The 70,569-nt window shown below is 33.0% G+C and overlaps 7 protein-coding genes across 36 annotated transcripts in view; 6 read left to right on the top strand and 1 right to left on the bottom strand.

The window, feature by feature from the left end:
* The window catches only part of LOC137821178 (cycloeucalenol cycloisomerase), an 8,030-nt gene extending 1,472 nt beyond the window's left edge, over positions 1 to 6,558 (top strand). The window contains exons 5-8 of the mRNA XM_068625648.1: positions 4,579 to 4,689; positions 4,766 to 4,957; positions 5,783 to 5,880; positions 6,173 to 6,558. Coding sequence (XP_068481749.1) covers positions 4,579 to 4,689; positions 4,766 to 4,957; positions 5,783 to 5,880; positions 6,173 to 6,365 — 594 coding nt within the window. The 3' untranslated portion in view covers positions 6,366 to 6,558. The remainder of the gene's footprint in view (positions 1 to 4,578; positions 4,690 to 4,765; positions 4,958 to 5,782; positions 5,881 to 6,172) is intronic.
* A 3,935-nt stretch (positions 6,559 to 10,493) lies between these two features.
* Positions 10,494 to 20,792, top strand: LOC137820441 (ribonuclease J-like). Of its 3 annotated transcripts, none has more exons than XM_068624545.1 (17): positions 10,494 to 10,701; positions 10,777 to 11,014; positions 11,107 to 11,230; positions 12,199 to 12,255; positions 12,561 to 12,752; positions 12,828 to 12,905; positions 13,496 to 13,678; positions 13,772 to 13,852; positions 15,133 to 15,198; positions 15,286 to 15,378; positions 15,651 to 15,776; positions 16,058 to 16,171; positions 17,524 to 17,619; positions 17,706 to 17,803; positions 17,877 to 18,277; positions 19,039 to 19,514; positions 20,355 to 20,792. In XM_068624545.1, the coding sequence occupies exons 1-17, from the start codon at positions 10,605 to 10,607 to the stop codon at positions 20,448 to 20,450; spliced, it is 2,616 nt and encodes an 871-aa protein (XP_068480646.1). In that variant the 5' UTR covers positions 10,494 to 10,604; the 3' UTR covers positions 20,451 to 20,792. The 3 variants fall into 3 exon arrangements, with proteins under 3 accessions (XP_068480646.1, XP_068480647.1, XP_068480645.1); XM_068624546.1 differs by having other exon boundaries at positions 10,537 to 10,701; positions 11,107 to 11,216; XM_068624544.1 differs by having other exon boundaries at positions 10,537 to 11,014.
* A 1,195-nt stretch (positions 20,793 to 21,987) lies between these two features.
* LOC137822905 (proteasome subunit beta type-5) lies at positions 21,988 to 25,785 on the top strand. The gene is made up of 8 exons (XM_068627929.1): positions 21,988 to 22,118; positions 22,227 to 22,357; positions 22,529 to 22,658; positions 22,809 to 22,915; positions 24,616 to 24,750; positions 24,832 to 24,935; positions 25,012 to 25,112; positions 25,477 to 25,785. Exons 2-8 carry the CDS (start codon positions 22,244 to 22,246, stop codon positions 25,602 to 25,604), a joined length of 819 nt encoding a protein of 272 aa, XP_068484030.1. The 5' UTR covers positions 21,988 to 22,118; positions 22,227 to 22,243; the 3' UTR covers positions 25,605 to 25,785.
* Positions 25,786 to 33,099: 7,314 nt separating this feature from the next.
* On the top strand, positions 33,100 to 33,873 carry LOC137822698 (calcium-binding protein CML38-like). Its single transcript, XM_068627643.1, has one exon. The coding sequence runs from the start codon at positions 33,263 to 33,265 to the stop codon at positions 33,683 to 33,685; it is 423 nt and encodes a 140-aa protein (XP_068483744.1). The 5' UTR covers positions 33,100 to 33,262; the 3' UTR covers positions 33,686 to 33,873.
* A 1,478-nt stretch (positions 33,874 to 35,351) lies between these two features.
* LOC137822733 (uncharacterized) lies at positions 35,352 to 47,391 on the bottom strand. 28 transcript variants are annotated; one of them, XR_011082973.1, is made up of 28 exons: positions 47,126 to 47,382; positions 46,863 to 47,037; positions 46,656 to 46,783; positions 46,435 to 46,551; positions 46,041 to 46,187; positions 45,492 to 45,869; positions 45,238 to 45,392; positions 43,611 to 43,732; positions 43,404 to 43,495; positions 43,021 to 43,267; positions 42,870 to 42,939; positions 42,007 to 42,155; positions 41,742 to 41,812; positions 41,466 to 41,636; positions 41,014 to 41,085; positions 40,776 to 40,877; positions 40,464 to 40,553; positions 38,250 to 38,325; positions 38,080 to 38,173; positions 37,930 to 37,999; positions 37,589 to 37,768; positions 37,061 to 37,183; positions 36,885 to 36,968; positions 36,611 to 36,812; positions 36,356 to 36,494; positions 36,216 to 36,275; positions 36,000 to 36,104; positions 35,352 to 35,919 (listed from the first exon to the last, which is right to left on the bottom strand). XR_011082973.1 is itself a non-coding variant. In XM_068627699.1 (28 exons), the coding sequence occupies exons 1-28, from the start codon at positions 47,228 to 47,230 to the stop codon at positions 35,806 to 35,808; spliced, it is 3,729 nt and encodes a 1,242-aa protein (XP_068483800.1). In that variant the 5' UTR covers positions 47,231 to 47,382; the 3' UTR covers positions 35,352 to 35,805. The 28 variants fall into 28 exon arrangements, 23 of the variants coding, with proteins under 23 accessions (XP_068483800.1, XP_068483809.1, XP_068483804.1 ...); XR_011082972.1 differs by having other exon boundaries at positions 42,007 to 42,170; positions 42,876 to 42,939; XR_011082974.1 differs by having other exon boundaries at positions 42,876 to 42,939.
* Positions 47,392 to 54,158: 6,767 nt separating this feature from the next.
* LOC137821362 (elongation factor 1-delta-like) lies at positions 54,159 to 56,232 on the top strand. Its single transcript, XM_068625918.1, has 8 exons — positions 54,159 to 54,291; positions 54,550 to 54,658; positions 54,761 to 54,877; positions 54,971 to 55,058; positions 55,179 to 55,302; positions 55,411 to 55,524; positions 55,750 to 55,911; positions 56,038 to 56,232. Coding segments are annotated over exons 2-8 (693 nt in total). The 5' UTR covers positions 54,159 to 54,291; positions 54,550 to 54,572; the 3' UTR covers positions 56,040 to 56,232.
* A 3,281-nt stretch (positions 56,233 to 59,513) lies between these two features.
* LOC137822556 (SWI/SNF complex component SNF12 homolog) lies at positions 59,514 to 62,337 on the top strand. Its single transcript, XM_068627460.1, has 3 exons — positions 59,514 to 59,649; positions 59,963 to 61,537; positions 61,911 to 62,337. Exons 2-3 carry the CDS (start codon positions 60,021 to 60,023, stop codon positions 61,978 to 61,980), a joined length of 1,587 nt encoding a protein of 528 aa, XP_068483561.1. The 5' UTR covers positions 59,514 to 59,649; positions 59,963 to 60,020; the 3' UTR covers positions 61,981 to 62,337.
* Positions 62,338 to 70,569: the final 8,232 nt, after the last annotated feature.

Here is a 70,569-nt window from a genome sequence, read left to right as displayed (position 1 = left end):
TGTAGAAATAGGTTTTACTGTGAAACCTGCTTTTATTCTCCAAGTGAGCATTAGAAAGGGTATTACTGTAAGAATTGTGAATTGTGTCAGTTAATTCATTTGAGGCATTCTTGATAGTATACCACATGATTCCCATTAGATAACCTGTAATTTGGTACCATACTCTTCAGGTCAAGATCTACAAAATAAGGGGATCCTAGCCATCCTCCTATAAAGGTAGATGACTTGGATTGGTGCAATTCCCTGTTTCTTGATCAAGACATTTACAATTTACAGTTTCGATTCATTTTGTATTCAGATTAAGTCGTTTGTGCATCCTACCTAAATAGATTTTATTGAGAGAAAGAAGACCAGAGTCATGTGATGATTTCATGTCTCAATTACACAGGGGAGGATATTATGTATAATAGCTGTCCAAATACAAACATTATAGTTGCCTTAGTTATTTTTTATTACATAATTATATATACACACACACATGAATATGTATATGTAAATGTATCGACATAATTACCTTGTTTACATTATTTCTAACAGACTAAGTTGAAACATATGAATAGTATGAAACTGCATTACTTATATAATTGATTGAAGAACCTCTCCCAGTGACTTGTTAAAGGCAGCTTGCATTAGAACTGATAATATCCTTGTGTAAGATCTTTTGATTAATGAAATACAAATCTATCTCAACATATTTCGTCCTCTAATACAAGATTGAATATGAGGTGACTTGATATCATAAGTTTTATTGCTTAACCTCCTCAACCTGGGTACTTTAAGCAATTGTTTCAGTCAGATAAGTTCATAGGTGGCAGAAGTCATTGCTCAATATTTTGCTTTGACACTTAACCTTTCAACAATGCTCTGTTTTTTTTTTTTTTGCGTTTCCAATGGATCAAATTTGGCTAAAATATGATTCTGGTTCGTCGTCTGATTTTGTTTGTTTCAGTTAGTCCCTTAAGTTTAAAAAGTTTCACTCTGGTTTCTAAAAGTGTTCTCATTAGATAAATATGGTCTTTTTTTATCAGTTTTTTACACTAATGGTGTTTATTTTAGTTGCCATAGCAAATATCCATGTGACAGTGACATCTCTCCCAGTCACAGTCTGTCACATGTCATCCGGTTAACCAAATTAATGTGGTTAGGAAGGACCAATTTGGTTGACAGATATTTTAAGGAACCAAACTGGAGCCTTTTACATTTAAGAGACCAAACTGAAATAAAAAATGCAGACAAGGAACCAAAATCATATTTTGGTCATTGAATTTATCTCTAATTAAAATGCTATACCCAAAAGTGGATCTCACGTCAATGGGAGAGCTATTTCAGTACTTGACTACTCTTGTATGACATGACGAATGTCTTCATACAAGAGGCCTTCTTCTATAACTCTTATTATATTTTAAAATTCAAATTACTGCATCTCAGTTGCTTTCACTGGGGAGTTGAGAAATTGACTTACCACACTATTTGCAAAACAGATATTTCAATGAGTGACAGACTGCATCTCAGTTGCTTTCACTGGGGAGTTGAGAAATTGACTTACCACACTATTTGCAAAACAGATATTTCAATGAGTGACAGTAAGGTAATTCAATTTCCCAACTGGTTTCTTTACTTCCCTAGGTCAGCAAGAAAAAGATGAACAAAAGTTCTCAAAAAAACCAAAGGAAGACTAGACACACTGCTACTTAGTATATAGAGCCACATTTCTTGCAGATGGATTTAAAGATCTTACTAAATTTTACCAGAAACTTAACATGCACAGATTCCATGTTTTCCATTAATTAATTCTCAGAGGAACTCAACCTATTTGATTTTATAGAATTAAAAAGTTACGTACACATAATAATTAGCAAAGACAAAACTAGCATAGCATAGAAGGGAATTTTTTATAAGGTCTTTAGTCTCACTGAATTCCTTCTAAAATTCATAATATTCAGCCCCAATTACATTTCATGGAAAAAGAATAGAGAGATTTTATTCTCCCGAGTAAATAATTGGAGGTTTCACTTTCCTCATACCATTGAAGGAAGTTAATGAGGGTAGTGTTGAGTATAGGATGTCATTTTTGCATAATCAAGAAGAGCATGTGATTGCAATGTAGGTAGGCCATGCGAGCTGGTCCATCATCAAAATCGTAGAGCGGGTTGGAGATTTCAACTTATTGGCCCACCCTGCACAATTGCAATTTGTTCAGGCCATAAACAAAGCGGAGCGAGCTGGCCTGCCAACTGGTTTAATTTTTTTTCATTTTAAATAATTATAATTTATAACAAAATATTAATATACTAATAATATTGTTAATATTTTATATTTCATTATTAATTTATTTTATTATCCTCAAGAGACATTGTGTGTTGCACACAGACTGTTAGGTTTTTTGATTCATTTCTTTCTTCTCCTCACACATGTGAGAACCTGTGCACCAGTACACCACACTAATCACTATTTGCAACCACCATGCCCACACCAGTAACTGGCAATTAGAACTTTGTTGTCAGGAAAGGTGACATTTCTACGCCAAGGCTTTGAATGATAACTTTGGGTTAACCTTCACTCAAATAGAATGGGAAAAACTAGCATAAATATGTCTTGTTTGTCATTGCTCAAGGCAAGTTTGTAACATCCAAAAGTATGATTTATTAACAAAACATGTAATAAACTATTTAATCGCATGGTAATGTAACAAACAATTTAATTAAATACAACATTTTGTTTTAGAAAAAGGCTGGCCAATTTGCAATCATGTGGGATGGGTAAGAGAAAGTAACCCACCAAGATTTTGCGAGCCAGCCCACCTTGCCTTGTTTTTTTGTGGGCCCTATGTGGAGAAATGAAGTGTCCAACTTTATGGCATTTGTCATACTTGGGACAAGTTTTACCTTGCTTATGGGAGTAACCGGTTAGTTAGTTATCACTTTGAGAGATCAAGATAGGAGTTGACAATAAGCATGTCCATGTTTAAAGAGGATTTGGCAGTACCTATAGAAAGTTTCTCTAAGCAAAGTTCTTAGTAGGTACTTTGGAGAACCCAAAATTTGCTGACAAACATGGAATACTTTGCTAGTAACGAGTGTAGTCAAAATTGAGATCAAAAACATGGAATCACATGATTCCATGATTTTGGCCACTATGTCCAATTTATAGCCCATGCAAAATCGTGCCAGAGTGGGATGAGTGGGATCGTTGCCGAAGATAGCGGAAATGTGTTTTCCTGTAGTGTCACAATCTACGATTTTGGGTTCTGCATCGCACGAAACTCATCTTGGATCAATGAGTTTGGGTTAAAACCTAAGCCCAATAAAAAACTGTTTTCCTTTACACATAGTTGGTTTCATGTAGCTACGTAATTGATGTTACGTTTCTCCTTCTTGTTTGCCAAGCAACCACCTTCCCCAAAAGAAAAATTGACTAGTTGTGGTTGTTCTAATTGCTCAACCATACCACACGGTTTTACTTTTTCTCCTTCACTCATGGTTTCATGTTTTTCTCCTTCATCCACAATTTTGTGATTGTTTTTTTAATATATATATATATCATATTTAAGTAGAAGTAGAATCTACAATCCATGTTTGGATCTCACAATTTACGATCTTGTGAGTCCTTCACAATCTCAACCATAATCTCAAATTTGACTACTTTGCTTGTAACCCATGCAAGACATACACTATGATTTTGGTTACCTGTTTCCTTAGCAACAATGGTGACAGGGACAAAACATCATTAAAGTTGTGAAGGACACAACTCATTTAATCAAATATTCAGATGTCAGATCATGAAGTCCCTGAGGGGAGATGGCAATCGCAAGGTTTTGGTAAATTTGGTAAAGATGTTTGGTGTGCAGAGCAATACCTTACTCCAAAACTAATTCCCATCTCTCATGAAAATGAAAAATCTGCTTTAGCTAGGGATGAATAGTAGCTTGGGTGTCTCTACACAGCTGGGCACCAATCTTATTCCACTTGGAAAATTCATTTTTAAATTCCTCCTTTACAGGACCAGCAAATGTTTAATGTTGGATGCCCAAGTACAATAGTTGCTCCCAAGTACAATGTTTGATCTTGGGGTCAGTGACCAGAAAAGTAGTAAGAAAAGTGGTTATAGACTGGTGAACAGTGATGGAACACACTGGAAAGGAGAGAAGATAATGATTGGAAGTGGAAACACGACCAAAAGAAGAGATGTGAAATAGTAGAAACATGTTTCTTAGAAAAACAGTTGCCCTAATCGGAACTGGCCCCAACCACTAGTTGTTCAGGAATTAAGGTTATCTAGCATGATGAATTCCATGTGCCTGATACACAAACACAATGGAGGCTATTATGCAATGGGTATCATAAATACGAAAGCTACAGTTATTTTAATTATCATGATTACATAATAAGATATATCCACTCAATTATCCCATTTACATTATTTCTGATATATGTTAATACTAATGTAATTTTGTGTTATCTGAAAGAAGAAAAATGGTACTTTCTTCTGCATTATTATGGATCAATTTAATTATAAAAAATTTATGTTTATTCAGTTGACCTACTCACTGCCTAATATGTTCATATTTAATACTTACAGGCTAGTCTCTGGATAATAATCTTCAGTTATGTTGGAAATTATTTCTGGACTCATTATTTTTTCACAGTTCTTGGTGCATCTTATACCTTTCCATCATGGAAAATGAACAATGTAAGCCAAAGACCAATGAATTATCTCTTTAGTGTGACCACATTCTTTATTGAATTGCTCTATTTGGTGGTGGCAGGTACCGCACACAACGTTCCTGCTCACTCATGTTTGCTTCCTGTTTTATCATGTTTCATCAAACATGACACTGCGGCGGTTACGGCATTTTATTGCTGATTTGCCAGAAAAAATTCAATGGGCTACTGAAGCTGCATGGATTCTTGCGCTTGCTTATTTTATAGCATACCTGGAGACTCTGGCTATCTCTAATGTACGTTGTAATAAAACACTGCTGTTTTCTTTTCTCAATCTTTGTTTAATCATGCATTTTTAATATTTTCTTGAACTGCATCTAATTTTGAGGTATCAAAGTTTTAAATTTTTGTTAATAATTGCTATTCAAGTTTATCTCACATCTTATCTATAAAATATATGATCGTAAAACCTAACCCTTGACAATTTCAGTTTCAATATCTTTGTACAATGCAAGGAATAGGCCATTTGGTACAAAGTTTTCTTACTTCTTTTTTTGTGCTATGGAACCTCCACTGCTTAGGTTTATCTGTCGTACACCATCTTACATATTTATTCTGTATTTCTTTTCTTTTCGTTTAAATTAGAATTCCTTATATTTTTCCTTTCTTAAAGATGATCCATATTTTCTTTTATCAAGATGATAACGATATCCTGTCTTTTGACAACCCAAGATTCAGTATTAGTGACAGTGAGCATAGGACACACAGAATTACTGATATGCTTAAGGTTGATGGTTGTATTTTGGCCCTGTAAGGTTTATAATTCTAGATGCACTTATAAATGGCTTTGGCTATAAGTTTCTTTCTTTTTGTTTGGCTGTGCCTAAATCTTTGTGAAATTTTATACTTTCACTAATCAGCCAACCCAGATGACAAGTTTCCTAGTTTTCTATCGTTTTCTTCTTAATCCTCAATGCAAGTCACAATACAAATACATATAGATATACATTTTTCAGCTTATATAATAACCCTGGATGTCTATGAAACATATCACCCTGCAGTTGACCTACAATATGAAATGCATATTTTTGAGCATAATGCTTTCAATTGGATGTATGCAGTTCCCTTATTATCAATTTGTGGATCGGGACTCTATGTATAAAGTTGGATCTCTGTTTTATGCCATATACTTTATTGTGAGCTTCCCAATGTTTTTAAGGTAAGTCATTACTCCCTCTTCTACTTCTTATCTGTCTTTTAAGAAACCAATAAATAAGAATATAATTGACAAAAGAGTAATCAATGTGGATTTGAACTTTTAAAACAAACAATTAAAAAGGAAAGAAGGGAGAAACTAGCAGTTGTTTGAGTTACCTCATTCCACGTTTGAGTTGTTTTGATTATGTACCTCTTTGGTTCTTTGGAAAGGAGTTGTTGCATATCCTACTACATGAAGGGAATATGTGTATGTTGTACTAATTTTATTGATGATAAATCTTGTAAATATGCAGGGTAGATGAGAAACCTGGCGATAAATGGGACTTGCCTAGAGTGGCTGTTGATGCTTTAGGTGCTGCAATGCTGGTCACAATAATACTTGATTTGTGGCGCATCTTTCTGGGACCTATTGTTCTGATCCCAGATGCAAAACAGTGTCCTCAAGTAGGATTACCTTGGATTACAGGACACGCCAATCTCACATGAGAGTTATTCTAGATTGTTATGTGGAGAATGTGCAGAAAAAACCAAACTTGGACAGTGCTCACACTGCCAAACTTCTGATTAGTTCTATAGTGTTTGTAGTGGTTTTTCATGTACCCTTCAGCTGTAGGCAAAGATAGGTGACTGACTAAATAGTGTTCATTGTAATTAATGATGACTGCTTCCTTGGACACTATGTTCATGTTCTATGTTTTTTATTTTTTGGAATTTTGTAGGGACACCTACCTATAAAATGAGGCTTAAGTGTGCGAAAGAAAAACCAAAATCTTTAATTTAGCTGAAAATGAACTCTAAAATGGAGTTTTCTCACAAGTTCATTTGTACCACAATGGTGAATGAGTTAGATTAAGTTTTGCAAAATTTGATTCTAATGTTGTTTCTTAAGTTTAAGGTTGGAGTCCTTTTTATTTATTTCTTTAGGTCGTTTGGTAAAATTTGATTATTTTTTATGTATCTTTGGTTTAATTTAAAGCTTATTTTAATACTTTTAAGAAGAACCTTTTAAATTAATAGATCCAAAATTTATGGGTAAAGCAACATGTTTGACTAGTTTATAATTTTAAAACAGGACAATAAAATTTATCTATTTACTTGAATAAATGGATTTGGTAGACATGATTTAAAATAATTGAACTCATCTAATAAATAAATTGACTTGACTAATGCCTAACATGAGTTAGGCGACTTGACACCTTAAGAATGGTTGCATAGTAGATTATGTACCAAAGTATTGCAAGATTCAAGATTTTTTGGTAAAGGAGGAAAAAGAGAAACCAAACCAAAATAGTTGTACAATTTAATTAATTTCTTTAGACTAATGAAGCTCAATCCCAAACTGAAAAGGTTCAGTTTTTATCTATTTTTTATTATAATTATTGTTTTCTCTAATATTTTGTATAAGTATTAATTAGAATTTATTAAGCTCTAATTACATTTGTAACCCCATTATTTATTTTGATAATCTTTGCTAGTTTTATAAATCAATTAAGATTGATTAGTCATAAATGATGACCAGTTTCACTGGTGGTCTTTTAATCACTTCATTGATTTAAAAGAAATTGTTCTTACAAAATGATATTAAATGAGTGTTATGTTGATACTAATAGATCTTAATTAGTCTATTATTGGACTTTCAAGTCTTCTTAATTTCTTGAGTATGTATCCATCATGGTCCCTCTACTTTTTCACGGGTGTCAAAAGGAGACCAGCAAGCACTCCAACAATCAAGTTAATGAAAGATTTAACAAATATTTACATGCAAAGGTACTCCAAAAGATTTAACAAGTAAAAGTATGATACTATAGTTATGTTCATACCTCTATCTAAATCACAAATTTATACTATTTTGTAAGGTCGTTTCTCCTTGCACCATGTCATTTAAGACATGCATCCAACATAAATTTTAAAACCCAACATTGTCCTTGTCTTCTTTGTTTTGAAAACAAATATGCAGATGAGTGTTTCTTTACTGGGTTGTGCGTTTTTAGTGGAGGTGGTGGTGGTGAAGTGGGTTGTTGTGGTGGTGGAGTGAAGTCGTTACTCTTAGGTGCAGTGCAAATCTCTTCTAAGGTAAGGACAATTATTTACGTTTTGCATTTAGCTTATAATGGTGTTGAGCTGTTATTGGTCCTGATATCCGGAAGGTTTCATGTTTGCTTAAAGATGCAAAAATTCAAAAGTGGTTGTTATATACTCCGAATTTAGATATCCAAAAGGTCATTTTCGTGCTTCATTTAAACTTCTGGATGATCATATCTGAAAGTGAGTTATGAGTTCTGATTTTTCATGTCCGGAATGATATGCTGTAAATGGTGTTAAGGATCGGGATCCATAACTCATTTTATGTTTGCTTATAGATCTTGGCATCCGGAAGGTCATTTATGTTGTCCAAGTAAGCTTCCGGATGGCCAAATCCGAAAGTGACATATTAGATTTAGACTTGCATATCTATAACTTTGTGATTAACTTATCGGTATGAATATCCATAAGACAAAGTCTTTTAAATCATTAAGGGCAAAATGAACATTTCATGTAGTGTGTTGGGTACAAATTTGAATTGATGTGGTGCAGGTAGAATCAACCATGGTCGTTTCTTCCTGCACCCCCACAATGTTATGCAAATACAAAATTGTCCCTATTATTTTTTAAAAATCCTAAAATGCACTTAAGACCTATACTATTATTTTCTTCTTGCTTAGTCTCTCAGCAGCGCCGTTCCATTCCTCTCTTAGCGGACTCCATTGTCTCTCCACAGACTTCATTCCTCTCTCAGCGACGCAGTTCCATCTTGCGTTTCTGTTGGTGGGAGAATGGTGGTTTCTCTTGACGGTTCACTGGATAAGAAGGTAAGTAAATTTTTTGGTTTTCGGATCTGCAGTTCCGTTTTCTCTTTGGGTTTTCGTTTTCGAAGTTGATATGTATCATTCCAGAGAATGCAGTCCGATAGTTTTACGGAATAGAGAATCCATATTTGGTTTTTCGCATTGCAGATTATGGAATCCACAAAAATCCCAGATTGGGAAATCAGTAAATCTTTTGGATCCACCAATCCATAATTCAGAATATGCATTCCGGATTCAGAAATCCACAATTCAAAAAAATCATTATAGATCCACCAATCTGTAATAGAAATCAGGCTTCTGGATTCAGCAATTCAGAAATCAATAATTCATGAAAAATTTGCTTTCTGAACACCTCCTTACCCGGAAAACAAAATGATTAACTTTTGGATTGATGAATCCGTAGCACACTCCCAGATCCCGGTTTCCAGTAACCATAAAAACGCCATAACCACCAATGCTCGTAAAAAAAGCTTAATTCTTACCTCTAGATGCAATCTACTCCTCCACCAACGCCTGAGGTGAATGATGAAGATGAACAATGCCAAACAAACTGCACCACAGTGCCCTTTTTCAAATAAAAGGTCAAGACCCTTTCGGGATTTATAAAATTATAGGTGAGCGGTGCAGGAAGAAGAAGCCATCAAGCATTTTGCAATGGGCTTACCGGAGGTTTTTTTAGGCCCAATATCTTTAATAAACTCATAATTATGATTCGTTTAAGAACTTAATATTTAATTAGGAGATATCATTAAGATTTACCTTTGACATTATTTCCTTTCTTTTGAAGTTACTAATATGAGATATGGGATGTTATGTTTTGACAATGTACCGAAAAATTAAAGAGTTCGGCTTGTCCTTTAATTTTTAATTTTGACAGACTAAAGTTGAAAGATTAAAAAACCATCGTGTTCATAAACTAAATCTTAAATATAATTAAAGAAATTTTATGTAGCACACTTTCTTCACCTAAAGAATTTTTCTATATAAGCAAGGGAATTTTTAAATAAAATTAAAAAAGTGAGCAAAATTTATATCAAATATAATTAAGAAAATATATTAAAGTATGAATTTCTTGAATTTTTACGCAAAATTGAATAGTGTAAAATTCACAAAAAATACTATAAAGACTACAAAGTGATTTAGAAAACTCCTTTAATGAATTTGTAGTACAGATGCAGTGTAAATTAATTTAAAATGATTAATATTTATTTCTTAATTATTTGAATTAGTGACAATTATGAAGCTCAGAAACTTTAATGGCGTGTCGGAGTCGGATACTCGTATCGGACACCGACACTCGTATAACACTTATAGGACACATATCCATGAAATGTCAAATTCAAAAAGTATTTGTTGGATTTCTGACAATTTTAGTACAGTTATAATACAATTTTTTAAAAAAATACATTAATTTTTTAAAAATTGAAACTTATTGTATAAATTTTTATTATGATTATAAAAATAAAAAACAAATACATGTGAACCAGTCATGAAAGATATCTTTCTACTTAAAAAAAATAATCTGGAACATATTTGTGCAAATAAATCTTTATTGTCAATTTATATAATTCGTAATTATATAATATATAGATATATATCTCCATATCCAACATTTTAGAGATTATACGTATCTCTGTGTCATACCAGGATCAGGGTCAACAAATGATTTGGTGTAAAATAAAACATTAAAAATGCAGTAAAAGAATAAAAAAAAAAAAAAAATCTTAGTAAAGATTGAAATTTGCCACACGTGTGGGAAGCAGGTTCCGTGGAAGAGAAGTGGATAAGAAAGATATTTGAGAAAGGTGAGTGAAGGAACGAACAAAACTCCATTTCCCGCTATTCCACCACTCCTTCGAGGTGGAGCTTCTTCCGACCAATGGCCGCTCTCACCTCTCTCTCCCTCTCGCTCCGCCCCCTCTCTCTCCGCCGCAAACCAACGACCTCAATCTCCGCTTCACTTTCTTCACTCCCAGGTACGTCACCACCCAACCAATCCACGTCATTTTCGCATTCACGCTTATCGCACTTCACGCATCGCCTGTTTCCAGGGAGCACCCATGGGTCTACAACGAAAGCGCCTCGGGGAAGAGCCAGGCGAAATGAAGGCCCTAGAAAGAGCATGGAGGACTCGGTTCAACGCAAGATGGAACAGTTTTACGAAGGCTCCGACGGGCCTCCGCTTCGCGTTCTTCCCATTGGCGGTTTGGGGGAGATTGGGATGAACTGCATGCTCGTCGGCAACCATGACCGCTATATCCTCATCGACGCCGGTGTCATGTTTCCAGAGTAAACCCTTCGTCTTCTGTGTGTTACCGTATTTTGCTGCCAAATCAAATTTAGTGACACCACTTCTCTTGGACTGTGCTACGCTTCTTCAGCTATGATGAACTTGGAGTTCAGAAGATTATACCTGACACCACTTTTATAAGAAAGTGGAGCCACAAAATTGAGGCGCTTGTCATAACACACGGTCATGAAGATCATATTGGTGCGTTGCCTTGGGTAATGCTTCCTTCTCTATGCTTATTAATCCAATTAGAGTTTCTTTGGATAAACTGCCTCCCCCTCTGGGAGCAGAAAATAAGAAGAATGAACTCTTCCATGTGTTAAAGCTGGCTTATTCACCGATTAATATGTAAACGTTCTCTTATATTAACCTTTCTAAAGAATGACTTTAAGCCTACCAAGAAGTTTATTTCAATTTTGTCTCTCTCTCTGGAGTGCTATGGAAAAATTTATCCGACTGTGACCCTTAATAATATAAAATATGTTTTACTGAACTGTAGGCCTTGCAACTTGCTAATTACAACTCACAAGGCTGTTTCTGTTCAATTTGTGTAACGTGGTTCTGGACTTCACAGACAATCTACCATCACTTTTCATTTTGGAATTGAATATTTTGCATTTTCTTGGTCATTTTTCTATTCATTCAGTTTAGAGACTATCAGATTATGTGCACATTTATCCCTCTACATCTTCAGTGGTATATCATAGAGTTAGTTGTCCGCACATTCTTTTTAGAGGGGGCATTTTTGTTTCTAAAATAATTTGGAGAGCTCTTTTAAGGTAGTTTGCTTCTTTTTTCCCCTCTTCCTACACTACGAGTATTTCCTACTACAATGAGCTTCCTATTTCTTGAATCTATGTGTAGCAGAGCAACTATTTTTCTATATGGGTATCACGGATACAAGAATAATTACAAGAACAAACAATTACCCTAATTTAGATAATTACAAGGATATGATCTGCCCTATTTACAATAATACTATAATTACATATTTCCTACGCTAGGTTTCAAGATGCCTGCCAAGATATTCATAGTTATTCTTGCTGCAATAAAAATTGATGTTCATTGGTATTAATTTGTTAGTTACTGACAAGGGATTCTAATTAATTATTAATATTTCATAACTATGTTCATTGTTCTTTTCTTATGTCTATTCTTAACTTAATTTACATTGGTTTGTCAGGTCATCCCGGCATTGGATTCCAATACACCAATTTTTTCATCTTCCTTTACAAAGGAGGTATCTGCCAGAAATTTTCTTGAAATAAATCAATTTGTTAATTTGTTCAATTTCTCTGTGGTTGACAATATTAATGCATAGTAAGTGATAAAAGTCAGATCTTAGTGTTAACATTATCATGAAGTTGATTAACTAATGATTTAGTTCTTCATTTTGTGTTATTGTAATTGATATTTGTTATTAATAATAAAAATTTGGTACACTTTCATCATGAAATATTCTTTCAGATCAGATAAAAAAATATTTGTTCTTTGCATTGTTTATTTTGTATGGTCCAGAGAAGATAAAACTTTTCTTTTTAACAGCTTATAAACAAACGTTTGAAGGAACATGGTATTTTTGTTCCATCTAGACTCAAAGTATTTAGAATGAGGAAGAAGTTTGTGGCTGGGCCATTTGAGATAGAACCTATCAGGGTGACCCATTCTATTCCTGATTGTTGTGGACTAGTTCTTCGCTGTTCTGATGGTACTATTCTTCACACTGGGGACTGGAAGGTCAGAATTTTACTTTTATTTCTCGGAGCATTGTCCTTCTATTTTATTTAGCTTAATCTCCTGTTGATTCAATAGATTGATGAGACACCACTAGATGGGAATGTTTTTGATCGTGAAGCTTTAGAGGAACTCTCTAAAGAGGGAGTAACATTGGTAAGTCACTGGATATTTGTTAATTGCTTCTCGATCTTGGTTTTGAATAATTTATCATGAGCTTAGATTTACATTAGGGATTTGAAGACAGAGAGGGACTTGTAATTAACATTTCTGTCGAGGTCAGGTGTATGTATACTTACAATTATGGTTGGTGGTGTTCTCTGAGTAGTGCCTAGATATTAAGCTTAATATGGCTTTCATGGCCAATCCTGGACTTAAAGGATAACATGTTTCCACATTTTCAAAATTTCAAGTTGTATTCCATTGGTAATAGACTTTTTAAATTTAGAATATTATTTTAGTTCAGGGATATTCTTTTCAACATTTTTTTTCTCCCCTTCTACTCAGTATTGTTAGAAAGATATTTTTCCTTTTTTTTTTCTGCTCTGTTGAATTTTGCTATTATATATGTGAAAATGAATAGTATTAAATGTCATGTTAGATGCACATCTGTTTATATTTAATATGATCATACAGACAGTTTTCTTATTTTTTTTTTGTTAGATCAAATATGTATCCCTTCCCTCTTTTTCCTTAAATGTTGACAAAATATAGAAACAATCTTTGCTTTGGACATTACTTTACAGATGATGAGTGATTCAACAAATGTACTCTCACCTGGTAGGACAATCAGTGAATCAGTAGTGGCAGATGCATTGTTGAGACATATTTCAGCTTCTAATGGAAGGGTCATTACCACCCAATTTGCGTCAAATTTACATCGGCTCGGAAGTGTGAAAGCTGCTGCTGATTTAACTGGCAGAAAGTTGGTAATGTTCTCCCTGCCTAGTATACTTAAATGCAATTGGAATTGACTTATTTAGAATGACATAAATATTAAGAGATTTTAACTGTTATATCAGGTATTTGTTGGCATGTCCTTAAGGACATATTTAGATGCAGCTTGGAAGGATGGAAAGGCACCAATTGATCCATCCACTCTGGTATTAAATGTTTGGACTTTGCTGTTGTTGAAATTAGAGAACTCGTAGTTGAAAGAAAAGAGAGAGATTGAGAAATTGCATTCTGTTAGTCATATTTTTTATATCTTCAATTAAAGAGATCAGTTATATACTACTATAGATAAAGAGTACAAGGGAAGCTAATACACTTATGCTGACGTGAATGAAACTAGTCAGCTTTCAAAGCTTGAGAGAATAACTCTATTACTCTAATAAGAGCTGCACAATTCTGCCTAACTTGTAAGGACATATTTAGATGCAGCTTGGAAGGATGGAAAGGCACCAATTGATCCATCCACTCTGGTATTAAATGTTTGGACTTTGCTGTTGTTGAAATTAGAGAACTCGTAGTTGAAAGAAAAGAGAGAGATTGAGAAATTGCATTCTGTTAGTCATTTTTTTTATATCTTCAATTGAAGAGATCAGTTATATACTACTATAGATAAAGAGTACAAGGGAGGCTAATACACTTATGCTGACGTGAATGAAACTAGTCAGCTTTCAAAGCTTGAGAGAATAACTCTCTATTACTCTAATAAGAGCTGCACAATTCTGCCTAACTTGTAAGAGATTGATTGCAGCACCGTAAATACAGTGCTGATCAGCATTTTTATTAACTAGGTTGTTAGCAGAAAGTCAGTGAAAGTATGTTTTGCCTATTTTAGAGGTTGTAGGCCTAATGCTGATCAACTTGATTTGTTAATTTGATATTTGAAGAAATTCATTGCAAGAAGATTAATCATCACTTTTGAATTTTGTATATTTATTGAGAGCTTCCACCTGGTCATAGTGTTTGTGTTTTATCTTTGATGAGCTACTTGGTCCTCCCTCCTTTATCAGTGAATTCAAAACTCATCTTTCAGAATATGCACTTTTGGACTCTCAAGACTAGTAGACTTTCATTTCATGTTAGATGGTTTGTTACAATTATTAATATTATTCTTGGGCTTTGTTTTACTTTACCAGCTTGAACATTACGGCAAGTGAATTTTTTGTCATACATCAGTCATAACATTTTTGTTAGAATTCTCTGGAAGTATTTATTGGCCACTTTAATAACTTGTGAGCCAATAACTATTTGTTTGACTGTAGGAATCTAATTCGTTTCCATGCTGTTTGTATAATTGCGTCTTGTTTATTCATTATTTGTGTTTCTAAATTTATATTGAAAACTATTAATCTTTTTATCCTTGTATTTATAACAGCTTTTGTGAGTCTCATGTCTCTTGCCCTGCATTTCATTATTTCTAATTATACATAAGGTGAAAGCAGAGGATATTGATGCTTATGCTCCAAAGGATCTGCTAATTGTAACAACAGGTTCTCAAGTACGTTATTTCAATATCCTTAAAGGATTGGCTAATTTCATGAATTATAAACATTGACATGACCATATATATGTACTGATGTGTCAGGCAGAACCTCGTGCTGCCTTGAACCTTGCATCATTTGGAAGTAGTCATGCTTTCAAACTAACCAAGGAAGATCTTGTTTTGTATTCCGCTAAGGTATGACAAAATATTGTATTATTTATTTGTTTTTATTACTTTATCTAAAGGCCAAGATATTTGTAGTCTACCTGTTTCAAGCGAATAGATATTAGTATTTGAAACATAGTATAATTTTTTTACCCAACCCATTCTAGTAACCATGTTGGATTTTTCTGCATGACCTTTCTCTTGTGCCAATATCTTATTTATTTTTACTGTAAGAATACATTATTTTTTACCGACAAACAAGCTTGTGTGTTTTGTGCTCTGATTTTAAATTAAAATGCTAGGTTATCCCTGGTAACGAATCTCGTGTGATGAAAATGCTAAACCGTGTATCAGAGATTGGATCAACTATAGTTATGGGAAAAAATGAAGGTCTGCACACATCTGGTCATGCATATCGTGGAGAATTGGTAATTTTTTTTTATTGCATGTCAATATTTCTTTGTTCCTTTTATTTTCTTTTTTCAAATTTAGGGGACCAAAACTGGATTCACCCCAAATTTCCAAGACTAAAAACATATTGAGTCTTCTCGTTATATCTTTTATTCCTGGTTAGATATCCAGATTGATATTTCACAAATCACAAGAATTAGCAGACCTTGTCAACTAGTTATTTTGTTTTGTTGCCTTTTCAGTTTACTCATTCATTTAATGAGTCTTCTAATACGATTTCCATATTTTTTTTTTGCAGGAAGAAGTACTTAGAATAGTGAAGCCACAACATTTTCTTCCCATCCATGGAGAACTTTTGTTTCTGAAGGAACATGAATTACTAGGAAAATCAACTGGCATTCGCCACACTGCTGTGAGTCATTTGCTTCTGTTAAGATGTTGTGATTAAATACAGAAGAGATTAGTGACTTATAACAGTGAGATATATATGTTAAAATACCACTTTGGTCCTTGGTCTTTTAGTAAAACTCATTTTGGTCCTTTATTTTTTAAAAGTTTCATTGTGATCATTTTTGTTTGCAAAAGTACCTAAGTGATCCTTTCCATCAGCCAAAAGGTTACGCTTTTAGTATTAAAATAATTAATTAATATACTGGCTGTTTTAACCACTATTATAATAAATCTATTACATTAAAATTAAAAGATTTTAGCCTATAAACATTTTAAAGTAGCGAAGATTAAAAACTGTTACTATAATAATTGTATTTTATTAAAAACCAATAGCAATTTAAATCAGCTTCATCAACCCACATCAAATTTCAATCAGTCTAAACAAATGTCACAGGTGCATACAAAAATATCTCATACTCCAGCACCAATACCAAGCCAGTAGCGACAATAATTCAACACAAAATCAAGTGGTATTTCAATGGCATTAAATCAATAATTTCCATATAATCAATTAAAACATTTATTTGTTACTTCCTTCACCCTTCCCTAACCAGAATCATTTGATCCATAGCGCCTGCAGATTACATGTGAACTAAGAGAATTGTCGGAAGAAAAGGAAAGCAAGGACAAGAAAAAAAAAATAGTTGCTGGAAGCCTCATGTGCCACTGAAAAGGCTTTTCTGACTGCTGTGGGCTGTGGTGTTTTCTTGCTCCTCTAACCTTTCTTTCTCTTTTCATACCCTACATTTCTTCCCATTTTTCTCTTGCTCCACTAACTCATCCCCTTCCCCCTCTTCTTCCTTAGACTTGCTGCCATGGAGGATCACTGCAACAGCGACACTGCAACTAGCCCCTCTCTTCCCTGTTTTTCCCCCTTGCTCACCCCAGTTGTGGTGATCCCATCCTCATCACTATTGCATCCCCCTATGTCTTGCTCACCTTCTCTTTTTTGTCCCTCTTCTCTTCCCCCTTTCATTCTCCTTTCTTTTTCTCTTCATGTAGTCAAGAAAACCACTACATGTGCGACACTGCTATTGTGATTAGCGTTCTTGATGGAGGCTAGAGCACATGATGATGTGAATTATTTAGGGTTCCCATATGCTTTCCTTTGCAGAATGTTGAGTTATTGGGGTCAGACTTTCAAAATGTAAAGAACCAAAATGAAAATTTTGAAAGATAAATGACATTTTTTTTTTACTAAAAAGACAAGGGACCAAAAGAGTATTTTTAGCCAGATATATATTGATATATATTGATATATCATATGTCTTGTTATATAGCATGTTGAACTAATTGATGAGCTTTATGCACCAGGTCATTAAGAATGGAGAGATGCTTGGTGTTACACATTTGAGAAATAGAAAAGTCCTTTCTAATGGTTTCATTTCCCTAGGAAAAGAGAATTTACAGGTTGGCAGCCATCTGTACTCTGTTGGCTCTCTAGTGAAATTATTTAATAACTTATGTTTAGTTTCTGGTTTCCTTTTTTCACGCAGTTGAAATATAGTGATGGAGATAGAGCATTTGGTACATCAACTGAACTCTTCATTGATGAAAGAATGAGAATCGCTTTAGATGGCATCATTGTTACTAGGTAGATCTTTCAGGTTTTAAATTAAAAAAGAAGTATGCCATGTTAAGTGACATCTTAATATTTATCTTTTCAGCATGGAAATATTTCGCCCTAAAAGTTTAGGTAGTTTGGCTCCGAATACCTTAAAAGGGAAAATAAGGATTACCACAAGATGCTTATGGCTCGACAAAGGGAAGCTGATGGATGCACTCTACAAATCTGCCCATGCCGCTCTTTCAAGCTGCCCTGTAAATAGTCCTCTGGCTCACATAGAAAGAACTGTGTCTGAGGTATTAAGAAAGATGGTGAGGAAGTATAGTGGTAAACGACCTGAAGTTATTTCCATTGCCATAGAAAATCCTGCATCCGCTATTACTGATGAGATAAACACAAAATTGTCTGGCAAAACCCATGCGGGTCTTGGAATATCAACATCAAAAAGAGCAGTGGATAGACATGAGAGAGGAAATCAGCCCACCTCACTGCAAGTTACAGGTAACATCAATGTACATTTGAGGAATACATATAGAACTGTGGAGATATGGTTGGTTTGCTTTTGTGCCTGTATTCACATTTTATTAAATATGTGACATCAAGTGTATGTTTTCGTGACTCTTGAATCTCCCTGAGTCGAAGGGTTTGTCTATATCTAGTCTAGATGACTGTTGCTTTCATGGCTGGGGGAGCATGGCAGCATCTCTAGTTGAGAATAAAGTATCTCGTGGCTAATGTCTTTCTTTATTATTGACATCTGACACTCAGTTTCTTACATTTAACTTATTTATTGTTTGTGAAGCTTATGGGAGCTTTTTTTATATATACCTAGCCAATCATGGTTTTTCACTCTAGAAGTTTCCTTCTCAACGAATCCAATATAAGGTCAATTTAATTGTCTAAATAAGTTTTGATTGCTCTGAAGTTGGCTACTTTTTCTTGTGAATCTTGATATAATGGATTCATGTTGTTCCAATGAGCAAGCAATTGAAAAAATGAATGTTTTGGACTGCACTTGTTCTTAAATGGACGAGACTGTAAGTTTTTTCATGAATCAGATGCTTTTGTTGTTTGACTTTTAGTAAAAGGACATCAGAATGCAATGGAAATGCATGGGGTTTATAGACAATCTATCTGACTCTGCAGTTTTACACGCCTAGGATGGAGTTATATGACTTCTAACATGTATTTCTTCTGGTGCAATGTTTTTATGCTTATGCCTTTCATGTTTATTCTTATGTGTTTTCTATTATTTGGTACAGATGATAGTATTGATAATGTAAGTGGAGCTGAGGGTTATTTATCTGAGGAAGACAACACTGCAAGTGGAGCTGATGGTGATATATCCGAGTCAGAGGATTCAGATGAATTTTGGAAACAATTCATTACACCATTACCCGTTGAGAAGCCATTTGGTGCTGACAATGCTTATGATTCACAAAAGGAGCATGAGTCCAATCTGAAGAAAGGTGATTCTAAGAACACTGATGAAGCCAAGTCTGAAGAAACGTCTACCTCTGAACCCAAGTCTTCAAAATCAGTAAAGAGAAATAAATGGAAAACTGATGAAGTTAAGAAGCTGATTGGTATCCGTGAGGAACTACATGACAGATTTCAAATTGTGAAGGGTAGGATGGCCCTCTGGGAAGAGATATCTCAAAAACTGTCTGCTGATGGGATCAGCAGAAGTCCTGGACAGTGCAAATCTTTGTGGACATCTTTGGTACTTAAATATGAGGTGTGTTTTTTTTTTTTTTTTGTTAATATTATAAAGAAAACTGTTCAGCCACTTAAAACCATCCTCAATTGGTAGACTACTTTTTATGATTATGATTCATGCGTTTAATACTAATTCATGAAATTTTCACCCACATAACAATGTGACGTTAAAGGAAGCCTCTGTTCATGTGAAATAAAGAATTTAATTTCTTATTCTAATTGCCACTTTTTTTTATTAATAATTCGAACGACATTTTGTTTAACCTGTTTACAACTTTCTGAAATCTGAATGTTAAGATAACTTATTCAAAATATTCACATCATAGGCACCAATCTACTTTGCCTTTTATGGGATTATGATTTTGTCGAATTTTCTTTTCTTGTGTAAGATCCTTTTACACTTTTTTGTTTTGTGAGGTTTTCTTTCACCCTTTTAGTTGTCAGACTACCCTCCCTACAAGGGTTACAGGTAGGATGAAAATTTTGTCATAAATTCGTGTCTCGTGTGAATTGTGATAGTAAATATCTACTGTACCCTTTTATCATCGTTGGCAAAAGAAAATTACCCAGTTTTTGTTTTAATGAATTCATCGTATCTGAAAGAATAGGTTAAAAGAAACAGGATTCCTTCTTTCATTGGTCTCTCTTTTCATGTTAGTTACATTCATTAACATAGATACTAAACTCGTTCTGTGAATGAAACCTCCTTACATTTCATATCTTGGTATTAGTTATAATAGAAGGGGTCATATTCAGCTTTAATACAAGTTACAATAGAACAGTACAACTCAAAATAATAATAAATGCAATTTAGATAGCTACTATATCAAAAACTAACTAAATTTTGTATTTTAAGCAGGGGATCAAGAATGAGAAGGATAGCAAGAAAAGTTGGCCATATATAGAGGACATGGAAAGGATAATGTCTGATAAAGAAGCTCCTGCAACAAAATGATTGGAAATATGGTGGATACTGGACAGGATAAGAAATGTTTGAGAGCCATCTACTACAATTGTTGATCAGTTTGAGCATGGTGAATGGAACGATAATCCATGGCTTCCATGACATCGAAGATCCATAGTGTTTTAAGGGCTGAGGGTTAGGCAACATAAAAGGGGTTGGCTTTCAAACTGACACGGGAATATCTGGGTATAGGGGACGATTTATTACCCATCTGAAAGGCCTGTCTCCTTTTTTATTTGTCAAATATATATCTTATAATTATCTTTTATTATTTTTGTTGGTGGCACATATTGGGTGCCAAAGCAGCAATGGAAGTGTTTGCATTTTTGCCTATTGAACAGTGAAAAAAAGTGTTGATGCTTTTACCTTCATGTGCCAACTTAAATTCCCAGGCTTATATAAACTGAAAAAAAGTTCAAAATAGAAAGTGGAAACTGGGTCAAAAGGATCTGAACCATATTTTAAAAGAAAAAGGTCTTGTTTCGTTTTGAAGTTGAGTATCATGGTTCTACGAAAAACCAGGTCTGTTGGGGCAAGCATTGAATCATTGATGACATTTAAATCTTTTTAGTTGAACTAAACAGGTTGGTTGTACAGAAAGTAAAAGGGAATAAAATAATTATATATTAAATTATATAAACATTGCTAATAAAAAATATAAAATAAGAGTAAATTGATATTTTAACTACACAATCAAAATTTTCTCTTTCCATCCAAATTGACGCATTGAAATAGTGGTGGGGTGTCTTTTTTTATTGTTTCTTGTTTTATTTATTTTTTCTGACTATTTTCCTTCTTTACTCGTTTCAAACATGGTATTCGACAGGAGAACAGGCTTGTTTAGGAGGGAAAAAATAAAGGATTGTGACCAAATAGTATTGCATTGTACTTTCGAGCTATATATTTGTTGCAATTGAATTTGACGTCATTTTATTATAAGTCATTTTTTAAACTTGTATTCAATATTTTACACATTCAGTTGAATAACTAAACATTCTAATAAAACGAAAGAAAAAAAAGATCGAAATAAATAATCACTATTTGAGCATATAATGAAATAATTAAAAAAAAAAACATTTTTACTCTTGACCTAAAATCCATTCTTTCTTTCACACACTATCTCCTCTTGCCTCAAAAGGATTTCTCTTGACAAGGTAAACCCTTTTTCCAAACTATGGTTTTGTGCCTGTTGAATTTTTAATAACTGTTGTTGAGGTTTTTTACTATAAACATGTGTCAACGATTATAGTAATTCAGAGGAAGCAAAATAATTTGTACAATATAATCTTTTTATATTATTAATTAATAAGAAACACTATTACTTTTATGTCTTGTATATTTATTTTAAAAATCAATAAATTTATCATATAATAGTTAGTGATTAGATGTAGTGTTAGCCTATTTTACAATATTAGTCTTCAATCTGTAATTTTCTAAGAAAAAATGGAGGGGGGGGGGGTAAAAAGTAAGAAAAGAACTTCACAAAGAATGGGCCATTAGAAAAGGAGCAGGTACATCTGGGCCGATCGGGCCCAAATAAGTCCTGCCTTTTTCCTCAAGACAACACAACACTGAAAACAGCGTCGTTCTACTTTTTCCCTCATTGCTTCAAACTCAACAATTGAGATCTCACTGCAATTGCTTCTTCTACTAGAGAAGGTGCCAAAAATGTTCTTAAAATTTGCGTTTCGTTTTTTATATCTCCCCATTTTATATGTCCATCTATTTATTTATGTTATCATGATTTTAAGGTTTGTTTTCGTTTAGGTCACTAATCTTCCATCATGAAGCTCGATACCACTGGTCTTGAATCGTTTCCCTCACTGCTTGCACCTCAAAGCGACGTCGTTGGAGCACTCTCCGCCGCTCCATCCTTCGACCTTCCGAATTCCAATGATGTGAGTACTCAGATTTTGAAACTGTTAAAAAATCTGACTGAAAAATTGTTTCTGAAATTGCTGGGAATGAAAATTGAAAGCTGGCTAGGGTTTAAATTGTAATTGAGAAGGGTTGAAGGGTGATGGTTTTAACTGATGTGTTTGCGTATTGTGTGTGTATGGTGGTGATAGTTCGATGGGTTCTTGAAAGAGGCTATTCAGATGGTGAAGCCCGCGAAGGGTACCACGACTCTTGCTTTTATTTTTAAGGAGGGTGTCATGGTAGCTGCCGATTCTCGAGCTAGCATGGGAGGATACATATGTGAGTGTTTGTTAAATCTAATTGCATTTTCACAGTTCGTTGTTCCTTTGGCTAAGATGGATTTTCTGTTACTTGCTTTGAATTAAATGATCGGCTTTCTCTATTTTCGGTTGCGTAAATTCTTGAATTTTGAGTGTTGGTTGTCTCCAGCATCGCAGTCTGTGAAGAAGATTATTGAAATCAATCCGTACATGCTGGGGACTATGGCTGGAGGTGCTGCTGATTGTCAGTTTTGGCACAGGAATCTCGGGATCAAGGTAATATATGCAACCTTGAACCGTCTGTCTCGCATGTTTGCTTCTGTTTGTTCTTTACTTTTATTTTTAGACCAGTCTCCTACTGAGTTTCTATTCTGGTCTCCTTACAGTTTTGTTATTGATATTGTTGTTGCTGTTATAGTGAAGTGGGTAACATGTACCTTCTTTTTGAATTATATTTATATTCATTTAATATTAATTGTGCATAGGCAGCATTTAGCCTGTGTTTGGTTTGGCATGCAAGTATGGAGCAAAAGAAAGTGGGTGGAATGGAATGGATATTGAACGATGGGAGGGTAGTCTGCTCTGTTGTTGGGAAGAGAAGGATAAGAAAAATAATTATGTATTGGTTGGAAACAATAAAAATGGTTGGGAAGAAAATTCTGCTAGTTAAATTCAGACAACTCTTTTATTTAAGTTGAAATTATTTAGAAGGATGGTTATGTAATTTAGAGATATCCTAAACTCTTAATTCTAATTTTCTCTTGTTCTTTTTTTTACCATGTATGAGATGTAGATAGAATAATTTATTGGGTGCAATTGCCTAAGCAAAACATTTCTAGTTGTCCGAGCGATGTGATATAGCTTTCACATCTAATTTTTATTTACCTTGTCAATAATTTTGTTTTCCTTCAACCTATATCAACTTTAATTTATGATGTGCTTGGTCAGCATGTTTGAATATGTTTTGCTGATCAGGCTACTGTATTTTATTATTATTAATTATTAATATATATGTACATCAGTGTGAAAGCTTTCATTACTTTTTCTTATTAATAACATCTAAAACTGGATATGCTGGTCCTTGGAATGTTACATAATTGACATTGATTTTTTGGATCGGTTGATTTTGGATATATTAAGTTTCACTCCTCTTTGGTTGAACTGGTAATGAATTCAGATTGGCTAAACTGCATAACTGATCATATATCAAGGCAGTTCTTGCCAAAACTTTAGCAGGCTAGTATTCTTGTTGACATCAAAGCATTAGCTTGTACTCCCTTTTTTATAAATTTCCATTAGATTCCTTGTGGTTGTAATCTCTATATACATTTTTTCCTTTTTGATTTTGGGCACACAGTTTGATTCATAGTTAATGACATAGTTACAAACTTCTTGTATGCATAATTCATCCATCTTTAGGTCCTTGAATTATAAATCCATGATGGTAAAGACTGATGGAGATCGACATCACTCCAGGAAAGTCAATGATATTACTGAATTTCAACTAGAGAAATACTGAAGGCGGAGGATAATGCCTCCTAAACTCTGATAAGTACCTAGGGAATGCGCAGAGGCATGCTCTGCCCAACCTTACAGCCCAAGAGGCTTGTTAAAAACTGCCCTCCCTTCTTCCGCTTAACTGATGACCTCCTCCTACATGTATATACATATAACCCATTTCTGCTTATCTAACTTGCCAAGTCAGCAAGATCTTTAAGCCTTTCCCCATTCTGTGATTTTGTATTCCTTCTGATACAAGCCTTCCAGATTGTGGACACTTGGCTTGGGTCATTAATAAGCTGGAGCTCCTCCACTAACAGAACTTAGCCTAACAGAATATCTGAATGACTGGTTCATATAAACTTAAAGTTGTGTGGTTATCTTTTGGTTTTTGTTTTCCAAGATATGATCTTTTACCCCTTCATGTTTATGAAGTTGCAAATGTATTTTCTAATCTTTTCCATATTTTTTCGTAGTGTCGTTTGCATGAGTTGGCGAATAAAAGGAGAATTTCAGTAACAGGAGCCTCGAAGCTACTTGCCAATATTCTATACTCTTATCGTGGAATGGGGTTATCAGTTGGTACCATGATTGCTGGATGGGATGAGACGGTAATTCACTTGTCAAATTACTGAACAACATTATGCTCAGTTAGTCGAATAGTTACTTACAACAGTGAATCTCTCTTTTAGGGACCTGGTCTATATTATGTTGATAGTGAAGGAGGAAGACTTAAAGGCACCAGATTCTCTGTTGGATCTGGTTCCCCATATGCTTATGGTGTATTGGACAGCGGGTTCGTTAAAATTTGTATTAACTATCTCTTATAAATCTCCTGTCAATTTTTTTTGACAATTTCCTTGTTATACTAGGTACCGATATGACTTGTCGGTTGAGGAGGCAGCTGAACTTGCTCGACGAGCAATTTATCATGCAACATTTCGTGATGGGGCCAGTGGTGGAGTTGCTAGCGGTATCTTTCTTTCTTCCCCCATTATATACTGGCTTCTAGATCTGATTATGACATTTTTTTTGCCATCCTCTTCCTCACCGGCAAGAAAATAGTATTTACACTAACAAATGCGTTGTAACTAAATTGAATATAACCTCTCCACACTAGCCCATTTTGCTAGAGACCAACTGCTCATGAATCATGATCACCCAAAACATAATGTGCATTATTATATCCACTTAAGTGAACAATCGAAATAATCCATGGTCTCGAACTTAGTCGGGTGAAATATGAATACGATAATTTTAGATGCATAATTTATATTTATAAATGTGAAGGCACAAAATCTGTATTTTACTAACTTGGAGATTTATTTGATTTTTAGTGTACTATGTGGGACCAAATGGATGGAAGAAATTGTCTGGTGATGATGTTGGTGAACTGCATTACCATTACTACCCAGTAACCCCAAGCACAGTTGAACAAGAAATGGTTGAGGCACCTGGAGCATGATAAATTAACTCGTAGAGGCCTTTTTTAAATTTCCTTTGCTTGCCAAGAAGCTTATTTTGAATCGATTGCATGAAACTTGAGTAAAATTTGACATTAGTTTGATATATACAAGTGCTGTACTATGATGATGTGTTTTAAGATCAAGTCAATACTTGGCATTGAAAATGCAGATTAGAGGCAATGTGGCGTGGTTTAAACGAGTAAAGCGCGTGAGACGTGAAAGTTGTACCAGAAATTTGCTAAGGAGAATTATTGTTCTAGGTTTTCCATTGGTTAATAAGGTTGCAAAAAAAATAAAATTAACCTTCATGACATGACGTGAATCGTGACAAGTAAATGTCAATCACAGGCGATAATGAAGAATCGTATGAATTATTTTAACAGTATGGCAAGATAAGTTTCAACACATCTTGTATTACCATATAATTCATGCCATAAATTACAATGTAGATGTTAAATTTTAGCACATTCTGGAAGTCTTCGAAGTTATGTTTGATAATCTATAATCATTTTAGTATGTTTGTTTGAACTTTCTTTCCAAAACAAAGCTTTTTAATGTAATAATTATTTGTCATGATTTTTATTACGTTCGTGACAATATTAAAAAACAAAAACGAAAAATAGTAGTTGCATCTCATAAAAAGCAGAAAAATATATATTTAAAAAGACAGATACTTTTTATACAAGAAACAATTAAAATAAATTATTTTTAAGTGATTACTATTTTTTAAATATAAAAACAGACCCATTATAGTTTCAAATATATATATTCACATTGCGGAATGGTATAAATTTTGGAGTTGAAAACTTTTGTATTAGAAAAATTAAGTTTATGGTAAAAAAATTTGCTCTTAATTTGAAATAAATTTTAATTATTAACAAAAAATATCATATTATTTCAACATAAATTAATATTAATTTTATTCAAAGTTGATTTTTCAATTGCATATTCCTATACTATACCCATTAGATATTTTAAAAACGTGTATGTACGTCTTGGTGAGATTGCCTTTTTGAAAATACATAATTCATTTATTGGACTATTCTAATGTATATGAAGGCAAAAGGTTGACTTTCATTTCAGCTATATTCATCATTATATAAAATTGAAAATTATTTTATAAATTTAATGATATAAAAAAAGTTCTTATTTAGAAAAAGTGGATAGTATAAGGTTTAGGATTAATATGGACCACCATGTTAGATAATCAAACCATGATTATATTTTTTTCAATTTGAATTGTTTTCATTTTAGCCTTCTAAGAAAGGCATTTTAGATAAATATTCTATCATTAATATATAAAATTACAAAGTAATTTATAAATTTAATTATATAAAATCTAATTCTTTATGTATAAACAGTGGACTTATGGACCACCATGTTAGATAGTCAATTATAGATCATATTTTTCTTTTAATTTGAACTTTTAAATGTCATGTAACAATGTATCTTTATTAGGATATTGATGAGAGGTGCTCAAGAATTTTAACTTTATGAAAGTGCAAAGACAAAAAAAACTTTTTATTATTGGAGAAATGAAATGTCAACAGGAAAAAACCTTTAGAGTTTCATAAAAAAATATTGCTTTCCTTAGTTTGAAAGAAACAACCATAAACGAATGTTATATAAAAAAAAACATGGAAAGAACAAATTTGGAGTGATATGATATTTGGGAGGAAATTTAAAAGTTATTTTAAAAGTGTAAAATGTAAGTTTACAAATTTATTCTTGTTATTAAAAATATTTGAATAATGAATTATGATATTTATTTTTTTAGATTTGAGTTAATTAATTTTTTCTAATATATAAATATCCATAATTACTTGTATTTTTAATAAAAAAATTAAAAATATATATAAAAGAAAATAATCTTGTGTTAAATTCAAATAAATTTGTTAAATATATTAAGATTTATGAAAATAATATTTATTATTTTATATAACTATATATCTTTTGTTGAAATTAAAATTTTATTTTATTATTTTCACTTTTTGTAATTATATATTGTCATTAATAGTATAATTAAATATTTTGAAATTGTTGAATAATTTTATCTAATATTTAATTTTATATATTGTATATATAATTATAATAATAATAAAATAATTAATATTATTAATAATTTGAATAATTTATATATTTTAAAAATAATGTACAATTTAAACATAGTGATACGATAAGATTTGCATATTTCCATATATATTAAGAAATATTAACTAACAACATAAAAAAATTGTATTTTATTTTTGATGTATCATTTTTTTTATTTCAATTTGTATCCAATAATACAAATAAAATAAAATAACAACCTTCGCTTATCATTAATAAACATTGAATGAACATGAAATAGTCAGTGACTAGAATACGCAATAGATAAAGTCATTACATTAGAATTCCAAATGGAGATACCTGATGTTGTGTCATGGAAATTTTAAAAAAATTACAAACACAATAATGTCCAATAACACATTAAATTTATGTTACAATCAAAATAAGTTTAACATAAAAATATAATAATAACACACAAAAAATACAATCAAGTTCTTCACTGCCTTCAAGTTGATGAAGTGTATCTTCGATTCAACCCAAACGTGTGTTGATAGTGTTGATATCCAACCTCATGCTTGACATATTTTCCTGTATATTTTTAATTCACCCCCAATTTGTGTTAACATCGCCAAATCATGGGAGATTTCGGGTTGAGGATGATCGCCTGCAACATGTTCTTGTGGTAATGGAATGTCTTTGTGTTTATTGTTCATATTCGTCGCCTGGCCTTCCAAGTTGTCACACACCATTGACCTCAAAGATATTCATTTTCTTCATGATTTTTTTCTTAAAGAAGTTATTCCACCCTAACGTGATTGATGACTCTCCCATCAAGTTCATGCCACAACAACATGAGGTGTGTGATTAAACAGCCATACGAAATAGGCATATCATTGTCACGACATTTTATCATGTGTTGCATTATATAATAAGGCAAGTTAATCATTACATTACTTTTCAACACCATAATATGAAAACATCTTCATGAACCAGTTAGAAGAAGTTGTTCCCCCGAGGACATAACATATGCACCCATGTGTAATGAATTAGTTTGTCGTTCATAATCAAACTACCTATGTTTTGATCGTTCACCTCTTCTCTTGTCATGGTTAATAGGGCTTGTTGATGATCAAAATGTATGTCCTCATGGATCGTACCAGGGGTTAACAACAGACCATCATATTTCATATTCGTCACGTTCATTCAATCCCTATGTCTAATTATAATCTCGTGTGTACCGATCTGAGTAGCAAGGTATCGAATTGCCTACTATTTTGTCCAAACTTGTTCTTGTACAATATAAACATGTGACTGTCCAAACCAAAGAAACTAATGATGCCCCTCACAAGGAAGTGGTTGGTGTTACAAAGAAGAAAAAAATTGCGTTCGTAATGTATGGGTGGTGAAAGTTGAGAGAGCTACTATTGAACTTGACACCCTTGTTGAAGTTGTTTTTTTACTAGGTGGATAGTGGATCTGATAGACCTTTGGTACCGTTATACTAAAAGCTACTAAGATATCTAGGTTAGAGCTACAATTATACTAAGACTAAGGAAACTAGAGTATATTAAGAATAATAAAACTAGGGTAACCAAATTCTTCTCTCCTCTCATTCATAATGATTTCAGACCTAAAATAGGAATTAAATGGGCCAACTTGGGCCTTTACAAAGTTTAAGAGTGGGCTTGATGGATCGTGGTGTAACATTACCATCCTCTTGATAAATCACTTTGTCGTCAAAGTGAATCCTTGGTTCCAATTAGGTTGTTGGGGTCTCGTTAGGCCTTAGTTGCGTGCGACATTAGCGGTGTTAGAGACCAAAGGGGTGTGTCTTCAAATTGGGTCGTTGGGGTAGGCCTTAGCTGCATGCACACATTGGCAGTTTCTTCCTGCACCCCCGCAATTTTATAAATCTTGAAACTGACCTTCACCTTTTATTTGAAATCGGGATCTGGGAGTGTGTTACGGATTCATCAATCCATAAGTGAATCATGTTGCTTCCCGGATGAGGGAGTTCTGGAAGAAAACTTTGCATAAATTGTTGATTTCCGGATTGCTGAATCTGAAAGCCTAATTTCTATTACAGATTGGTGGATCCGGAATGATTTTTTTCAATTATGGATTTTTGAATCCATAATGCATATTTTGAATTATGGATTGATGGATTCGGAATGGTTTTTTTAATTATGGGTGTTCCGCATTTTTTTTAATTTTGGATTAACACTTCATGTACTATTGGAAGCATCAATCCAGGAGGTTACTAGACGCGCCAAACCGAAATTTTACCGGAAGCGCCAATCCAAAAATTTACCAAATTTCGTAATCCAAAATGCAAAAAAATAAATGTACAATTTTTATATAGGGACAATTTTGTCTTTGCACAACATTATGGGGGTGCAGGAATAAAAATGTAGATGTGCAAGAAGAAACTGCCACGCACATTAGTGTTGGCTGCAAAGGGGGGTATCTTCAAATGGTTGATTCTCCCCGCACCCAATCAATTCAAACTAGCACCCAATTGTGCATGCGAAATGACTAAAAGGCCCTTAATAAAATGGAAATTAGGTTAACTGAAATGGTCACCCAATCACAACACCTAACCCCCTTCGTGCATTTTTTTGTTCGCATTTCTTCTCTGAGGCAGTAGGCAGCGGAACTCACTTCAAACACGCAGTGGTCACTGAGGCATCGTGTGTGAGGGAGTTCGACAATGACAGAGAAGCGACCGAAGAAGATACGACACAGACAATTTTAACATTCCCTGTGTGTTTCGGATAGGTTTAGGCATAAGTGATTTTTGTTTTGGATGTGTGTTATCTAGAAGTGTGATTTTATGTTGCGGATGTCTTTGTCTGAAAGGTTTTTTGTATTAATTAATTCCGGATATTAATATTCGTATTTACTGCAGATGAAGGGATCCAGAAGGTTTTTTTGCAATGGTTTTTTATGATCATTGATGTTCCTTCTATTCCTTAAAATTTGTGTTATAATATTAGGGCACTTAGCAATATGATATTTTTTATTTGTTCTTTTATACTATATCTATTCCATTTTATATTTGATTGGATGTTATTTTTATGGATAGTAAGATGGTGAAGACTATAGGTGGAGGAACTTCTAATTCGGACCGTGTGCGACCAACTGCATCGGTGAGAAGAAGGCAGGTGTGTTAGAATTGATGGCTTAAACAAGAGGGGGGGTAAATTGTTTATCAAAGATTTTCGTAAAGATTGAATAAAAATGAACCTTTATCAAACAATCACAGATAATCAATTAAGGTAAGTAATCAAACAATGATAAAGAAACAGATATCAGAATTTTAATCGGTTAAAAATATGTTTTAACCGGTTATTTATATCAATAGCAAAAGTAGAATTAAAACAAACATTAGATAATGTTCTTTTGTTTGCCTTCTTGTATTTATTTATTTATTTATTTTATTTAAACTCTCAATATAGTTGATTAACCTACTCTTTAGAATTTTTTTATTTATATTTTTTTCCGCATGAATTTAGTCTAGTCTTCCATATTTTTGTGTTTGTATTTTTTAGATTTATGTTATTTATCACAACGTCTTCCCTAACATGAATTTTGTTAAAAAAAATATATACTGAGATAAAAAAATTATTAGTTAGGGTTGTTAGTTTTTATTTTTATTCTAAATTTTATATTAAAAATTTCGATAATCATTTCATCAATTCATTCATTTTAAAAATCTAATCATTTAACCGTTATACTTTTAGATTCATTATTATTGATAAAAAGTTATTCTTTTCTTTCTAATTTGTTCTCAGAAAAATTAAGGTTTTTTTTATCTCAGTCCAACTAATGAATTCATTGAAAGTAAGATTATTTTAACGAAGTTATTATATTTATTTTTATTCTTAATATGTGTGAAACAAATTTTAAATATAATAATTAAAATGGAAAGAGCCACTTTCATGGCATTAATTAACTATGAGATTGGAAAGTGAAATGAGAAATCTCATTTCAAATCAATATTAGGTGTAAATAAGATAGGTAGAAAAAGAAAATCCATTAAAATTGATGAAATAGACTTTTTAATGGTTCCATGTCTACAAAATTAATAACAAGGTTAAAAGTGCAACATTGGTGAACTCAAAACATTTGATAGTGGTTAGGTAGTGAGTGGCAAGTGATGGCAATGGAGGACCAAATATGGCTATTCTATATGCTACCATTTCTCCATCTTTTCAACAAAAGAAACATATCAATTTATAAATCACTCTAAATTTAGGTTGTGTTACACTTTTATATAAACTTTATAAAAGAAATAAGAACTTATAAGTTAAAAATTAAATTCAGTATAAGTTAAAAGTAAAAATTTATAAGTTTTTTTGCAAATGTATAAATTAATTTTAATTTGTAAAAAAAAAGAGTTGGTATAGGAATTGTTCCTAAGTCATTGTTTGATAATGAGAGACAAAGAATAGAATAAAAGGAGGTGATCGTTGATTCCTTGTTTTTTACTTCAATTTCTAAATCGCGTTTTGTTTTATTCATTCAACGGTCAAAATAATAAACGAGGTGCGGTGATCCCGTGTGCCTGCCCACTGTACAAACATGTCAGATATCATTAACATATGACAACAAAAGTTATCTCATAACCTATAGATAAGTACTTTTATTAGAAGATAATTAAAAATTTAAGTTTTATATAAAAAAAATTATTGAGTTAAGGATAGATTTAAAATTCATGAGTTTAAATAAACTCTAAAAAAATCATTTTAAAACAAAAAAATAATTAGTTAATATAGTAACTAAATTAAAAATTATTTTAGAAACTAAAAAAAAATTAGTTTGTAAATTAGTTTTTATTTTTTATAAATAATTTTTAAATTAATCTTTAATTAGCTATCAAGGTTTTTTTTACCAAATTTAAAAAATATTTATCAATAATAAAAATTAATTCAGAAATCAAATTTTTTTTAGTATTTTAAATGATTTCTAATTTAGTTATTGTAGAAACTAATTATTTTGTCTCTAAAATTAATTTATATTTAATAATTTTTTTTGAAAATTTTGATTCATAAAACTAAATTTAAAAAAAAGCAATTTTTCTTAAAAAAGTTATTATTAAAATAAAAGTATTGTAAGAGGAGATGTTTTAAAAATAATGGGGGCATAATAAAGTAAGAAAGTTTAATAAGGTGAAATATATATTATAACGGATCTATGAGAATGAAATTATTGTTTTAGTACGGAAAATAGACACGTTGCTCCCATCAATGCGGAAGCGGTTTACCGTTTATTGCGGCTTCCGCGTTAATAGTGTGTATCAAATTTCAATTCCAATTTTTCAAGTGTTTTATTTATTATGACATTAATTAATTGTAGTTGGTCCACCTATAATGTCCTGCCACGTACTCTTATCGTGGCCTCCATGTTGTTCTTAAACAATTATTGTGTTTTGAAAATTGGAACACTCTGGGCAACTTCCTAGGTTTCTTAGAAGTTATCTTCTACAAGCTCTTAAACCGACATCAAAACATTTATATAAGACATGTCTCATGTTTTATACTTACCATTTAGTTTCCATTTTTAGTGTACTTTGTAGCAGTTTTTGGTCCAAGGAGTGTAGTGTGAGATGGGGCAGCACGTTGGTTTTGAGGATGTTCTGAGATACTTTGATGAAGATGGGGATGGAAAGGTTTCACCTTCGGAGCTGAAGCAGGGGTTGGGGATGATGGGTGGGGAGCTTCTGATGAAAGAGGCTGAGATGGCAATTGCAGCTTTGGATTCTGATGGAGATGGGTTGCTGAGTTTGGAGGATTTTGTTGCTCTCATGGAAAGTGGGGGAGAGGAGCAGAAGTTGAAGGACTTGAAGGTGGCTTTTGAGATGTATGACAGTGAAGGGTGTGGTTTTATAACCCCAAAGAGCTTGAAGAGGATGCTTAAGAAGATGGGTGAGTCCAAAACCCTTGATGACTGCAAAGCAATGATCAAACAGTTTGATTTGAATGGGGATGGCTTGCTCAGCTTTGAAGAATTCAGAATCATGATGCAGTGAGTTTCTGTATATGTTGCTTCGTTCTGTATAGTTGAGTTAAGTTGAGTTGAGTTAAGTTGAGTTCATTGATTTATTTGTACATCATTTGTATATCTCTAATGGTATATTTAACAGTGGCCAATTATTTATTGATTTCTACCCAACTCTTATATCAATAATCATTCAAACTTTTTGTGTTGTTGTGTTAATGGTGTGCATTTATTTGAACAAAAGACAAATTAAATTATTTCTAACACAAGCAAGATGTTGTGTGTAATGCTTTGGATTAAGAAGTTATTTGAGTCTTTGGAGATATAATGCTTTCAACAATTACCAATGCAACTGCTATTATTTAAGGTCAAGTTTAACTCCAAATACGTTAAGTTCTGATATAGGAATGATAAGGTATTTCAATCTTCTTGCTTTGCCGAAATAGTTTAGCTTTCAGTACCTTTATCGCATATTCAAATATTATTATTTAGCAAAAAGTAGAGTATAAAATATAAAAGTGAAAATTTTATTAGATAGTATAGTAAGTGTTTTGGGTGTTGTGCTATCAAATACATAATGTGGGAAATTTAAGGTTAAATTGTTTAAATATAACTCCAGCTTGACTTTTGACAGAAACTTGACAATTTTAACTAATCTCTTGATTGAGCCGGATTAGTTTAGTCTGAAACGAAATCTTAACACGTAGTAAGTCATATCCATGTAAAAAAAAAAAACTTTTGTTGTTGGCGGTTTCTTCCAACACCCATAGGTTTTTGCAGCACCCATTAATAATTATGCAACTACATTCTTTCCTTTAGATAAAAAATAATTAAATCTTAAAATCTCACCTAAATTTTTCAATCTACTCTTTTTAGGGTTTAGGGTTTACTTTTTTTTTTTTATTGTATAAAGAGTTTGTGAGTATTTTATAATGTGTTTGTAGTTGTGTGATAGAAAAAGTTAATTTTTCAGATATATTTCACTCTTCTTCTGTTGCACTAATTTTTTTCCTACTCAGATTACATACTCTGAATTTATTTATTTTTAGAAAAACACATTTTGTATTACATAATTTATTATTTTTAAAAAATCATATTACATAATTCATAAGTATTTTTTAAATCTAGAATTATCTTTTAAATTATGTAATTCAAAATATATTTTTTTAAAAATTAATTATGAATTACATAATTCAACAGTTAATCTCAGAAAAACTTTCAGATTATTAATCTAAAAAGTAGATAAATATGAAAATACACGAAGTATTTTTGGAATTACGAAATTCATAGGGGGTACGGCAACAACTTATAGGGGTGCAGGAAGAAGAAGTTTTGTTGTTTTACACTAAAATCCGCTAATGAAAATTATAGAAAATAGGGTCTCGAGAAAGATTTTAAGAAAATTCAGGGATTAAAACACCTAATCCATACAATCACAATGGAAATAATTTAGACATGTATTTTGTCAGTTTGTTCAAAGCATGATAATATTTCATACTTTCTTCCGTCAACCAGTAAACTCACTAGTTAAGATACACTCATTATTGATTTTATGTTGAGTGTTCACAAATTTTAACGCGGTGTTAGAAATCATGATCATTAAATAAAAGCTACATGTATGAGATAAATGTATTTGTTGGAATTAATATGCAAAACGGCATTTTTGTGATAAATAGGTGTTCCGAATAATGAAAGTATTGAAAGTTGGATAAAATTGCATTGAGTTGCATTCTCAAGGAGATTGAACTAAGGGGTTTGTATGATATGATGAATATGTACATAAGACAGAATGCAGGGATGATGATCTAAAAGCTTATTGTTTCCATAAGGAGGGACAATAAATGGTTTCACAGGGATTTTGGTAGAGACATTTTCAACACACATCCTTTCAGAGGTGGCGGCCAGGGGATGAGGAACAAAATAGATGCAGCAGAGCCTGGGCACTATTCTGCAAGGCTCCACTCCTTTCAAAACTCAGTATCCCACAGGTTAGGATAAAAAAATACTCGAAAAACCTATATTTCATCTTATAAACGAAATAGCTCGGCATCAAGCCCTGCAAGCGTCATGAGGCCGGCACAAAACTACAAATACTGGAGGCTTCTGGACATGAGGGGCAGCAATTGGAAAACATTTGTACAAAGGGTTTTCTCACATGAAATAGCTTAGTGTTCTTTTTATTCTTGAACCACCTTCACCGTATAGTTCATTCCATTGTTGAAGCTCGGTCATATTTACAGATTCAGACGAAACGCTTGCACAGACCTGTTTCAACATGACAAACTTATATTTCTATTTCAAGAGAGAGGGAGGCTTTTCATATGAAAGAGATCCTTTTCATATACCTGTTGATGTGCATGTTTGAAATCTTCCATGTTTAAAGATCGGATATCTTTGCTTCCACACTTTGCGGGAGCAGCTCTACCTTCTGCTAGAGCAGCAGCCTGTTCCTGTCATGCATCAAATTATAATGTAAGCATAATTGATTGATCAGGCTCAAACCATTCTGACTAACTATCTTTACTATATAAAAAGTAGAACTCCAAAGTAACTAGGCATACCTTTTTTTCCTTCTCTAATATCTCTTTAATGGGCCGCTGTGCAGCAGTTACACACAAATTCTACAATAAAAGCGCAAGCATGAAGGCACCCATAACCTTAAATTTAAAATGAGTACAAGGTAAAAAAGAATGTCCAAAACCTTAAGATCACTTCCGGAATATCCATCAGTCATACTTGCAATTGCATTCAAATCAAGACCAGAAGACAAGTCTTCTTTTGCCAGTATAACTTTCAATATTTTTGCTCTATTTGGAGCATCTGGCAAATTTACCATTAACCTGCAGAACACCAATTTGATTAAGAAAAACCACACATTTATTAGTTCCATTAAGACCCCCACTCTTCCCAAATAAAAACTAGAAGGAATTGAAGTGCAGTTGAACATGGTGTTCACCTCCGAGGCAGCCTCCTTATGACAGCTTCATCTAGGTCAAAAGGCCTATTAGTGGCTGCAAGCACCAGAACCCTCTCTGAATCCTTTGTGCGTAAGCCATCCCAATTTACCATGAATTCATTTTTCATCTTTCGCATGGCCTCATGCTCCCCAGGATTTTCCCTCCTGCCCAACATGCTATCGACCTATACAAGAAGCCATACTAGTTTTCACTGATTTTATTTTTCAGCTGATAAATTAAAACAAACTAAAAACATTTATGCAAAAGGCTTACTTCGTCAACAAATATCACGCTAGGAGCAATTTTACTTGCCAGGGAAAAAACAGCTTTCACATATTTTTCACCCTCACCAAACCACTGAAGCAAAATTGGAAAAGAGCACAGTTAAAAAGAAAAGGTAACTGATAGCATAGCAAACGTTTAAATGAACCCAGTGAAACAAACCCAACCTTAGATGTGATACTTGACATGGAAATGTTGATGAAATTTGCACCAGCTTCAGTAGCAACTGCCTTTGCAAGCATTGTCTTGCCTGTTCCAGGAGGGCCAAATAAAAGGATGCCCTTGCATGGCTGCATGGAAGTCAATCAGAATCACAAAATCCAATGAGTAAAACATTTTGACAAGGAGGGGACTAAAACTCTACATTATTTTAATATTTGTGATTATTATTATTACTTAAGTAAAAAATCATTTCAGTATTCAGGAGACAGCACCAAAATTGCTATCACTGATACTATACTCCCTAAGCTTTCAAGGAAACTTTTAATACCTTGTGGAGAGGCCCCATGCCACACATTTAAAGGACTACTTAGACTAGACATCATGAGCAGGGTCAGATTATTTATTTTCCGTTTCATCTCAAATAGCAAAAAGAAACTAGTGAAAAGCAGGGAAAGAAACTAACTCCAACAGTCAGTAGACAAAGGGGAATGCATGTTAAACAATAGAATGTATTTGAATCTGTAAAGTAAAACCTTGGTTAATTGTCCTTTGCAAAATAACTCGGGCCTCTGTAAAGGAAGCATAACCAATTCCTTCAATGTGTCCTTGACATTTTCAAGAGCACCAATATCATCAAAAGTAACACCAATGTCGTTAGGTGGAATAACATCAGCCAAAAGCCTCTTTTCAAACTCATTTTCTGTTACAATATCCTGATTTCAAAAACATAAGAGGGATATTTCAGAAAACAGCACTAGTGAAATAAAATGGTTAAACCCTATAAACAGAATAGCTTCCAATTAATAAGTTGGGAACAAACTACTGCATGTCACTGTCTCCCACAATCAAAGCAGCAAAAGTTCATAACAATAACCTTAAGAGACTTTTTCAGGCTTTTTGACTCATTCTGGATAGACTGTAAGATCCCAATTCCATACTGGATGCTGGCAGAATACAAAATAGCTAATGATTAATAACAAAACCTTTAGCTGTTTTATATATGTGCATTATATTAAATAATTACCTCTCACAAGACAACACAAGCTTTGCATCAGGATCAGTTTCAGCATTCTGCATGAGATGACGGCTTATAGCCCAACCAACAATCTTTTCTGCATCTGCAATATAGCAAAACTTATATAGAAGAGATTTTAATAGTAAAACCTTAAGCACGTACTTACTGGTAGAACATACTTTCAATACTAAGAGTTTGATCCTTAGTGCACAAGGATTCAAGTCCTTCACATTCCACCCCACAGCGGCTCAAAACCTATAATTATGAGAAACAATTTAGTACATCATAAAAGCAATTACAATCAACATAGCCAACATGGTCAAATATTAAATGTATAAAACATGGTGAATTATTTAAGGAGACTAAAAGAAGAAACAGAATGATAGCTGAAAGAATGTACGAAAGAGTTGTTTGAAAACCAGTAACGGAATATAAGAATAGGAAGCTTCTGTATTTAAGCGATTAATCACAAGGGGGGGCCTTTCTATCATTTGTTCAATTCCCAAATGCCATAATAATATTTTAGAATGCTTCCTCTTCTCTTTGTGCCCTCCTACTTATTTAACTAAGACCCACAAACACCCAAAAATGTACTATTTTATTGAACAATTGAATATGGTAGAATGAATTCTTCTCCAAACCCTTAGAAACATTCTAATTCTCTCGATGCCCCTTCCATCCTTATTCTCATCTATTCTTTAAACTAATATCCCCAACAAACTAACTAATCCCTTCTAACTAACTGCAATAACTTTCCCTATCTAAATCTCGCTTCCCTTGAGTCAGAATCTAGAGCGGGACATTTAACATGAAGTTACTAAATGAAAACTCCCTTATCCATATGTTAAACAGAGTAACATACACATTATACATAAAAAGGGTACTATTTCCTAGGCTGAGTAATGGGATGCAAAGTTCTAAATACAAAACTGTCTTAACTCCTATGAAAAACTAAATGCATGCTATTCCGCTAATTTCTAAAAGAGACAAGGAATTAACTACCGAAAACTATACTGGCATCATTAATACTACACCCAGGTTAAAGTTCCATTAAGAAACTTACATAATTCCTATCTCTTCATACTTCATACTACGTTATTTAATTGTCTTTGTGGGCCATGACTTCACCCCTTAATTTTGAGTCCATAACTTATGCAGCTAGTGATCAAGGGTAGTACACGAGTAACAAAAGGTTCAACTAAAAACAATGGCAGTAATACCAAGAATGTAGTAAATAGTAGCAGCCCCTGTCTCCACTTTGTCACATGAGATCTAAACTTGTACCATAAAGACACAACATTTATAATCATTTACACGGCCATAATTGCTTTTCCAACATCCAAAGACTCCACTACAAACCTAAAATTATTTATAAACAATAACTCTTGGGTGGCAACATAAGAAATGACAAGATATATGGAATGATTTTGTGTATTAGAAAATATTGGTGTAGCATTGATTGAGTAAACGATTACAGTAGATCGGTTATCGTGGATCTGACACATGCATAGAATGCCAGTGAAAGCACCAATGAGAAAAGTAGATTGAACGATTTTCAACCCTGTCAAACTGATGAAAGGAGAGTCTTGAAGAATATTGGAAGGATTCCCTATAGAGGAAACTCACAGTTCGGTAAAGATTTTATCTTTAATCAAGCCTAACGTCAACACGAAATTCATATAACTAACCTCACTTAGTGGCATAAGGCTTTCATTGTTGATAATAACAGCAAAGATTAGTGTGTGTGTATCAGTCAGGACAAACCACATTTAACATTAATTTGGATGTAAATAATATCAAATTTATGATGAGAAATTACATTCAAGCTTTCTTTTCAACAACATAATTGATGTAACCATAAATTTTATGTGCGGATAACACCAAATAAAATTTGGCTCAGACACTTCAGAATAAGAAGTTTAAATATCATATCCAGTCGATTTAGTCCCCCTCAAAGTTGAGTAAGAAAGAGCACAAACAGCAAAGGTGAGAAAGTAAAGGCCATCATTTAAAGTTAGATGCATTTTTTAGGCACTTCAATTAAAACCAACATCAAATGTATCCTTGTTTTCTCACTTTACACACTTGCTCACTTCAGAAGAGCTAGATCCATATTCAATTAAAAGAAGTACTAGCTCAAAAATTATAATAACTGTCTTGTACAAAATTTACTTAGGTCCAGAACAACCAATTTGTTTTTAGCACCCATCCCATGTCACCCATTTAAATATAAAACCCAACATATCACAAAAAATAGCAGATTCATTATCCATAATTAAAAAAACTCAATCCATAAAATTAATGTTTTTGAAAATCAAATATAAGGTGTTAGGTTAAATAATAATTACCATGAAACCAATTGAATTAAAATTACAAGCTCAGCAAGAACTTACAGATCGTAAATTGTGCAAATTTCCTTTAATTTTAAGAGTCTCAACATCTCGATCAAGTTGCTGCTTCCAAGATGCTAGAAGTGCTTCATCCTGTATCAGGAAACATACATTGACTATTGTCAGATATAATGGTGACAAGTTTAGTCCTTGGCATTTTTCTACCTGAAACTGAAATTTACAATTATATGTCAGCATTACTCCAAGCCAAAGGGAATTTGAGTGAGCACTCATAAAATATAAAACCATTTCATATACCTTCACCCAACAACTTAAAAATTTTGGTAGTTGGTTTGAAAAAAATGTTATACAAACCTGTGGCATGTGAATTGTCACTTTATTCGGGAAAAGCTTAGTTAAGGTTTTGTTTGGCTTTGGGACCTCCTTTCCCCTGTCATGCAATCTTCCAAAACTATCCTGAAAGTGGGAGAGAATGAGGGAGGGATGTTATTGTAACAGAGAGCCTAAAGAAGACATATAAAGTATGTACTGGTAATCTAATCCTGTTCTTTCAAATAAAAAGACAATACTCAAAAGGAGATTACGTTCTTACCGGGAAAGCCAAATCAAGAAGAGCAGTCTGATTACTGCCAAACTTTGTAAAAAGTAAACCCCCAGGATGTGACTTCAAGAAAAAATAGTTAAATATCAATAACATAATCACTTATAAACATTCATTAAGACCAAGAATGAAAATATAATACTAAGGACCATTTACATAGGATATCCAATTTGTATCTTACTTTGACAAACAACATCTTTCTCAGTTTCTCAATCAAATATAACCAGATATATAAAGCCCACAGCTACCAAAAATACAGATCATTGGAAACTGATAAATTCAGGTACAAAACCAAATGGTATGGCAAATAGAACTTTGCTCAATTTTCTCCCCATGGCTATTAAAATCTTTTTCTGAATCAGTATACGCATGATGGCTTGAAAAGTTTAAATGACTCAACGGTTATACCATTCTAGCCTTACAAAAAAACACACAATTATTACCTTCTCCTTGCGACTGTCAGTGTGAGTGTGTGAACCTATTACCACCACATTGTCCGGAAGATTTTCAAGCCTACTTTTAAATGAAAACGGATCTCCATTTCCTACTATAGACTTCTCTGCATCTTTCATGAACAAAATGAAGGGTTCATTTCTGCTCTCACTAACCACAACCTGAAAAAACATGTACAACCTCTTATTGTAAGATTAAGAGACGGTATAACATGATTAGAGAGAAATTTTACATTTACTAGATCCAAGTGTGGAGTAAAAGGTAACCTCAAATAATGTATTAATGAGAACTTTGTCAAGTTCTTCAATGCCACTGTTTTCCAACCGAAGATCATTCACTGGAATGAGAAAAAGACAAGTTCAAGATCTAGGACCAAGATAAAGTTTGTAGATAAAAATACGAAATATCTAATATAATTTATAAGACAGATAATGCATTACCATGGAAGAAAAATCCTTGACCACCAAGATAAAGTTTGTAGATAAAAATACAAAATATCTAAGATAATTTATAGGACAGATAAGGCATTACCATGGCAGAAAAATCCTTGACCACCCTCACAGCAACCTCCAAGGTCAACTCCATCAGGTATGGGTTTATCAAATCTTACACCAATTTTTGACAAGGGATTATCATCAAAAAGTAAGACAACCTTCCCCCGACTTCCATTAGCTGGACCCCTGTATATGCGATTGCTGAGCAAAATTATAACCAAAAATAAAAACAATTTCACTTCGTTTGGTAAACTATATATACAAGAAAAAAAAACTACTTTTTATTGTTGTTCACATAATCCGTAAATATCATTTTAAAGAAACTGAAAGTAATCATTAGGTCAATAGAAAAGTGCGTACCTCCACTTTTTTGTCCTACATTTATGACTACCAAAAAAGAAAGAAAAATAATTTCTAATACATCCCTCTCATTTTCGTTTCTCCCTGAGCAAAGTTGAATTTTCAACCTAGAGTGGGTAGAACAGAATACTGTTTATGCAGATACAAAAAATAGTAGCTTTGGCATTGGCAATGACTAAAGTTGAAGTGCCATTTATCTCCTGTAACTGGTATAGTTAGCTAGCTGTCAAACACATTGTATTCACACACAAAATCATATGTTGTGCAATTAATCATTTTAAGTGATTTGGGTTACCATGTTGCAATCATGAATTTGGGTAGTCTGTTATGTGACTGTTAAATTTGGTGAAACACATTACACACCTGCTACAACAGTATACAACTATATCATGTATAAAAAAAAGTGAGATATTCAAAGGTAATCCTGCTGGACAACTTAAGTTCTGTAGTTAATGTGATAAAAGCAAAAGGATGCGCATAACAATTGTATCAATGAGATCGTGAGAAATAGAAACCAGTGGAGAATGATTTAACACAAACCTGTACCTTGCAGAAATTGTCTGAAGCTGATATATTCCCCCAGAAGATGAACTGTATTTTACCCTGTCACCTGAAGGATTATATCTTAAAAACATTAACCTTTGTGATAATAAATTAAGTCTCCTTAAATAGAGAAATGAAGCAAACATACCTAGTTTAAACACACAATTTTTAGCTGTCCCAGACGTAGATGGTACATTATCAGCTTCCAACTTAAGTTGAGACTCAAAGCCATATGGAGTAGGTGCATTTGAGGAGTTAGGTGTATCTGGTTCACTAGCTTGTGGATCCATGCTCCTAGCCATGTCTGTAGTTAAAGGACTTTGGTTAGCACAGCCACAGGACTTATCTGCATTAAATCCATCTTTTAGCAGCTCAGCTTCCTTGGATGTTAAACCCTGTAAAATATGAACACACAAAAATGAAGATTCATTACCAGCATTACAGGTAAAATAACCTTCAATGGCACATTAATGAAAAAGGTGTTCATGGATTAATCCGAACATCAGATCAATAAGAAAACTTTTATCTTACACCCAAAGGCAAATGGCTATCAAATATGAGCAATTTAGCTCCAAAGTGTTTCGCAAGTGCTTTTGCTAACATCTCCTGATATATTTCTGACCCTGCAAAAAAAATGGCAATTGAGAGAAACAGTGAGTTGAAAAGGAAGTCAAAACCAAAACAAAAATCATTAGAAAAGAAAAGATCTAGGAGATCAGTAATGCAATTCGCACACACCTGCAGGTCCTGAAAGTAGAATCCGAGGGTTTATGGTTGTAAGATCGGTGGTGTACTTTGCATGTTCTCTATGCTTCAGGTGTATAAAGCAAGCTGCAATTAGAACATTTTTTGTATTCTCACTGAAAGAAGATATAAATATGATCAGAAACGCAATCAATGACCAAACCAAGATGCTGTAACAAACAATCAAGCAAAATGCATGAAGGACAAGACAAATAAAAAATCATCTTGAACTCTTAAATTTGTTTTGAAAAAGGAAGAACCTATAAAAGATACTTCACAGTCGAGGTTTACGGCTACAACAACTCATTATAGTACCCACATCAAACTGAGGTATTGAAGATCATATTAAACAGAAATGAAACCAAGTCCACAATTTAAAATCTTTTTCAAAATTTACAACCACATGTCATGCCACTGCCAAGTCCTACCAGTACACATTGAAAAAAAAAACATCATCAAAAGATAAAGCTAGATAATGATTTTGGACCATAGTTGATAAAAAAAAAGCAGCACTGAAAATATGGCATCCAACTGCATGCCACAGATTCAAATACAAAACAGTAAAATAAAAGCAAGTATTGAAAAGAAAATAATAAATTATATACAAACGAAGCAACTGCCTCTATAAGCCCTGTGGCATTATCTCGTTTCAATTCACATAAACATTATTCCAGAAAAGTCTCTCTTCTCATATCATAATATTGTACCTGTTTCTTTAACAGACATTTATTTTTAATCCCTGCTTCAGATTTCAGCTATAATGTAAGAGTAACTGAACTTTCAATCAGTATTTAGTACATATATTGCGTGAATAAAAGACTGCAAGGTTTTTTGGGTTGATAAGGGATAAACTAGGTGTTGATTTCAAAATAAAAAAATGGGTTTGTTGGAAGGACCTCTTTGAGAGCACTTCATTACTGACCTAACACGAGAAATACAAGTTTAAGAGGGGGCAAAGGAAATATACGGTTGGGTAAGAATTGAATTTAAAGATTATCATTTGCATATTATCTAATAACAGAATATGATAGTGTCATTTGATTCAAGTACCTAACTTCACATAGAGGGAACAAACTTTAATTGTCATTTTGTCATTATAGCTATTGTCATTGACAGTGTTGTTGTAACAAGTTTAGATAAAATGGTTAGTTGAAATCAGTAAACTACAAAGGATGAAAATCACTTACTAGAGTTGTAAATCAGACAGGCATATTAGTGTCTGATATTGTGTGACTTTGTTCTTGGAATTTTTTTGGCTTGTTGATTCAAATTAGTCACATGGAACCTTTTTTTAGCAACGCAGCTCTAACATGGTAAAGTCCATATATCTATCTAGTATAGGATATAAAAATTTCCATTTATACAAAACAAAATTGTAAATGTTTAAAAATGATTAATTTAATTTTTTTATAAATTTTAAAGAATGCAATTGCATGTTCACTTAATTTGTAGGAAACGTACATGAAATATGCAATGGGGGATTATCTTTAAATAAAAGAGAATGATAAGACACATGAAAGGAACAACAAAGAATAGCATAATTTGAAATTCACCAAACACTTAAGGTGTCAAAACAAAGGCAAAAGGCTGGGGAATTGACTGAGACATCTACTAGTTATACCTTAAGTAGTAAGGGAAGTTGTCAAAGGACACTTCTATTTCTTTCCTATCCAGTATTGCAGCAAGAACATCCTCTTTAAAAACTGCAGTGCGTAAAGAAGTACCCGAAGTCGATGCAGCTTGCGCATCCCTCGTTCCATGTCTTTCTTCGAATACCTGTTTAAAGATACTTTTGCTCAATTTCACTTTACAAGTAGATCCAGCTAGAATCCTGAAGAAAGGCCCTAGGAAAGCATTCACCCCAGAGATTTTTACATTGCCTGCCTCTGTGCCAGCATCATCTGAATCGCAATCCATAGGCAAATCCTTGTCGCTTGCTCCAACATCAGCAGCTTTATCTGTCGCTATATTTGGAGCAGAGTTGCCTTCCAGACCATCGAGCCCAGACTCTGTACCATCAGGGAGAACAGAATGACTAGGAACATCAGTACCCTGATGAGGTTTACTGGTAGTCTGTGAAGGAGACTTCCATCTTGTAAGATCCCGTCTGAGGCTAGAAAGAGAAGCCAGAATAGAAGCTCCAGCCACGGCTGAAGGGTCTCCAGCCCTCCTTTCAATCTGGAAAAACTTGCCAACACCACCCTGAATTTCTGCAGCCTTGACTGCAACTTCAGGATTTATTTGCTGAAAAATCTAGGTCAAAATAAATCAAGGAACCACATGCAGACATAGATAGAAAAGGACATAATAACTTCATACAAGGAAGCAAATAGAAAATTTTGATAACTCTCTTTTAGAAAAAAAGAAAAACAGTAGTAGGAAAGACTGACAACTTATTCGAATGCAAAGAGTGTAAAAGGATACATAAGAATGATTCCCAATCAAACCAAAAACCACCTCGTCCCCCGAGTTAAGCACACAGCTGGTACTCTTCTTGACGAGCGTGCCATTCACTACCACCGATCCTTTGCTACCCGTACTTTCTAGCACGGCCACTGCACTTCCCTCGCGCTGATCATTTCCAGAAACAACAGTAATCAAACTGCATATACATATCCTACGATATTTACCTCAAACAACTGTAAAGAAAAAAAAAAGGAAAGAAGCAAACCAAGCACACACTTTCGCACAAGCATTCACACACATCTCAAACAACAACACAAAAAAAATCATTGGCAAGTGTCAAGGTGTGTGCTCGGAAAAAAAAAACAAACCCTTCGATTCCTCGCACAATCACAAACTCGAGAGATGTATGTACCTGCGTGTGCTTGATCTTGCACAAATTTCCACTTATAGTCTGATCCTTCAACGGGAAATTGCAACCCCGACTAGACCCAATAGTAAAGTTGGGTGTGCAAATTAAAACATTCGGATTCTGCAGCAATAACAAAATTAAACTCCAAGTAAACAAAAGTTACAGTCACCCCCAATTTAACTCAGAAACAAAAATAACAAAAAATTAAAACATTAAAAATTTACCTGCGCAGATTGAGACAAGAGTCTGCACCAGGGAACTGAAGCTTCGAAATTTGGGTTTTGCTTCTGATATATAGCCCAAGAAGAGAACGAACCCCTAGGTTTATCAGCAACCACAGTCGGTGTAGAACCTTCACGCGACAAAACAATAAAATTTTAAAAAAAAATAACAAACGGATGATAAAAAAAGTGTTAGCTGCAAAGAAGAACCATCGGCGATCGGCGGCGTGGGTTCGGCCTTGCCGTCTAGATTGCCGGCGTCGGCGATCTGAGCGTCTCGAGATTCGCATTCTCCGGGATCAGGGGGTGGCTCCGACATGCCCAAATCCTTGGAATTTTCCGGCGGCGGCATCGGTTTCTCCGAGGCGGCAGCAACATTGTCGACCTGAGAAAGCATAGCGGAGCGAATCAGGGAGGTGAATCGAGCGAGAAATAGGGATTACTGAGAGAAGGGGAAAAGAAAAAGGCAAAACCTTTTGTCGCTTGGGGGAAGGAGAGGGAGTTTTGTCTTCAGAAGAAGAAGCCCTCTTGTTGGTGTTGTTAGAGAAAGATCCACTGTTGCGTCTGGTTGAAACCATGCTTCTTCTTCGTTCCTGCTTCCTGTTCTTCTTCTCGTTTACTTCTCGCTTCAACCACAGACACACACACAACAAGAAGAAGAGAGAGAAGAAACAAAGAAAGAAAGAAAAGAGAAGAGATATGAATGAAATGAACGATTTTTGCAGATTTTTTGTTTGTTTTTTATTAGTTATGCTTATATTATATAGATGAGTGTGTCATCATGTTATTATTAATTAATTATTAATTGTTGCTAATTCATTAATTGCTATGTTTTTGTTTCCTTCATCTTTTTCCTAGTATTCTGCTTCTGACTTCGGTGCACCGCACCTACGGTGCACATTAGCGCCCTGTCTGTTTATTGGACAAGTTGGTCGCGCATTTTAGTGTGGCGTCTTATACTGCGCCTCTGCAGGGGATATGCTTTGTTTTTCGAGACTTCGAGCTACCCAAAGTTTTCTTTATACTTACGAGACAAAAAATAACAAAACACCATCACACACTTTTAGGACACTGTGTTTGATTTAAGGATTGGAAAACTTAATAAAAAAATAATTAAGAATTAATATAAAAATTCATTACCTAATAAATATTAAATGTATAAGTTATTTATATCTATTATTCAGATTTAGTTATACTAGTATTAGTGTACATTACGTAGATTTGACTGAAAAAAAAAAACTATGAAATATCTAATAATCTTCATACATATAAAATATATAAAAGATTAAATTTATATAGTTAATAATTATTATTTTAGAAATTTTATTATTTTTAATAAAAAGTTAATTGATTTTTTTTTATTTAATAGGTTTATTTTGATTTTTTTGTAATTTATTTATTATTATTATTTTATATTTTTATTACTATAACTACTATTTATAATGTTATTATTTTATAAAATTATTTTTATTAAAATTTTATTATTAATAAGAAAAAAAATATTATTAATTTTTTATTATTATGATATAAATTTATTTATATTGTTATTATATTTTTATTTCTATTATTATTTAAAATATTAATATTATTATTTTATTATTTATACATTTATATTATAAAATTTTAATTGATGTCTTATATATATAGCAGACACGCTGACACGGACACTGATACAATACGGATACGTAAATACGTAAAATCTCTCTAAAATGTAGGACACGGGACACATATCTATATATTATATAATTATTGATCTTGCCTGTTGACCAGAACGTTGGAACCTGCCTCGTCAAAGGATCGACTTGTGCACCGCTTCGAACCTTCGTCCTTCTTCAAGATCCACCTCAAGAACCTGCAAAAGAACAGAGCGGCGCCGCTGCGGCCGATCGCACTCTAACGCCCAAGTCAGTGACCGAACCACCAAATACTAAGAGCAAGAACACTCAAGAAATCTCAAGGAACCGTGCAATGTTCTCTCTCACAGTAAGTTTTAGAACTCGCAAGCGTAAAGAGTGTAATCTGAACGTGCGTACCTCAGAAAGTTCGTTGAGAACTCTTATATACCTAGTTACTTTCTCTCTCCTGGCAGTTACAGACCTGGACACGCGGCTCGCATCCAGTCGTACACGTGCCATCATCTGGAGCCTCCTTGACTTGGGCGCTGCTTCTGACTCTCTTTTTGGCTAAGTTATTTATGCATGGTACTGCCCAGTGCATAGCTAACTTGGGAGTGCAGCCTCTAAAAAATTTATACAATAAAGTTTGATTTTTTAGAAAATTAATGTATTTTTAAAAAAAATTGTGTTAGAACCATACTAGAATTGTCAGAAATCTAACAAATACTTTTTAAGTTTGACACTTCACGGATACATATCATACAGGTATCATACGAGTATCGATACATGCCATTTAAGAAGAGTGTCTGAACTTCATAACATACCACATAATCCATCAATTGAGTATCTTCTTTTTTTAAAAAAATAAGGATGTTTATTTTCTTTGCAAAATAGGTTTTTGCTTGATTCATTGAACTTACACTTTTTTTTTTCTTGTTCTCATTTCGTTATACATAATTTAACACGATTCACTCTCTCAAATCCATAAAAAAAATATATACATTAATAAGAATTAATGGAATAAACATTTTTCATATTTCAACATATTCAAAAAATAAATAATATATATATATGAAATAGCTTGTTGTTTTATAATAATATAAACGACTTATTAAGATATAACTACTTAATAAATTGAGTAATTTACATACTCTCAATTTTATTTCGTGACTCTAGCTTGTATTAATTACCTTATTTATTATATAAAGAAGATATTAAATTCTTAGTCCTACTTCGGAGTCTTACTAATATATCTTTTTCTATTTATTTAGATAAAGAAATAATTGTGATAAAAAAAAGGTTAAGAAATAATTATGATAGAAAAGGTTTAATAAATAATTAAGTGGTTTATTTCCAAAACATTAATGTGTGTTTAATATTTCCAAATGTCAAGTAATTTTAAAACACCGGTCAAGGACTAAAAAGGAAAAAAAAAAACACATTAACAACGCATATTTTTACTTCTTAAACATGTTTATGTGATACTTTTTAGGAGATAGTTATTTTTCTAATTTATATGTTTATGTTAGTTAGATAAAAAAATTTAAAAGAGATTAATTTTTAGAAATTATGAGAATAGTTATAAAATTCTAAATATTACTAAAAAGGAAATTTTTAATTTGTTGGGATGTTAATTTTTTTTAGGTTTAATTATTCTTTTAGTCCCTATAATAAAGACCAAAAGTAAATTTAGTATGAGATTTTTAAAAAGTTTAATATGGTTCCAAATTTTTTTAAAACAATTCAATGTGATTTCTTCGGTTAGATTGTCTCCAATGATTTGGCATATAAAGTGGTACACATGGACAACTATACAATGGTAAAATCATTCGGGTGAAATTTTTCCCTTTTATGTAGTTGCCTTGGTCATCTTTTCTTAATTGATTGTGTTCTTCTTCTCTCGTGGTTGATTGAGGGATTTGCTTCACTGGTAATCAATGTATGGGTATTGGTCTTCGTCATCTTGTAGTTGTAATGGATGAAGTTTGCAAAACTAGTGTAAACTTATTCATGGTGGTCGGAGTATGGTTTCTTCATTGCACTCATTTGTCATTGTGGAGATTTTGTTGTATCAATAACAACAATAATTGTTAAGGATTATGGAAAATAATTTTGGGATTGTCTTAAGTACAAGGTTAGAGGTATGAAACTTTGTTTTTGTTAAACGAATATATCTTCTTTCCAACTTATTGTTTCATTTGATTTTATGATTTTCTTGAAAAAACAAAGTAGCAGTGGTATAATGCTAGATTCCAAATTTTTCAAATGGTGCATTCAAGAGGTTGATGATGAAAAAGATACAATTATTTTGAGACAAAAGAATAAGATATATAGTATAGAGAAATGTATTAAAGGTTTGGAGAACGGATTACATTATTGTTAGTGGTGGTGTGTTTACTTTTTGTAATTAACATTATTATGTTGTCAATATTGTTAAAAATTCCCATGAGATATGCTTGTATTGAGTGTGCTAAAGTTGTGTATCTTTTGGTATTGTAATGTTAAATGGCTTTATGTAATGTTCAGTTCAAGAAATGAGTGTGTATTGTTCAGTTCAAGCAATGAGTATGTGAAGTTGTTGTTAGAATTGTAGGCCTAAAACAAGAGGGGTGAATTGTTTTTAAACATTTTTTTGCAAACTTTGAAGGTGTGGAGAAAGCCAATGAAGAATCAAAGCCAAAAGAATGAAAATGGCAAAGTTACAAAATTGTTTTAGTTGATTTCCATAAAATCAACCAGTTGTTTTTGCGATTCAACCAATTGTTTTTATCAGCAATTAATAAAAATAACTTTAAAACAAATATAACAAAGAGTAGGGAAAGAGAGAATCACACAACCAAATTTATATTGGTTCACTCACACCAAGAGCTACATCCAATCCCCATAAACCACTGAGTATTTCACCATGTAATCAAACCTAAATTACAAAACATAAACACCAAATAGGTGATCCTAAGCCCTTCAAGAACACTCACCCTATTTGATACACAATTCACTACACATCAGAACACCCTCTGAATGTAGACACCAGTACCTTACAAGTTTTACAAATATGAAACGAATACAAGTAAGAACAGGAAGGATCACACTTAATACAAAAGGATTACAACAATTCCCTATTCCACTATTAACCAAAGCAAAGCCTTAAGCAATCTTGAAAAACTTTAATCTTTTTGGTCATCTTATATGTTCTCTTTTTTAGAGATGTAAACACCAGTTATATAGTCTAAAAAATAGTCGTTTAAGACTTTTAATCGAAGGCCAAAACAATTTAGAACAATGGAAAATAAATTTACCAGAATTAACAAATTTTGTTAAGATTTTTCAAAAAAACAATCTATTAAAAACTCGATTCAATCGATTGAATTGGCCTTTACTGTTAGGTCAGCCAATTTTAGCCTTTTCAAATCCTTTTCGAAACTACTAAGTTTAAAACAACCGATTGAAACGACAAATCAAGAGGTTGCCTTTCACTACTTTGAAAAACACTTTTCTTTTTGAAAGAACTTGATTGATCCAATTTTGGATTAAGCTAAAAGTGGATTGACAAATTTTAATCGACCCAGAACCCATGCTCACAAGCAGCAACCCAACCTTCAAGCAATCTTCGTGGATTTGGAGACATCAAAGCTTTAAGTTCAATAATCTCTCCCTATTTGATAAAGACAAATCTCTGGTTTGCTTAGGATGTTCTGTTTGAATTTGACAATACCTGCAAAACACAAAATGTGTAGTACAAGAGAGTGATCATATCCAAATCCCCTTGCACCACCAAACCAGTTTTCACTATGTGATTTTCACAAGGAAAATCACCAAAATCAATGTGAAAAACTAGTAAGAAGATGCATAATCAGAGTTTTTGCACAACTTTAAACCAGCAATTGCAATAGTTATAAACTATCATACACACAACATGTAAACAAAACCAAATAAGAATAAACCAAACTAGAATAATTCTCCCTCTAATTATCTTCACAAATAGAATAATAGGAGGGATAAAAGATAATTATGAAAGAGTTTGAGAGTCAATAATTCCCAACTCATTTCTTAAGAGAAAAAACATGTCCTTTAGCAAAGGCTTAGTGAAAATATTTATCAATTGTTTTGCTGTTTCAATGAACTTCACATCACAAATTCCATTACTGACATGATTCCTTATAAAGTGATGACGAATCTCTATGTGTTTTGTTCTGGAGTGCTGAATTTGGTTTTTGGTAAGATTTATAACACTTGTGTTGTCACACAGCAAAGATACTTTCAACCTAAAATCTTCTATTTGTTGTTTAATCCAAAGAATTTGTGCACAATAGCTTACAGCAACAATGTATTCAACTCAACAGTTGAAAGGGCTACACAAGCTTGTTTTTTTGTTGTGCCAAGATATGAGACTTGAGTCAGGAAGATGACAAGTCCCATTTGTGCTTTTTCTATCCAATTTGCACCCTGCAAAATCAGAATCAAAGTATCCAACTAGATGTAAAGGAGAATGAGAAGGATACCATAAACCAACTGATGTTGTCCCCTTTAGATACTTCAGTATTCTTTTGGCAGCTTTAAAATGAGATTCCTTTGGACTGAATTGAAATCTCGCACAAAGACACACTGCAAACATGATATCCGGCCTACTGGCACTGAGATAAAGCAAGGATCCAAGCAAAATCCTGTATTTGGTTTGATCCACTGCTGTTCTAGCCAAATCAACATCCATGTAGCAGCTTGTGGACATTGGTGTAGTTGCCTCTTTGCACTTCTCAATATTAATGTTATTAATTATAAAAAATAAATTAATAATTTTTTTATTATAAAAGTAAATTTACTAACTTATATTTTACACATTTTAAAAAAATTAAAGAAAAAATCACAACCATCACATTACGCACAAACTTCAATAAACTTTCCACACTAATCCACTCTAATATACCTTAATTCAAACAACCTCACTTTCTTTACACTTTCATCTCAATTCACTCCAAATTCACTCCCTTAAATCCTCTCCCCAATCCAAACACAACCTAAATTAGTTAAATATAGAATTTTTACAAAGCTTAATAAATGTAACAAATATGTATGACTTTTCATATTAATCTATATTTATAAAAAAATTGTTAACTCTAGCTAATATTATAAAACATACTTAATTCTTTTATTATATTTGTTATTGTTAAAAAAAGTTTATCAAATGCATTTTAAAATAGAAGATTTAAATATATATATATATATTTATATTTAGCCTTATAAAAGTATCTTAGTGTAATGATGCCCACCAAGTGCTACTGTTTAGGAGAGGGCTGTTTTTATGCTCTAATAAAACAATGCATAATGTATATAACTAATTATTGAAATTTAATGTTATAGTGTTATTTAAAAAAAATATGTAAGTTTTTTTTTTAAAATCTACATATATTATTACTCTATTATAACAGGTCTACTTCTTTTGCTAATCAGAAGTGTATATTTGAGTGTCCTTTACATGATAAACTCAGAGCTACTTATAAGATGATGTATAACTTTTCAAATGCTCCAACTATGTTTTAATATTATTAGTTAATGCTAGTAAAAAAATATTAATAATTGATAAGAATATCTAACCACCTCTAGCAATTTCTTTTACAAGAGGATACCTTATGAGTGGTAACATGTGTTGTATTACACTAAGATAAAAAATAAAATAATTTGAAAATACAAATTCCAGAGAACATTCATCATGGAATTTAGCAATTTTTTTTGTTAAATTCCAAATTTGTTTACCATCTTCCTTACATGCATAGTATTTTCTTACTTAGGGTTTTTCTGGTCTTTTGTAGACTAATGTCATAATGTGTTATAAGTAGACTTAGGAAAACAAGAGGTGAGAATAGCAAAGTCCATTTCAACAGGAAATGGTAGATAACTCAGTTCGATGACGGCCCATAGCCCGATTGCATATTCGGGTTAGGGTTTTAGTTTGAATCAATTAAAAAGAGATTATCTTTCTCTAACACTCACTATCTCTGTATCTCGTTTGTGCTGCCTTCCTTGCACTGGTAAGAAGCCTTCTTCGATCCATGGTTTTTTCTTCTGGAATTTGTGTTCCCAAAACCTATCCTAAGTGTAGCAATTTTCTCTCCCAATTTCCATTCTCTCTTAATAGAATTACAAGTTTTGGGGTTTAATGCCTTTTTAGTTCACTTCGCAGTTTCAAACATTCTGTTAATGAATTTCAATCAAAGATCTGAATTTTCTTAATCTTTTTTAAAATTCGTATTGCTGATATTGCAATTCATGTTATGTATATTTTGTAGAAGAATTAACATACATAGCAAGCATGGCAGTGACATTCTACGACCTTAGCTCTTCCTCTGGGTTGAAGAAGCTTGATGAGTATCTTCTCCCACGCAGTTACATCACCGGGTATGTCACTCTGCTTTTGTCCATTTTCGTTTGTATTTTTTTTCTTTGTTTTTCTTCTAAACTTTCTTTCTTGTGTATTGTCCAATTTTACGTCCTCTTTAGGTACCAGGCTTCAAAGGATGATCTCACTGTCTATGCAGCTTTGCCTACTGCTCCATCAGCTGAGTATGTCAATGTGTCCAGGTGGTTCAAGCACATTGATGCTTTGTTGAGAATCTCGTAAGTTTGCTACCCTTGACTTGGGCGCCAATTATATGTATAATACTTGGCATGGGATCTGATTATATTTTTATGCCAATTTTGTGTCTGCAGTGGTGTTTCTGGTGAGGGATCTGGTGTCACTGTTGAGGGATCTTTTGTTGCAGAGCCTGTTGCAACTCCCCCAGCTGTTGATACAAATGTAAGTATCTTTCTAATAATAGATATTTCAACTGTGGTGTTGGTTTAATGTCTTTTTTGCATTGTGTGGCTTAACTATAATGGTTTATTGACCTTTGACTGAATGTGCATTGTTTTTCAGGCTGCTGCTGCTGAGGATGATGACGACGACGATGTGGATTTGTTTGGTGAAGAGACAGAGGAAGAGAAGAAGGCTGCCGAGGAACGGGCAGCTGCAGCGAAGGCATCTGGGAAAAAGAAAGAATGTAAGTTTCACTATGTCATTTGCCTGTTATATTTGAACTATATCTTGCCCCCTCCCCGATTATAGCACATTGTGCGGTCATTGATTTTATGCTGATTCCATTTCTCAGCTGGGAAATCATCTGTTCTGTTGGATGTGAAACCATGGGATGATGAAACCGACATGAAGAAGCTTGAGGAAGCAGTGAGATCTGTTAGCATGGAAGGGTTGCTTTGGGGTGCATGTATGTCATTTTTATTTATGTATTTGGCTTTGGTTGTCTTTCTTAACTGTTTTCATCTTGATGTACTTCCTAAAATAGTTGAATTATAATATTCAATTTTCTCTATTTGTAAATGTTATATAAGTTGTTCCTTTATCATCATGTTTGCATTGCGTACTTTTATTTTCTGCTTATCATGTCTGCTCCTCTTTTGTGATTCTGATATGAATTGTTTTCGTGTCTTAGCCAAACTTGTTCCTGTTGGGTACGGCATTAAGAAACTGCAAATTATGCTCACTATCGTGGACGACCTAGTTTCTGTCGATAGTCTCATTGAGGAAAGACTCACAGTTGAGCCCATCAATGAATATGTCCAGAGTTGTGACATTGCGGCCTTCAATAAAATTTGTAAGTATTTTTAAATGGCTTTTTTCTCCCTTGAAATTCCCAAGTAGTTTTGTATTTTGTGATAAGATGCATATTGTTTATGGTTTTGCTGCTTGTTCTAATGCAATTTTGTAACCTTTGTTGCAGAATCTATAATGGTGGAACTTGGAAATGATGGCTACGAGAGGAATTGTGTTATTTAGAAATTATGTTCTAGGGAAAGCCGTCATGTAAGAATTTTTGTTTTTAGAAGCCTGCTTGTTACTGTTTTTTTTATACACTGGTCTATTTTTGTGACGCCATCGAATTATTTGGAGAGTAATATTTTTATTTTAGGCTTTACGCCTTTGATGCGTGTTCTTTATTTTCAAATTTTAGTTTCAGTTGGTCGTGTTTGTTTTGTTGATTTCAAAGTATTTTCTTTAGAAAACACACTACACACTGCAAAACTGTTTGTATCTGGTTAAATCGTCGGAGTATGTATAATTTTTAAACTTAAAGAAAGCTTCTTCAAAGTTTAATGCCGCATGAAATAAGTCTGATATGATAATGGCATATAGAAGGTATAATTTGAAGAAACTAATCCTAAAAGTGAAATTATTTCGTTCCCTGGTTAATTTACCTATTTAAACTTTGCCATCTGCACTGAAGCAGAGTGGTTCACTTATTTAAACTATGGAAGAGGAAAAGAAAGAGTAATTTAGGAAAAGGAAGCTTGAAATACGGCAAGCCCTTGGAAGATCTCTTCCTATTGTTTTACCATTTTATTTATGCTATTGCGTAGTTACATAATGTCAGAGTACCCTGCTTCTTCCTCCAGCATGTGTGGAACCAGACTCCTTTTCATGTTCTGGACTTTTTGATGTTGTATTGAGCGAGGAGTCATACTTGTCTAGGTTTCACTTTTCCAATGACCATTCAATCCATACACTACATCGTCAAACAAAACAATGCACCAATATTCTTCGTTTACTTTCTTTTCTAATTTTTTACAATAATAGAAAAAACATACTACAAAGAAACAAAAATAATTTAAAGTACCTTCCACTACCCGTTATCATGATAAAATGTTCAGTCCTCCATCTTTGAAGGGCATCAACCTTCATTACGGGCAAACAACACATAATATGTCGCCCTCCAAAACTCTTTGATCACACTATTTTGTCAAAGAAACTTTTTTGCTTTTACGGATTCATCAATGCTAATATGTTTGTTTAGTCACATATTCCCAAAAAAGTATCACAAAGGAAATTGTTGGACATGGGCAAATGAGTGGAGTTCCAAACGTATTAGGTATGTTCCTTTGAGCCAAGGACAAAGAAGTCGAAAAGAGGATTTCCATAATAGCTTGTTCAAAAGCACATCCTCCATCCAGGACATACAAAGCGACGCTATCAATTACATGCCTTAAATGTTCATCCTTAGGAGGTGTAACCCTTATATCAGGAACATCAGGAATATTAGGAGCAAGAACAATTACATCAGAAACATTAGGAATGAGAACCATGAAGTAATTCTACATCTAATCTATATGATTGTATCTTACTACCGTCTTGTTTTTAGACACAAGAAAAGGGTTTCTTTTTAGAAAGATACAAAATTTGAAGAAAATAAATACTTTCGGAGAAAAAAGACAACAAAATAAAGCTAAAAAGGATAAAAGATAAAGATCAAAAACCATGCAGCAGAGCAAGTCAGTCACGTTAAAGATACAACAAAAACACTCCCCTAAAACGACCATCAGAACACTATAAAGAAGCTAAAAAGATTAAAATGCTACTCTATCCTGAATGAACTCCAGACTCTTGGCCAGAGAAACTTTTAGCATTTCTATCCAACCATATAAACTAAACTACCTAAATCTGAGCAACATCATAGTTTTTTTTGGTGGATCAGGTCTTGGAAATTGGTTCCTACCACCTGCTACTAAGAATATTTATCCACAGACCCATTGCCTGATTAACCTAGTCACATGAAAATTATAATAAACAATGCTCTGCCTAGTTAAAAGAAAAATAAAGTAAGAAATGGTAATAATTATTCATTCATCTGAATATCCAAGACAAAGGTGTGAATACAATCTCCAACATGACAATTCCAAGTTGATATTTAAATTTTAGCTTTGTGTGGTAAGCCAAAAAACCACAGTGAAACTGTGATAAATCCGAACATCATTAAAAAATGAACGATTTTACATCACCACACAACTAATTCAAGCAGATTAAACTGTTGCATTCTCAAGTGGGGTCAATAAATAAGAAAACCATATTATAACAAAACGATTTTCATGTCATTTTTCATGCATTTATTTGTGAGAGTAATTGATATTTAAAGAGTATTAGTTTCAATTTTTATACTTTTCTCCATTTTTAGCTTTTCTTCTTACTTTAGTAGTTACTCTTATGAAAAGTATTACAGTGAACAAAATTGGAAAATTGTTTACACTTATGTAGAAAAAATCATACAAATTATTTCTATAAAAAATAATTACCCCTTTAAATTAGTGCGCACACTTGTAATGTAACGATTTAGTTTTAATTTTTTTTAAAAAAAAATTCAGCACCACATAAGAATTAATCAATCTTAATTACATTTAGGTCAATTAAATTAAGTATTATATATCACCCAACAAGAAAAATAGAGAAAATAAGACAAAAAAGCAAGAGAATAAAATTTACCAAGACAAGCATGTAAATATTTTTCTGTCTTTGACCATAGTAAATTCCTAGAGAAAAAAAAACAAGTGAACAAAATTAACAACAAAAATAATCCTTTTTTTGTTATCGTTACTTCTTAATAATACTCTTAGTGTGTTTTACGTGATATTTCATTTAAAAATTAGATATTATTTATATTGTTATTTGATAACATTTCATGAATTTAAGTGAAATTTGTTTGGGAATATCCATTTAAAATTTCATGAATCTAATTTAATACAATTTAGTATTAAATTAAATTTAGTGTAATAACAAAAAATTAATTAATATTTTTTTTTATTAAATTTAGTTATACACTTATGATTTGAAAACAATTGTTAAAATATAATCTTAATTAGACCCATAAAAAGAGAAGTTAGAGACAAATTAGTATTAATATTATTTTTAAATGTTAATGATTACTCTATCAAATCTAGAGATAACGTGACAAGATGAGTATAAATTTGATTATTTTATTTTTGTCCTTAAAGTAAAAATTTATGTACATATCCAAAGTAAAAATTTATTCCTATTTCTATCTCAATGTAAAATTTACTATTATCTCCGTCTTTACTTTCAAAATCAATAACTATGAATTTTTTTTTGTCTATTCAAATCCCTCAAAATCTAAACATATTATGTTTTAATATTAATAACTAAACGTAGTAAAAAATATTAATACACCATGACAAGATTTAATCTCTTTTTTATTTTTAATATACACAAATTCTTATAATTTTATCTTTTATATAAATGTTCTTTTAAATTCAATAACTATCTAGAAAAAAAAACTACATGCATAATAAAAGACTACTGACAAAATATTATAATTTTTTTTATAATTTAATAATATTTTTTATTATCTTTTCTTACTGTAAGAAAAAAAAGTAAACACTGGTATTAGTAGACCCAAGATAAAAATAAATTATTTCAAGCAGAAAAGTTGTATTTGAGAAAAAAAAAGTAGAGAGCACATTTTTTGGTAAGATGAAAAAGAAGAACGAACAACATTTATGATTCAACCCAGAAGTTTTTTTGTTGAAATCCTGGGAGTTCGAAACCAGTAAGAATCTCTCTTCCTCTTCTATCTCTTCTATGTTTTCTTTTATCTTTTGTTTTTTTCTGCAAAAAACTATAAATCATGTATATTCCTTAGGTGAACCCAAATTCAATTTTTCCCTGATTCTGTTCAATTCTTCAATCTTCGTTACCTGCATTGTCTTTTCTCAGTGAGGGCTTTGGTTTTTAAAATTTTATAAAGAATTTCACTTAAAAATGTTGTCTTTTTAGAATTCAGGATCCCCAGAGAATGTTATTTGTATCTTCTGACAAAAGCTGTTCTGATTTTTTTTTTAATTTATAATATTTAATTTCAGTTTCATGAATTTGCATGCTGTGAAGATTTCCGATTAGAGCTTAGAAGCAGCAATAAGAATGAATAATCAAGCAAAGAATGTGGCTGCATCTTCTTTGTTTGGTCATTCTGGAATGGCCACACAACCACACCACCCTAACCCCATTCAGCAATGGAACCCTTCAATTCCAACCCCTTTACACTCTCAATCACAATCACAGTCTCAGCCACGTCCTCAGACACAATTCCCTGGTCTCTTTCAGTTTTCAGAGCCCCAATCTCATGTTCTTGCACAAGCTCAGTATGCACAGACACAATTGCAGTCTCAGGCTGCACGAGCTCATCCACAACCTCAAACTCACCCTTTTACCCACTTGCATAGTGTAAATACTAATGCTGCTAATGGCACATCATCCCCGGCCACCGGAAATGCCAAGCGACCAACCCCGAAGCCCCTGTTGAGGACTCATAATTCATCCAATATGAACCAATCCATGCCGGGTGCTCGGCAGCAAAAGAAGCAATCACCAGAGAAGGGGGCTATGTTTTTGCCTGAGTCGGCTCTGTATACTCAATTACTTGATTTTGAGGCTCAGGTGGATACTGCTTTGGCCAGGAGAAAGTTTGATATACAGGAGGCTAGGCTCCTTCCCCATGTTCAGAAAACTCTTCGTGTTTATGTGTTCAATACCTTCTCAAATCATGCCAAAATGGATTCTGAGCATAAGAAGGCCAATGAATCTTCTTGGTCTCTCAAGATAACTGGAAGGATATTGGAAGATGGTATGGATTCCATGTCTGGAATTTCACAGAGATCGAGCCCTCCGAACCCAAAGTTCTCTGCATTTTTCAAGAAAATTACCATACATTTGGATCAAAGCATTTATCCTGATAATCATGTCATTGTATGGGATAGTGCTCGTTCACCTACCCAACAGGATGGTTTTGAGGTGAAGAGGAAAGGAAACAAAGAGTTTACTGCAGTGATTGCAATAGAAATGAATTATACACCTGACAAGTTTATGGTTTCATCACAACTGTCTAAACTCTTAGGTATTGAGGTTGAGACTCGTCCAAGAATAATAGCTTCTCTTTTTAACTACGTGAAGTCCAGGAAGCTACAGAGCCCAAATGACCCTTCGTCTTTCATATGTGATCCTTCTCTACAAAGGGTGTTTGGGGAAGAGAAGATGGATTTCACCATGGTTTTTCAGAAGTTAGCACAGCATTTGTCACAGCCACAACCAATCCATCTGGAGCATAACATCAAGCTTTCTGAATATGCTCCAGCTGTAACTGCATGTTATGATATACAGGTGGATGTGCCTTTTCCATTGGAAAAAGACAAGTCTACATTCTTGTCAAGCCTTGAGAGCCAAAAGGAGATTGAAGCTTATGATGAGGCTATTTGTGTTTCCTTAAAGAAGATCCAAGAGCATCGGAGAAGACGGGCTTTTTTTCTTAGTTTTAGTCAGTCTCCAGTAGAGTTTATTGATACTTTGATTACTTCTCAAAGCAAGGATTTGAAACTTGTTGCTGGAGATGCCAGGCATAACGTTGAAAAGGAACTTCGATCTGAATTCTACAATCAACCATGGTAAGTATTATGATTGACCTTTTTCTCTTTTTGTTGTAAGGTATGCATAATACACTTGCTTAGTAAGTTTGTGACCCGAATGTGAGTATTCATTTGCTAAACTTGTGAGTTTAGTATATTGACAATTATACACAAAAAAAATGCATCTATACTACACTTATGTTAGACACGGCGTGACACTTCATAAAAAACCTGGACATTTCAGATTTTGATGTGTCACGCTTGTCCGTTCTTAAGTGCCAACTGGTAGGAAATAATAATACAGAGAAATAAAAGTTATGAAATATATGAATGTAGGGCTAACAATATTCTTTAATATTTTTTTGTCAAAATATTTTCTAATTTGTTTGTGTTTTGTTTATAATATTTCCAGGGTCGAGGATGCTGCCATTCGTTACTTGAACCGCAAAAATGCAGGAATTGATGTTATTGGACGCAACTAAGAAAACATGAGGTGGAGTTTCTATTTTGTTTAACTACTCAATACACTTTCTTTTCATAGTCCTTGTTAGGGAGTAGAAGAAAGGAAAGAATGTAGGAACAAAGAAAATGACTTTTAGGTAGTGAAAATCAAGGGGAGTGTGATCAGAATTTCTGTACAGAATTTCAGAAAATATGTATCTGATCCATGGATTTGGTTGCCCCTGGCTCATTTTGAGTCCTCCAAGTCATGTTCTGGCTTGTAAGACCAACCTATGTTGAGAAGGTTGGATTAACATTTATAGAAATATAAAAAAACTAGCCTAAAAAGACTCTGATAAGAAATGTTTATCCAATGAAGGATGGCTTAATTAAAGTAATAGAGGAAGACTGAAGACAATATTTAAATATCATCAAAATTATTTGTTTTCCTGAATTTTTATCACCTTTTTATTTTTATTTTTGATCGAGTGATAAATATAATCAATCCCATTAGGTGATATAAAGCTTTGTTGGTATTGTTATTGTAAAAAGATATGGCATAAGCTAAGATTTAAATCTATGTTATAGTCAAACTCTTAGGATATAGTGGAGACGCATCACAATCATGTGATATAAGTTAACGTCTGAGGCTTTGATCTAACAGCCCGAGAATTAAGGTAGAACCATTGGTGGGCTTATTGTTTATCCACGATTGAAGTTTGTTTTTTATTTTCATCTTTTTCTGTCATGTCTATTGTTACTTTTTACTATATATAAGAAAGTGCAATGCAGTAACAAGGATATGAAAAAGAAGCATTACTCAAAGATTTCCCTTCCTATCTCACTCTTAGGAGGTAGCCACTCCTGTCATCAAATACTGGAATAGCTGTGTTTATAATTTACCCTTTATCAACTTGCTGCTTTCATTCCCTCCACTATGACTAACACAAACCAAATCCACACTGACGCCTAGATCCATGCTCTTGCCATCTCAAGGACGTAGTTGCTAAAGTTACCACCTTTTCTCACTGTTGGTTCGAGCTCATTCCAATTAATATCCAAGCCATGTTGGCTTGGTCTACCCCTAATTCCTTAAGATCATTGCCTCCCCTTTAATCATCCTTCTCCACAAGGGCAGTTACATTCGGGGTCCAATGCCTAGTTTGCTTTTGAACATCCCTTCCAAATTTTGAGTCCCCTTTTATCCTTGAAATAGATGCTTCAGGCACTGTTACGGGGGCACTTAACAATAATCCGGCACCTAACAATAATCCCATTGCCTTTTTCAGCAAATAGTTTTGCCAAAACTCTTTTACATTTCAAGAGAACTTTTTGCCATCACCACAGTAGTCAAACATTGGCCTTAATACCCTCTTGGGTTACCCTTTCACCATTCTTACAGACCACCGCAGCCTGAAAAAAATGATTAGCCAAGATCCTCAGTTGACTCTAGGCTAATTTCCAGGGGAAAGGTATGAAACCAAGATGTACATACACCACTTTATTTTTTAATGCTCTTATTGCTTGCACTCCAAATATGTTCCCAAGAGGACTCTGGTCTGTTCCAGCCAAATTCGTTCCCCCTTGGTTACCATGAGAAGATTTGGCCCTTGATTTCATTACAAGACTTCCATCATCACTTGTCCCCATTGCAATCTTAATAGTGGTTGAGCTCTTCTCCAAGGGAGCCCATTTTGGTGCTTTGCCCACTTACCTTAGTGAACACAACGTAGCTCACATTTTCAATGACCTTGTTTGCAAGCATCATGGTCTCCCCAAGAGTCTTCTGTTGGATCACCCCCTCGGTTTTTGTGAGTAATTTCTGGCAACAAATTTTCAAGCTCAATTGTACTAAATTGCACATGAGCATAACCTATCTCCCTCAAAGTGATGGCTAGACTGAGCTACTCAATCTTATCCTGGAGCAATATCTAAGTGCCTGTATTGAAGCCTAGTGGTGCTACAACAGCACTTCAATGACTCATTTCCAGGCCACTTATTCTCCATTACTAACCACTGGTCTAGCTTTCCATTGTTTCCTCCTCCAACTTCACCGTGTCCCATTAGCTATTCATTCCGGAATGAGAGAGACCAAAATCTTCATAGGGGTGCGAGAGGTTTGGCCCTTACAAATTGCTTTTCACACTGCCTTTTTCCTCTTTGAATTCACCTCTTTTTGTCAAAGCATTGTTCACAACAACTAGTTTCTGTTGTATAGACTACTTCTTTGTCAATTAATTAAGCAATTTAATACTCTTTCTAGCCTTTTATATAAGGAGCAAATGAGTTTATTTTTTTGTCCTACTTATAATTGTTAATTTACTCTTATACTCGTAATTTAATGTGAAATATATAAATGGGTGATCAGTATTTTGTAGGTTTTTTCCCAAGCTAGTGTAATTTTTTAATAAATTTCTCAAAGTGAGCAATTTTTTTTTTCGAAAATGGGTAAATTGCCAACCTAGAGTACGTTTTATGAACCTCAAACTCGTCAATCACAAATACGCTTTATTTAAAAAACAAACAAATTTGTATATCTGGTATACGATTTCTTTGAAATTGTAAATAATATACGTTTTCAAATTTTAAAATTTTTATTGTCAGATTTTTTTTTTTTTAAATTTAGAATTCCTATATTTCATATACAATTTCTAATTAAAATCATAAATGAAGTATACGTTATTAATTTTTTAATATATAATAATGTATAATTTAAAAAAAAAATAGAAAGTTTGAAATTCGTATATGATCTATATATCATATACGATTATACATTTTTTAATTTTTAATATATAATAATTCTAATATACATTTTTTAATATTTAAAATAAAAAAATAATATTAGAAAATTAGATAAGTTTAATTTACTATTTATAACTTCTTTTTTTATATATAATTCAAGAAAAATAGTTTTTTATAAAATATTTTTTTTACTGAATAAGTTTTTATAAGATATTTTTTATTTTAATACATTAAAATTATTTTGAATTTTTAATAAATCAGAAATAAACCAAAAAACTATAATCTGAAAGTTAAAATAGAGAACATTAATCGGAAAAGAAATAACATGTTTAAAAAGAAATTGAAGTCTGACACTAAGTGAAAGCACACAAACATGACAACTTGATTTAAAAATCATGTGATTTAACAACTTAAAGATAAACTAACTATCTATGAGATTTTGTCCCACATGGGGAGCCTTATTCGTTGTCTTGGTGGACAGTTCAGTGGAGGTGGGCTATTATCGTCATTGTTTTCTTCTTCGTTGTCATCGGACGGAATATCATACCCATTAAAGGCATTGTGGGCCGATAACAATGCATGGTAGAAACTGGATGAAATGCAGGGGGTGATGTCATTGTTGAAGTACCAAATATCAGTGATGGATCCAGAGAGTAAATATTTCCCAATGATGGAAAATTGGTGTAAGTTAATGGCACTTGCTGGTAGAGAAATTGGACATACATGTTATGGTGGTGATCCATAAAGCTAAATATTTGTGGTGGTTGATTGGGGGCAGATTGAAGTTAGAATAGTTATCCAAATTGTGCAACATTTGAAGAAGAGCCAACATGATGAGGGTGGTCTTCAGAATGGTGGGGCTAACTATCGAGTGACATGACGTACTGTTGTTTAAAAAAATAATTAATGTAGGAATTTAAAAAAAAATAACAATATGAAATGGGGTACAATTGAACTTACATCGTCTTCAGATGTGACCTCTATAGGTGAGACGTAGTGAATGGTATGAGTGATATACCATTGCATGTAAGTAGATTCATTACACAAATGGTCGTTTCCGTGGAAGGGTACTCTCTGAATTAAACGGTTTTGTAGGTCATTCCACATTGTTATTCACCTCTGGTGATATTGTGGCTAGTACCTATCTATTCTGCCACACGTGTTTTCTTTGTGCACTAAATTGAGGTTGCATGGGTCATGTGGAATGTGTTGTCGATAGCCTAATTGTTGCATCACTCAATCTGCTTGATGAAATTCGACAGTTTCAAAATAGATTAAAGGTACAATAATTCGACTTACAACTGTCACATCAATTGTAATTAGACCAATAATTTGAGGTCATCAATATGGAGTCCACAAAAACTGTCAACATCAGGAAAAAACATTATCAATTTGTTCAATTGCTCAGACATAATTCAGTTGTTAGACGATGAAAAGATAACCTGTTTGGGTTGCAACTAATCTAGCATTTTCCAGATTTCACCTACACTTATCAAAACTCATGTTTGATTGATGGAAATTTCGAGACAACCTATGATCAACGTTTGTCATTTCATAATTAATACAAATTTTTTTAATATACAACATTGAAAGGAAGAAAATAAATAGTAACCTCCCTGCAAGCAAAAATCCAACCCCGACAGTGATGTCCTCAGTACTCAATGGGTCAATGGTCGGTGAAAAGCATGTCATTCAATCCCACGCCCAACACTGTATTCTTCTTGTCCTAGCTCTGGTGGTTATTCTTGAGGTGAGGCCTCTACCATCACCTTCACCTTAAAGCATTCTTTTGTGTTATGCCCCTAGTTTCAGTGATAGTTGCAGTGTTTGGTGGGGTCTCTTGAAGGATTGTTAGGGTTGGTGATGGCAACTAGATGAGTGCCAAATTGTAGGCCTCTTGAAGAACCACCTATCTCGCTGTGTTGAGGAGGGTGTAGTTCTCGAATTTTCCTCAGCTTTTCTTTTTGAAGGACGAGAGTGTTATGGAGGTTGGGGCTTTCACAACTTTTCACCAGGCATCGACATTCTCCTCGATGCTAATGTATCTTGTTGCCCTTGCCCGCAAATGATCCATATCCTCTAGGGGATCCAAATACAGTGTCCAAGAATTTCCCTGGATGTAAATCTCTTAAAGCCTCGATGTTCGCTAAAGAAAATAGAGATCGAGAGATGTGGCTCTCTTCATAATGATTTAGAAAGACAAGCAATAGTTGTTTTAAAAGGCAAAGGTTGACTTTCATTAGCAGGCGGTCAATTTCTTTTTCCTAGTAAAGGCGATGCAATACTCAGGCGATAAGGAAGAAGCAGTCCCAGGCCTTAGGTCCAGACCAGATCTGAGAACTTTCGAGATGTGAATCATAAAGAGGGCATGCATGGCTACCGCTGGTGCAGGTTCGAAATATTCAACGTGGTTCTGATAAACCGGGCAATGTACTATCTCAAGCCTTCCCCTTCCCCCTGCACGAAATTGTGCAAAGATGTCGAGGTTGTAACTATTGGCTTGCAATCAACGAACTTGGCTAGGAACCGCACATGGTGTTGAAGGAGTCAACCGAGTTTTTGGACAAAGAATAGTAACATTCCAAGGCCACACTCCCACCAGTGTGGTTGGGAAGAGCCTACAATGCACAACCATATTCTCTAAGAACAAATTGGTCTGCGTCATGTATGTTTTGACGTGCGCCTCAGGATCCGAGGTCCCATTGTACTTCTCCTGATTGGGCCATTTCCATTTTCGTGGTAGTTGGGTCCCCATGACGGTGAAGGGGTGGAACTCTTCAAGGTTAGCCTTTTCCGTTTTGTTGAGAAAGGGTTAGACACCGCCTTGAAGGGTTGTTGTTCGTACCCCCGACTCTCCCTCCATGAGGACCTCCTCGGTGTGGGAGTTGTCTATGTTTCCTTCCATGATGATCTGAGTGTGTAGGCATGAGAAGGTGTCCTCTCTCGATGGACTGAGAATTCAGGAGATTTCGGTTGGGACTTCGTCGTGTACTCAGTGAAGTTCCTATCGTCTTGGGTGCAATCATCGTTTGTTTAGGCAATCTGATTTTGCAGTGCCTGCATTTCCGCCTTGTGTTGTTCTTTTAAGGATGTCATGTCCTTTTCCATCTTATCCTGTATCTGGTCGAGGGCGATTTCCATTGTTTTTTGCATGTTTTTCTCATTCGTTCGGAGGATGGCCTCGAGCTAGGCATTCAGGTTATGCTATGAGGAGCTCATTTCGTGAGACGTTCAATGTTATGGTGGTCATAGCATTTTACTAGGTCCCCACAAATGGCGTCAAATGTTCCTACTAGAAAGGTGTTCAGAGATCGTCTTGATGAGGATCTTTGTATTCTTTCACAAGTTTGTCTTTAGCTGGTCTCTAGACAAAGGGGGAGGTCCACCTAAAAAAAGACTTTTCTTTGTTTAAGTAAGAATACAATGATGATAGTATGTGCACAAAATATGTAAATGTAAGAGTATTGAATATGATAGATTCTATTTCCTAGATAGTTTGTATTTATAGATTTTTTATGATGACTATTGGATTGGTCGTATGATAACCATTTATGATTCATAAATAATAGTAAACACTCTTAGAATAGACAATATAACCATTTATGATTCATAAATAGTAGTAAACACTCTTAGAATAGACAATTTTACTCTTAATTTTCATTGATAATAATTAAAATTTAGTTATGGAATATGCACCGTTGCTACGAGTTGTTGTAGGTATTCCTGATTTTATGAAGAGTAACTACCGTACTTATTAAAAAATTTAACATAAGATGATATGAAATCATTCAAAATATAGATGACGATGTTAAGTCAACCCGATAAAAAAAAGTTCTCAATTTGATTCTTAAAAAAAGTTAATTCATCAAGACGGATAAAAGTAGCTAAATGATTTTTTTAGTTAATAATATCATAAAATGAAAACTAATATTTGCCGAATTAAATTACTTAAATAGTGAATATTTAATGACACGATACACAATTCAAGTACAATTTTTTTTTTCAAATGAATGTATTATATTGTTAATAGGTGATTAAATGCATCCACTTGTATTGAGAATGAGTGGACATCTCAAATTAAGACAATGTTTATTATAAATAGGGTAAAAAAATGACCTATTTGTTTATTATATAAAAAAAGGAAATGTATATAATAAAAAAGATGAAGATTAGAGGTGATATGGTTCACATAAGTCTCAAACATAGAAATGTTTTCAAGATCATTGTTTTGAAAAGTGGAACTCCTTAGAAAATCATAACATTATTTTACATTTTAGAATTGGGTGATGATAGACATTTTGCCGATCTGTTTCAGAGTTTTTGTTTTTTGTTTTGTGTTGGGATTTGCCCAAGTTTTTAACTTTTAATTTGGCTTATCCTTCCTAATACCTTTTTTAAGGGTTTCTTAATTCCTCCTTTGAGTTGAGAAAAAAAAAATTATAAATCCTTTGTAACTTTCAAAAACTTCTTTACACTACAAATAAATCACTAAATAAAAATTAATTTTAAAAATAAATAATAAATAATTATTATATTAATTCAATTAAATATTATTTTAAACATTATAAAATTATTCATAGTTAAAGTAGTTTCTATTATTAATAAAATTATTTTAGATTATTTTAAACATTAATTAGTTATCAATTAATTTAGATTTTAAGATTGGAAGCCAAAACCTTTACAGCTAATTAAATACCAATTTAAAAATTAATTTATAAATTTTATTAATAATAAAAACTAGTTTAAATATCAATAATTTTATTATTATTTAAAATAGTATCTAATTTAATTAATATAATAATTTTTTTATTTTATTTTTAAAATTAGTTTTTATTTAATATTTTCTTGTAATATTATGATTATATTGGATAAGGGTAATTACTAATTAGTGATTGTTTTCTCCTACATTTATTGAAGTGTTTTTTAGTAGAATTAACTTTGGATCAAATTTATTTTATTATTATAAAATATCTATGGATTTTAGTGAGAATCAATCTCTGTAAGAAAAATTTGAAATATTCCTTTTTAATTATATTTACTTTTCCATTTATAAGGTTCAAATTTCAGTAAGAGGATTAAATCCTATATCATTTGGATTAGCTATACGTTGGTACTTGTGAATTATTTCATTTTGTGTATTGAATATAAACTGCATGAAAATAGTTTAGACGGATAAAATATATGATTAAACAAACTTTTCCATAAACATTTCTAAAAAAAGAAATAAGATATTCTTTATAAACTAAAATTAACTTATTTACATATTAAAAAATTCTGGTTTTTTCTCCTAAATAGTGTAATTTTATTTAGTATTTTTTGAAATGAAAAATAAAATTCTAGAATTGGACAAGTCATGAAAGTACGATGACTTATGTGAAATTTGATATTGATATACAAAAAAAAAAAGAAAAAAGGAACTTTCCTTTCAACATACAAACTAAACCACTAGTAATTCCTCTTATAGTATCTTTCTCAAAAAAATATTTTGGGATTTGGATAAGAACAACAATAATAATATCACTGAATTGTAGAAGTGAAGAGAAAGAGAAGAATTATAATATATTATCAAAACAGCTTTACAATGTCCCAATCATTATCGGGCTCTCTCAACAATAAATATCCTACTCATCATCCACTTTTAGTGTAAAGAAAGTACAAATCTAACTGCTGACTCATAAATAAGATCAATCATTGTTGTTAGGATAAAAGAAATCAATCATTATTTAACAAAACTAAAGGAGATTTTTTTTTGTCCATTAAAATTGTACAAAAATTATCTATTTTTCAAGGGACCAAAGAGAATTTAATGAAATAAATAAATGGCATTTAAGTAGTCTTTGGTTTTGTATCTATAAATTAGTCAAATTATTTGTATTAACTTGTTTTAG

This window comes from Phaseolus vulgaris, chromosome 9 (assembly GCF_000499845.2).
Source record: "Phaseolus vulgaris cultivar G19833 chromosome 9, P. vulgaris v2.0, whole genome shotgun sequence".
Taxonomy (NCBI): domain Eukaryota; kingdom Viridiplantae; phylum Streptophyta; class Magnoliopsida; order Fabales; family Fabaceae; genus Phaseolus; species Phaseolus vulgaris.
This window is presented reverse-complemented; position numbering and strand designations above follow the sequence as displayed.

Bases quoted from the DNA above. Each gene is read 5' to 3' on its own strand.
- LOC137820441 (XM_068624544.1), top strand. From the start codon at position 10,605: ATGGCCGCTCTCACCTCTCTCTCCCTCTCGCTCCGCCCCCTCTCTCTC. The intron at 15,199-15,285 runs GTACGTTATTTC...CTGATGTGTCAG, and splicing joins TTGTAACAACAGGTTCTCAA to GCAGAACCTCGTGCTGCCTT. The intron at 18,278-19,038 runs GTAACATCAATG...TATTTGGTACAG, and splicing joins CACCTCACTGCAAGTTACAG to ATGATAGTATTGATAATGTA.
- LOC137822698 (XM_068627643.1), top strand. From the start codon at position 33,263: ATGGGGCAGCACGTTGGTTTTGAGGATGTTCTGAGATACTTTGATGAA.
- LOC137822905 (XM_068627929.1), top strand. From the start codon at position 22,244: ATGAAGCTCGATACCACTGGTCTTGAATCGTTTCCCTCACTGCTTGCA. The intron at 24,936-25,011 runs GTTCGTTAAAAT...TTGTTATACTAG, and splicing joins TATGGTGTATTGGACAGCGG to GTACCGATATGACTTGTCGG. The intron at 25,113-25,476 runs GTATCTTTCTTT...TTTGATTTTTAG, and splicing joins CAGTGGTGGAGTTGCTAGCG to TGTACTATGTGGGACCAAAT.
- LOC137822733 (XM_068627716.1), bottom strand. From the start codon at position 47,230: ATGGTTTCAACCAGACGCAACAGTGGATCTTTCTCTAACAACACCAAC. The intron at 40,878-41,013 runs GTAAGAACGTAA...TCCCACTTTCAG, and splicing joins TTCTTGATTTGGCTTTCCCG to GATAGTTTTGGAAGATTGCA. The intron at 38,326-40,463 runs GTAAGTTCTTGC...TCATAATTATAG, and splicing joins ATTTGCACAATTTACGATCT to GTTTTGAGCCGCTGTGGGGT.
- LOC137821362 (XM_068625918.1), top strand. From the start codon at position 54,573: ATGGCAGTGACATTCTACGACCTTAGCTCTTCCTCTGGGTTGAAGAAG. The intron at 54,878-54,970 runs GTAAGTTTGCTA...TTGTGTCTGCAG, and splicing joins GATGCTTTGTTGAGAATCTC to TGGTGTTTCTGGTGAGGGAT. The intron at 55,525-55,749 runs GTATGTCATTTT...TTCGTGTCTTAG, and splicing joins AGGGTTGCTTTGGGGTGCAT to CCAAACTTGTTCCTGTTGGG.
- LOC137822556 (XM_068627460.1), top strand. From the start codon at position 60,021: ATGAATAATCAAGCAAAGAATGTGGCTGCATCTTCTTTGTTTGGTCAT. The intron at 61,538-61,910 runs GTAAGTATTATG...TAATATTTCCAG, and splicing joins GAATTCTACAATCAACCATG to GGTCGAGGATGCTGCCATTC.